This window comes from Nuphar pumila, chromosome 7 (assembly GCF_984573655.1).
Source record: "Nuphar pumila chromosome 7, dmNupPumi1.hap1.1, whole genome shotgun sequence".
Classification (NCBI taxonomy): domain Eukaryota; kingdom Viridiplantae; phylum Streptophyta; class Magnoliopsida; order Nymphaeales; family Nymphaeaceae; genus Nuphar; species Nuphar pumila.
In genome coordinates this window covers 40,837,760-40,907,920 of record NC_143255.1, presented here as the reverse complement: position 1 = coordinate 40,907,920, position 70,161 = coordinate 40,837,760, and the positions used below count along the sequence as shown (strand labels likewise).

Below are 70,161 nucleotides of genomic sequence, written 5' to 3'. Positions count from 1 at the left end.
AGTGCCTAAAATGCAAAAAATATTAACTGCAAAACTATTTCATCTTTTTCTGCTAGATAGCATGCTTCATTTTGTTCCTAACATCAATATGAAACAAAATTTAAATAGTTGCTTTGTAATTACTAGATAACAATTTTTTTCTAAAGTTTATTCACTGAGACACTTTTATTCACATAACATGTTAATTCACAACAAAGTCATCTCAATAGCAATCAACATAACATGAAACAACGATATGATTTTTTTAGACCCAGTATAAACAAGTCATGATTAAAAGAGAATAGGAGCACAATCATTGGATGGCTCATTTGGTACTTCTAGGAAGGAAAAAAGAACTTCAAGAAATAAATCTTTGAATTATTTTTTTTTCCTTCAATTGGTGTACACAAAATCCACAATTGGGTGCAAAACCAATAAACTATATAAACACTATAGATAATGCAGTTGAATGACTCATAATTTATTACATGTACATTGAAATGAGCTTAAGGTCCATAACCCAATTCATTGTAGATCAAAGAATGTCATGCTCATGAATAAACTAATAAAGCCAACATATTGTTCCAAATAATGGGCCAAAACATGATACCAAAGTCTAAAAGAACAAAATGCAAAGTTTATAATTTCATATGCATGTTCTTTTTATTTCAAAATTTACAAAATAACAATAAATGCTCTCTAAATCATACCTGCTCATATTTTCCCAAATTAGCTTTAAATTTCATCATCCATTTATACCCAACATGTCAAGAGTACAAAATGACATATTCAACGCATAGTTTTCAACATCCATAAAATGAAAAACTGTAAAAAAAAGTGAGTAGAAGAATTGCAACTGAATCACTTTATTAAGAATGATAAATAAATGAACAAAACATGTTAATAAGTGCATTACTCTACTTTTAAAACAAGATTTTTTTATTTCATAAAATTCAAGAAAGAAGATTTTTAGTGGTAAGAATCTCTTATACTTGGCATAAAAAAAGAACTTGTTATGTATCACAGACAGAAAAAATACCTTTACATAAAACAATTTTTTCATTTTTTTGCCATTTCTACCTCAACCACTTTTCCTTCTTTACCAATTTAGGGCATCATAAAATTAGTAAAATTCCATCAGTGTCTTCATCAGATAACAATCTACGTGTTTAACAATCACATGAATATCTATGAAGCATGAGAGAGAGAAGTATCACACATTTCAACCAAATACTTGACACCTACAATATTATTAAGTATTGTTGGTTGGCATAGATCATTTGTTGTCACTAATGAGGCTTGAAAAATAAAGGTATGAAATGAGAAGGAAAGCCTAAAATCATGAACACCAAAAGCAATATGAGATATGATTATAGACAATACTAAATAGAATCAAAATATACTAACCCCCAAAATCCTTAATGGTCATGCACATGAACAACAACAACAATGGCACACTCCAATTAAAAAAGATGCCCCAAAAGCAACGAGAGAATGATCATAAAATAGTAAGGAGAAAGATTGAAAAAAAAATGAAACTCTAAAATGCCTTAAACTATATACAACTAACATACATGGCACATCCCTATCATTACAAACCAATTAAATATTCATCCAATAAGCACCATATATAAGTAAAATGCACCCACAATCACAACCCCATTTTCATAAACATCAAAAGGATAAAAACAACACATAATCATGCGGCTAGTTCACCTATATCAGTCAAACAACTCTATGAATGTCCAAAACAAAAGTGAACCAAGAAAAACAAGGGAAAAGGCATGCTTATTTTGCATTGTTTTTCACAAACATGAACAACTAATCATACAATTCCAGAACAATGAAAAATATGTGACAAACATGTATCTTCAATTAAAAAATTCCTGACCTTGAACCCTTCCTCCACGCACAGAAGCAAAACGCCCACCAAGATACATTTCACTACAACTAATGAGTGTACAAAGAGAATAACACACCATTAGTGCCTTGCCTTGACTAAAAAACTTTTGTTAAAGTTTTCCATTGAAACACTTTCTTAAGAAGAGCCAACATTAAGACTACTAAGTTAACTTAATATAGGAACATAAAAAAATGTGGTTAACAATGGAATAAATCACTTTGAAATATTAGAACAAGGCAATCTAAAACACGACATCCAATATATGGGAAAGGATGCTATCACAGACTTGAGAAGCACCAATCTACCTGACATCAAAAGAGTTCAACTACTACAACTCTCCAACCTACTATGAAACTTCTTGAGCAGAGATTCGTAGGAAGATGCCTTCAACTGACCTGTGAGAAGAGGCAGTCCCAAATATCTGATAAGCAAGGAAGCTTGTTGTCATCTGGTATAGTTTTTGACAAACTGGGAGCGACCATAAGATAAATTAAATGGGATAAACATGGACTTATTGGCACTCACCATCAACCCAGATTTAGCTTCAAAATCACAAATGATACCTAGTATATTCACTAAAGATTTTTTTCTATCTCTCACAGAGAAGAAAGCATCATCTGTAAACGGAGAATGGCTTCAAGAAAACACATGGACTGTCATTGCAGAAATAGCTCCATCCCTTTCCGCCTGGATAAGGCCCCTACTAAGCCTCTCCATCACAAGGAGAAACAAAAATTGAGAGATAGGGTCCCCCTGCCTGACACCTCTACTGCTTCAAAATTCTGGACCAGCTACGCCATTGATCACCACTGCAAATTTGGGAGTATTGATACAACGCATTACACACTGGTGTGTCTCAACTTAGAGAGAGAGTGAGCCCTTCTTCCTTGGGAATCAAGATAAAGTTTCACCTCTTATAAACATTGAAGTTACTTTAATATACCAAACAAAAACAAGCATGGGTATCATGACATTTAAATAAGTGAATTTTTCTAAGGCATGTTAAGTTATTACCTAACAATATTCCATCACATTCAACACAAAAATCTCAAGGTTATTTAACATGAGCTCTTTCAATATGAGGAAGACATCATTTCCTTTGGCCTCATCGCTTCTTACAATACTTTTTAGAAAATCACGCATCAACATTTTGCATGCAACTGGAAAAAAATTCTCCAAACTCGCTTGTGATATTGTGTTGGTAAATAGTATTTGTCCACTTTTAGTTCCGTCACATGTTGATTTTTTACATATTCATGGATGCTTGCACCCACATTGTACATTTCGACAAATATCAATAAATTAGGAAAGAAGAAGGTGAAGGAAATGAAGGGAATGAAGCTTGAAAACGAAACCCATTCTTACATCTAGCCTTTAAGAGGTGGTTAATTTTATTTTATAGTATATTATAACTTAATATATTTTATAATATAATGATTACATCTTATAATGGTGATTTGGTTCTTTCTCTCATCTAAACTGCTCCGTGGTTGTCATCTTTCGATCCTTGGTCACCTGAGCAGAGGGGGCACTACCAGAGGAAGGGGCATTTGTGGTGAAGGGGGTGTTGAGGCTCAACGGTTGCAGAAAGCTCGCCATTCACACTATAGAGACCACCATAAGGGAAAAAGTGGGTGGATGGTCTTTGCGACAACCCAAATTTAGAGTTCTTTGGAGAGAGAGAGAGAGAGAGAGAGAGGGGAGGATGCAGGAAAAAAAGCTGGCTAGACCACCAGAGAAAGGGTCGACCAGTGAACCTTTAGAGAGAGAGGATTACCATATGATTTTGGGCAATTCATCACAAAATCAAACTATTTTGGTTGATTCAGGCGATTCGACCCAAAATCGATCAATTTTGGAGGGGTCTAATTGACCCTTGTTTTAAATAAGGGGCCGATTCAATTTGAATTGGTTGACGCAGGTTGCTTTTGACAACAATGCTTTTTCTATAAGTTAGAATAGTAAATGTTTGAAATTGCATGTATGTGCTCTCTCTATATATATGTATATATTGAGATACTGAGAGAATGCCATCCAACCATGTTCGGATGCACGTGTGATGCATGTCCAGCCGCTGTGGTAAAAAAGATCGTTCGTGGTGTGCAAAAGTGCCACTAAAAGTTGGGGGGCTTTAGCGACAATTTTTGCTCACCACTAATAACCTTTAGGCTCTATTTGAAAGCCGTTGATGGGAAGGGATTAAATAATACCACCTATCCCCTTTACTTATTAGCATCCGGATGGTATAAATGGGTCAAGAAGCTAGTCGAGTTAGCATCGGCTGTAGACAACCTCAATGAGGAATTGGGCCAACCTTTTGACCTACACGGGGAACTTCGGCTGGGCTGCCCGTTATCCCGTCCACTTTTTTATGTCATCACAGAGGGTCTCACAACATTGTTTCCATATAAGCTGCAACAATTGGCTTTGTCAATCCAACATATTTTTTTGTTTTGATTTCATGCAATTGCAATTTACCGATGATTTCGTGATTTTTGGCGAAGCATCCATTGAGCAAATGATGAGGATCTTCTGCATCCTAAGGTTATTCGGGGTGTTGTCAGGTCAAGTAAATGAGTAGAAAAATGGAGTCTTCATCTTCAATGCAAACCCTATTGCCATATTTGTTGCATCCCACATTTTTGGTTGTCGTGAGGGAAAGTTTGCTTATCTCCTGCCTTGGGCTCCCTATCGATAGTAGGATGATACATGCTCATCATTGGTCACCGGTCTTAGATACAAACGAGTTCCTATTGCAATCATGGTAAGACAAATATCTCTCCCAAGCATGTAAGCTCATTCTTATTAAATTAATCATTTCAGCTATTTAGTCCCACTTCATGTCAGTTTATAGGATGCTAGCTAAGATTGAGAGGCATGTTCGGGCTTTCCTGTGGGGAGGCGACTATGAGCATTCAAAGATTGCCTTGGTCGCTTGGTCCTGTGTGGCAAGACCGACTGATAGGGGGGTGGGCGGCTTGGGGATCCCCACCTTACATATAAAAAATGATGTGGTGTTGTCCAAATGCTGATAGGCTATTTCCTGTAACGAGGGTGACTTGGCACCATACTTCCATGCAAAATATGCCTTACAAGGGACGCACCACATATGACTGGACTCTGAATAGGGAGACACAATTGGCTACAATGGTGTAGGGTTTGGTTGAAGTTTTTATCGGGATTGGACATTACGAGCAGCTCTCAACAAGAGTGCATTTATATTCATTCCCCTTCAAACATGCTCACTGTGGCATCCTTCTGCCATGCATTTGGATTCATTCTCCTTCATACGTGTTCACTGTGGCGTCCTTCTGCCGTGCATTTGGTGAAACGAGGATGGATCCTTTACCAGCGAAATGTGTGTGGGATGGAGGGCCAACACCAAGAACTAGATTATTCGCCTGGTTGGTGCTTATGGTCGGGGTGCTCATACACAAGAACATGTCTAGGGGGGGGGGGGGGGGGGCTTCTTGATTAGTGTATGTTGTATGTGTGGCGCTTATGTCGAATCTACCCCGAGATTGCTGTGGTTTTGTTCTTACTTCCAGACCACGTTCTCAACCTCTTGGGAACAACTTCAAATCCTGGTTCACTCGTCTTCTTCTGCCAGGGACCTCCTCCTCGCGGTGACACTACCAACAATTGGTACTTCATGTGGCATTGTTGGTTATACTCTGCTTGGTGGGCTATTTGGAGGGAAAGGAATGTTAGGATCTTCGACAAGGGGCTCGCCCTGCATCTTTTCTGTTCATGTATTATCAAATGTTTTTCATATGGCTAGGCAAAAATGTTTGGCGATAGACCTTCACTGGATTCACCCTATTTTTTGCTAGTTGCCTTGATTTCTTTGTAAAGATGGCAGTCGATACCTCATCACCCTAGGCTTTTCTGAACTTATCTTTAAATAAAACTAAGTTTTCTCTTTCCTAAAAAAAAAACACCTACCCCAATGGTGTTTGGGAACCCTACTTTAGTAGATGAAGATGGTGTTGATAGTGGAGATTGACTACTCCCTCATCTCCCATTTTCATCTCAACTCTCATCTCCTCTCCAACACCAGCTCCCAAACATAGCCTTAGTTGTGAACAAAAGGCATCACTAAAGCTCATAGACCTTTAGGTGCAACTAAAGGTCCTTCTTTTATCAACTTGCATACACCATTGGTCACAAATACACTTTCAATTTTGACAAACAAGAAAGACATTCGGTGTTATACCCTCTTCTCACTCTCTCTCTCTCTCTCTCTCTCTCTCTATATATATATATATATATATATATATATATAGAGAGAGAGAGAGAGAGAGAGAGAGAGAGAGAGATTTGGCTGATTTTAGGGTTTTTGTTGTAAAAAACGTAAGTTTTCACTACCAAATTTTTGTTTATGTTATAAAATATTTCAAAATATGCAAATGGGGCCTAGATCCACATTTTGGATCTAGGACCCATAAAGGGGTAATCAGGTATAAATGATATCAACCACGATTTAATAATAATAATAATAAATGAATAAAATTTTGATTATAAAGTTAATCCAAGGATACACAGTTGGATCCATTTGGATCCAACTTGTGGATCCATGTCGTTTGGGATCGTTTTACGGGTCTCGGGTCCAGACCCGAGCCACGCCCTGTGTAACAAGCTTATTAAAAAAAAAAAAGGCAACCCGATAAGGGTTGCCCGATAAGTCTGAAGCAAAAGAAGAAAGGGGTTAGGGTTCTGAGAGAGAACCCTAACCGAAGTCGCATGAAAGAAAGGGAGGGAGAGGGGGGGGGGGGGTTGAAGCGCAGCCGCTGGAGGGAAGGGGGCTCCGATTTTGCCGGGCCTTCCCCTTCAAAAAAGGGTCCCAAGTAGGTTCTATTTCCCCATTTTCTCTCTCTCTCTCTCTCGGGGTGTGCGCACGCAGAAGGAAGGAGCCCCATTATCGACAAATCTTTGGCCATCCGCAGGCGTCAAGGGCCCCTCGAGCATCTCCTTTCACGACAGTTGGGAGGAGCGTCACCAGTCTGCACCCCTCTGCGATGGACGTCTCCGGCCACCAGAAAACCACCGTAAGAGGTATGGGTCCCCCTCTTGTGAAAATGGGTGAGAAATTGAATTCAGGTTCGATTTTGTGTGGTTTTTGGATGGATTTCCCTGGGGTAGGAAAACTACGAACCCAGCCAACTAGGGTCGACTCGGCTTGATGGATACCCCAGCCGACTGGGTCTATTTGAAACCCCAGTCGACTGCGCCTGACTGGAACCCCAGTCGACTGGTCCTGGTGGAACTCCAATCGACTGGGCCTGGTGGAAACCCTAGCCGACTGGGTCGGCTAGGTGAAAAAAAAAGGGGGATAATGTTTTGGGTTTACTGTTGGACCGACCGACTATGGGTCAGTTGGGTCCTTGGAGCATCAGCCCAGTCGACGGGGTTGGATGGACTGAGTGGTAGACCCAGTCTCAAGGCCAAGTTATTAGTAGAGAGAAAATCTATATATATATAGATATATATAAATATATGCGAAACAAACACAGTGGGGGTGTGTCCGTGATTTGATTTGGGCCTAGAAACTAAAAAACTTTTGAATATGCAAGATTGGAGTACTATTTGCATGAATTAGTGTGAGAGGAGGCAGACTGTGCTCAGGCCAGGCTGAATCTAGTTTGTAACCCCTGTGCATGCCATCTTGGTAAGAGGGTTTGTCTGAACAAGATTATTATTGGGCAATCAGTTTGGTATTAATTTGAGGGTATTGGTAAATTTCTTGTATGCTAATGTCCTTAGTGATTTCATCATAGAAATGGTTAATACCTCCTTTGTTTTTGCAACACATACATGATGCTACCGGTTTATGATATAATGATGCTTTATGATTGCCTTCTTCTGTCATTAGTTGATAGATATTCCTTGAGCCACAGGGCACATTGCAAATACTTTTGGGTTAGTTATTTCCATATTATGTGTTATAAAAAAGATAAGGCGAAAGTAGGGTTCCCTGGTTTCCTCTACTAGCCAGTTGTATCCTTCTCTATTACTAGTGAACTTTGACACTAACCAAACATTTTCATTGGATGCTAAATTTTAGTTTATGGATCCTTTAAGTACATACTGAGAATTACTATAGGCGTCATATGTGACAGTATACTCGATTCATGCATAAGTGAGGGTTGAAGCCTTTGTAACTTGTAGTAACGTTGGTAATTTTCCAGATTTGCTATTTAGCTTATGCATGTAAAGCATGATAGGTTTGCTTACTTGTATTTAATATACTACTTTGGATATAAAAAAGAAAAAAAAAAGAAAAAAGAAAATATATTTGTTCAAAGATTATGGGATGATATCAATCTAACTGTCAACATTAATGCATGTGAGTACGTCTTCATATGGATACGTGTGTATGGGTGTAGGAAATGCACATGACAAAAATGTATGGGAGGTGGAAAATTACATGCTTATGATTGACCTTGTTTGTATGGGTACACATGCATTTGGCACAATAGTTTGATGTTATATAACCCATCACTTTGGTTTTGTTGTGTGATGCATCGATGGCCTAATGGATCATCACCGACCTGGAGAGCCGTAGACTTGGTTGTTCTCTTATATGTTTAATTGTATCACTTTAACCACACAAGTTGGTAGGGCACACTACTGCACTGTTCCCGTTGTCCTCACGGGCTGGAGTCCCGTAAGAGTTCCCACAAGGGAGGATGCAACTTTTCACTTTACTTTTGCATATGGTGTTGCAAACTTAAATAATTGACTTTAATAAAAATATAAGAAATAAGAACAGTGTAACATATGTTATGGGATCTTCCATATGGAGAATGAAGATCTTAGAAATCCGGTCTTGAGGAGACTATGAGGATACAAAAACTCCGTGTGCTTAAATTTTGGTCCCTTGAACCCGATATTGAGGTTCCTTCTCCTGGTCATGGTTTTAGGGAGAATCTGCCACTTTACCCGGGAGTAGTGTATTGGTCACAACTGTGAGATTGTTATGGTACCAAGGATGCGACACTTATGTGGGGTGTCCTTTGTGTCCTCGACATTAGATGTGGAGGTCTAATGTTCCGAAGATGATTCAGTCGAGGGCTAAGTTGGAACCTAGTAATAAAATATAAATTGTATGCTAAGCTACCCTGGGAACCTAACTTAACCTCGGGGATTTTACCCGTTGGGTGTATCCGCGGGCGATAGAAATTTTAAAAAAGGAACTTAAATTGTATGCATTTAATAGGGCATGCATATGAAAACATGAACTTAAATGGAAGACAATAAGGTATTCATACCTTGCATATAAATCATGCATAATCTTGCTATTCATTAGGACATACATAATTTGCTTATTTCCTTAAATGATAAATGTTGTTGGATGGGTGATGATTAATTTTTAAATGCATGTAGGATACCTTGCTTACTTAGATTGATATACCTGCTGTCGATTAAGGTTCTTGTATACTTAATAGATGTGGTATGAATGCTTAAATCAGATTAGAAAATTGTCACAATTGCATTTCTCTAGAAAGGTGCATAAAATTGTACCTGTGTTCTTTATGCTCTCTTATTTTCATTAGAGAGATCTGTACGCAGAATTTTTTGAATTTCTGACCCTCTTATTTTATAGTTTTTCACAAGAGAAGGAAATCAGTGAAGATACTAGTGTTTGAGAAAGTCACGAGTGTCACGCACTTGCTGAATAGATCACATATGGACATCATGACTCTACTTTTATTTCCTTTTTTGTTCATTTAATTGTTATTGTACTCTGAATAATTCATTTATGCAAGTGTCTCTAGACATATTTATCAGTATTTCAATAAATAAATAATAATTTGTTTTGGTATGGATGATAAGTGTAAGCTCTATTATGGTGTGTGGTTATCCAACTCTAAGTGGAACTATAAAGGCCCCGGATCTCTGAGAATACTTCTACAACTCGTTTAAAAAAAAATCCGCATTTTCAAGGAGCATGAGTTGGGGTCGTTACATTTGTAACCCACCAAAGAAACGAGTGAGGATTTAAGTGGTTCTACATACTTCTTGATTTATGCTCCCACAAAGAAAAAGAATGATGCCCTATCATTCAATTAACCTTTTGCACCACTTCTTTTAATCAAATATTGAAGGATTATGTTAAATATAAAAATCTCACAATGTAGTTTCAAGCTTTATTTTATAAGCATTAAGATTTGTTATATATGGGATAGCAAATGAGGAAAGAAGAAGATGAAGGGAATGAAGCTTGAGAAAAAAAACTTTCTTGCTTCTAGCCTTTAGGAGTTAAATTTATTTTATAGTATATTATAATTTAACATATTTTATAATAATAATTTTACATAATGACTACATCTTATAATGGTAATTTGGTTCTTTCTCTCCTCTAAATTACTGGCATAAGAAACTAATAACTTAGACTCTAAGAAAGTTAGTCTAAAAGATTATTATGCCATCCTAAAATTCTTTTCTTCCCCATGAAAAATTTGGTACATGCATCTAAATAGATTATCACCAGTTATTGAAAAACTTGGTAAATGTTTTATATAAAGATACCTAATAATTGTTTTTTGAGGAAAAAAGATACTAACTAAACTCACTATTTTGCAATTAATTTTATCATGCACAATTGTCAAAAGAATAATCCACGTCTCAATAAATCAGTAAATTTATAAGTGAAATAGTTTGTAGTTTCATATTGGAAAAAAATAAAACGAAGAGTTCTTATATATAAATTTATATGAGTAATTAAAATGCAAAAATATTGATATCTTTGATATTTATGTCTTAGGTTTCATTTTTATATGCGAGGCCACACAAAAAGCAGAAACGTATAAGGGCTGAGAACCCCAAAATAAAAGAAAACAGACAAATAACCGGCTTGTGAATTTCGTTGGTCTTGATGGAAACAGAGAACCATCAAGTCTCTTTCGACACCAACCAACACCAGGCAGAGGCAGAGGCAGAGGCAGGGGCGGAGCAGCAGCAGAAGCAGATGGCCGCCCCTCATGCGATGGAGACTGCAGCAGTCAGCGCCCTCCGGGCCGTCGTCCACCGAGTCCAGCAGGCTGCTGAGAGATCCGGCAGGGCCTCCCAGCAAGTACCCATCAATCCTTTCTCCGTTTTTCCTGTGTGTTTCTTCTTCTACATCTTCTTTGTATACGTCCCCATTCGAAATATTTATGATGGTGGTGATCGTGGTGATGGCAGATACGAGTGGTTGCGGTGAGCAAGACGAAGCCGGTGTCGCTGATTCGCCAGGTCTACGATGCAGGGCATCGCTGTTTCGGCGAGAATTACGTTCAGGAGTTGATAGAGAAGGCACCTCAGGTCCACCTTTCTCTCATCCATCTTCTCGTTTTCTTTATTGGGTATTGCATTTTTTTATGCTTATAGTTTCAGGAAAATGATGGATTTTTTTTTGCCACCCAAGGATTTGGATGAGGGTGTTTGATGTTTGTTTGTATCGGTTTGAGGGATTCCTTGAAGATAACCCCTTTTTCGGTTTTAGAGTTGTAAACATTCAAGAGAACAAGTTGATAAAGAAGCGGTCTTTCAAAAATTAGGAAGTGAAGATTCTTAGTTTTTCTGGGTCACCAAGTTTTCCTTGTGAGTTTTGATGTCGGTTTCTATTGGTCTGAGGAATTCAGGGAGATTACCCCTTTTTCGGTTTTAAAGTTGTGACCATTTGGGTGTGATGTTTAATGGGAGAAGTTGATTAGAGTGAAGGTTACTAGTTTCTGGTCACCAAGATTCCCTTGTGAGTTTCGATGTTTGTTTTTATGATGATTGATGCATTTAGGAAGGAAACCCTTGAAATATTTGGATTTGTTAAAATCTTTTGTGGTTGGGAACTGCAAAGTACACTAGGAATGGATAAAGGCCCACATTTTTGGGTGGTTGCTGTAATTAGAAATGCATGATGGTGCTTGGTGGTTTTCAGTATGGTGCAGAAACAAAAACAATGTGGTTGCCTATTCTGGATTTGGTATTAACCTTAGCACCGGTCTTTCATGGTGGTGGTTCTGAATTGTGCTTGGATGTGGGGGCTTTGAACACTATTTAAAAATTAGCGGCACCTATTGAAGAGATTTATTTGGTTTGGTGTCAGATGTAGGTGCATCCAGCATTAAATGGGTATCCATAATCTGAACCTTATCTAAAGGAGAAAGCAGTTGTTGCATACAAGAATTATCACTTGTTTTTGTTGCCACATATCCTTTAAAAAAACTGGTTTTGGTATGTGCAAAATTTACCTGTTTCTGAAAATGCATTTACTATTGGTTTCAGTACAAAAAAATACTATTTGCAAAAAAATTCTTGTAATAGAATCCACTTCTTCTTGCTTGGCATGACATTTGCATTGAATGCGAATGTACTTTTACCTATGCCAATTGGAAACTAGCATAGTTACATGAGCACAATAATTATCGCAGCCTTTAGTCAAGTTTAAACAATCTCACAAGACATTGTTTCATACATAAAATGTCACATCAACAACAACAACAACTACGCCTTCATCCCAAAACAATTGGGGTCGGTGATATGAACCAAAAAAGAAAATCATTCTGGGTCTTCCACATGAATCCTTCTCCTCCAATCATTTCTATCCAATGCCATGTCCTCGGTGAGGTTCAAAGCATTCATATCCTTTCCTATCACCTCCATCCATATCTTCCTAGGCCTACCCCGACCTCTTTTAACTAATATATTTTCCCATTTCTCCATCCTTCTAGCTGGAGCATCATTAGGCCTTCACCGAATATGTCCAAACCACCGTAAACGATTCTCTCTCATCTTATTTTCAATGGGTGCAACGCCTACCTTCTTACGTATCTCCTCGTTCCGAATCTTATCATACATAAAATGTCGAAGAAGGAAAAAGAATGAAGAAAACAATAATAATTTTGCAGCTTACATGAGCACAATAATTATCGCAGCCTTTAGTCAAGTTTAAACAGTGTCACAAGACACTGTATCATACATAAAATGTGGAAGAAAGAAAAAGAATGAAGAAAACAATAATAATTTTGCAGCAAATGATAAGATATGTATCTCAGATTGTCACAATAATTGTAACATGCAATAAGTACTCATGAAATATTAGGGTTTATGTTCATGCCAATTGGAAGGTTTGAGATCTTTGTATTAGAATCTGAGAGTAGAAAATAGTTTATTGAACTTAAGTGGCATGAGAACTACTTTAGAGGCTTCAATCACAACTGAAAAGCTATGTAACACAGACTCTTCTAACAGGGAAACACACTCGCACTCATGCGGGTGTGACGCTTGGACACGGTTTCCTTTGTGTCAGGTGAAGTCAACTACACCGAGGTCCATTTCTGTCCAAAAGTAGATTCAGTTAACCCTAACCAAGTCCAGTTTTATCTAATATTATATATAAATACATAAATGTACACACACATACATGTGTTTGTGTGTCTAATATATATAGATAACTGAACCCAAATCTGGGTTCGGTTCGGCTGAACCCAGGCTTGCTGGGTTCGGTTAAAAATTATATATATATACCCTCCCCAAACCCCTGCATCCCCGCACCCAAGTTTTTTAAAGTGCCGCAGCGCCGCATCTGCATCCGCACCCGCACCCGCACCTATGTGACATAGTTGAAAAGTATGTTCCTCTTTCTGTATGGCAAAACTTTTAGCTTTTGTTGGTTGTTGTACATGGAACACTTGGGTAACATAAAAAATGACACTAGATAACAGGATCAGGGTGGAAGTTGTTCTGAAAAGGGACAAGATAATTGCTTGAATCAATGACACTTGCAGGTGTGAATCGGCAAACAAAACAGTAAAAGAATAGGAGACGAGAGAGAGAGAGGCGTCCTATTTTTTCTGATTAGGTCTAATCTCTTTTAGGTTTAAGTAGAGATTAGCCAAAGGAATAAATTTACATTTAGGTCCCTTATTATTCATAAAATATCAAAACAACCTTGAGAATAAATAAATTCTAAAGTGGTCGACTTATCTTAACACCCCCCCTCAAGCTGGAGCATAGATATCAATCATGCTCAGCTTGCCGCAACATTTTGAGAAACTGAACCTGGCAAGAGGCTTTGTAAAAATATCTGCAACTTGATCCTCAGAGATTACATGCTTGGTAGAGATATGTCTAGCGTGAACCATATCTCGTATGTAGTGACAATCAACTTCAATATGTTTTGTCCTCTCATGAAATACTGGATTATTGACTATATATGTGGCTGCCTTGTTATCACACATCATCACCATAGGAGATGAAACCTTCACTTGAAGATTAGTCAGTACAGTCCGCACCCACATTAATTCAGCTGCCGTTTGGGCCATAGCCCTATATTTTGATTCAACACTTGACCTAGCAACCACGGTTTGCTTCTTGCTTCTCCAGGAAATTAAGTTACCTCCCACAAATACGCAGAATCCTGTGGTAGATTTCCTATCCTCTACAGACGCAGCATAATCAGCGTCGAAGTAAGCAACTACATCCAAAGTGTCTCCTTTCTTGAATAATAACCCTTTTCCAGGAGAAGATTTTAAGTACCTGAGTATCATCATTGTAGCATTCCAGTATACCTCAGTCGGTTTGTCCATGAATTGGCTAACCTTGCTTATAGCCAGAGCAATATCAGGTCTAGTCACTGTCACATATAATAACTTCCCTACCAGTGAGTGATAGCTCTTGCTATCAACAGGTTTTGACCCCTTATCCAATAAATGAACTTTGTGATCCATGGGAATAATTGCTAGTTTGGCTCCCAACATTCCTGTCTCTTTTAGTAAATCAAGAACATACTTCCGTTGAGACAAAACCACACCCTCACTGCTCCTGGCCATTTTATGCCCAGAAAGTATCTAAGGGAACCAAGGTCTTTTGTAACAAAATGTTTTTGAAGATGAGCCTTCGTAGCTGCGATATCGTTCATGTTATCTCCTGTAAGGATGATGTCATCCACATATACCACCATAACGATTATGTCTGAGTTAGTTTTCTTAATAAATAATGTGTGGTCTGGCGCTAACCTATTAAAACCAAACTTTGACATCACCTCAAACAACTTTTGAAACCATGCACGAGGACTTTGCTTTAGACCATATATCGCCTTTCTTAATTTGCACACCTTCTGACACTCTCCCTTAACCTCGAACGCAGGAGGTTGTTACATGTAGACTATCTTAGTCAGATCCCCATATAAGAATGCATTTTTCACATCTAGCTGACATAAACTCCATCCATGGTGAACGACTACAGAGAGAACAAGACGAATGGTGCTCATCCGTGCTACTAAAGAAAATGTCTCAAAGAAATCAACACCATATGTCTGAGTATAACCTTTTGCTACTAACCTGGCCTTGTACCGTTCAATTGAACCATCTGAGTTATACTTAATGGTATATACCCATTTGCATCCAACAATATTCACATCCAATGGGGGATTAACGAGGTCCCATGTCTGTTGAGACCGTAAAGCATCCATTTCATCTTGCATAGCCTACTTTCACCGGCTATCAAATACTGCCTTTTGATAACTTAGAGGAATAGTTTCAGCAGATAAGGCTGAAATAAAGGCTTTCATCTGATTACCAAGTTTGACATCTGACACAAACTGAGACATATGATATAAGGTATATTGTCGTGTCCCCTTTCGCAGAGCGATTGACCTGTTATCATCAATAGAAATGTCATTGCTATCAGGAGTACTTACCTTAGGAGAAGAAGAAGATGGAGGCACTGAAGGGGTTGAAGCTCTACGCAGATACACCAATGGAGGATTGTGAAACTGTGAGGAAGGTGGAGTTGGATTCGGTAATGGGGGCATCAATTCCAAGGGAAAAGGAGGAACAAGAAGTGGAATGAGTCATCTTGGTCAGCTTTGTTAGAAAACAAAGAGTTCGATAATGAACCCATAAATGCACACTAAAGGTGCAAATACACAAACCCACTAAGGGGCAACCAAAAGCACATAAAGTGCTAAACTCACAAAGGGGTTAAGCCAAAAGGCTAAAAGAATATATCTTTATTATGAAAAATAGGGTAAAAACCCTTTTACAATAGAGCTAAAGCTCCCTCAAATAATTATGAAATACAAGGGGAAGACCCCTATTTATAACCCTTTAGAGGAACCACACAGGGGGCTCCCAAAGGAGTTGTTGGGAGCCCCCAACGACTCTTTTGGGAAGCCTCCCTAGGTGGCGCAAACCATAAAAAGAAGAAAATAAAAATAAAAAGTAAAAAATAAATTACAATCATATTCCAAATGGAATATGCGTAAAAGTACATGAAATGACTAAACTACCCCTACGACTAATAATAGAGAAATATATTATATATATATAATTAGGTAGATACATATACATATATACCATATATGTATATGTATCAACCTTTATATATATAAAATATATATGATTACACTGATTAATGAATATATTTTAACACCCCCCCTCAAACTTTGCGTGGGAAACAAAAAGATTGAAGAATACAAGAGGAAGAATCTCAAGGCTTCAAGAGTCTTTAGTAAGGATGTCATGAAAATAACAAATGTCTTCCTCCAAAAGTCTTTATTGGTGAGCACCTTCCATGATCTATCCAAGGTACTCCTTTCTATCTCATCTTCACGATCCTGTGGAACAAACCAAGAACAGGTCCAAGTAAAGGATATCTTTGCACTTTAATCAAGTGAAATATTCCAAACAAGATGAATCAATCAAAACCATATCAGATGATTCATCCAAGAAACAATGGTGCTGCACAATTATTTTATTTAAAGCACAAGATTCGTCGGGACAAGATAATTACTTATGCATGCAAAATGATTTTAGAAGACCATCTTTCAAAATCATATACTTAAAAAATAATGAGAAAATTTTAAAGTGTATGCGGAAATGTATAATAAGAATGCACACGATTCAATAATGAATAAACAAAAGACCACAATGAGGAACATTGAGATAGTTCATGAAGTGACAACATAAAGAGCCTTCAAAGAGCCAACACATCAGAAAATTTATGAATCTTAATCAAGTGAGAGCTTAAAAGGCCATTATGAGCATATGCATATTGAATCAACACTTAAAAGAGTCATTAATGAACACGCTTCAATCATACTTTAATTAAGTAATATTACTTGAGCTTACAAGATAGGAAAACAAGTGTTTATTGATTTGAGCAATTTTCTTGAAGGTGATTTCACAAAGGAAATGCTCAAGAGCATAAGATAAAAGAGAGTGTATAAAACACAAGAGTTAAAAAAGTTTTAAGTCCATTTATGAGACAAAACTATCAAAATATATTCTTTGATTTGAACAATATGTGCACATAGCAATTGTGCTATAAAGTGAACATGAGTTAGAAAATCTCATATTAATACCAAATTTCAAATTCCCATAAATATGAAATTTTATAAATCTCAACAATAGTTTATCCATTACAAACAATCACCTTATTAGACCTCAAAAAAAACCCACAAATCAAGTGTATAAGCTACTAGAACAAGAACATAAACATAATGCCACTAAAGGCCAAAGACACACACGAAGGTGCGTATAAACACATCTTGTCTACATATAATAATACTTGAAATAAGTGTATTAGCGACTAGAACAAGAGAATAAATGCCAACATGGACTAAAAAACATCTTTTGTCTACATAAAATAACACTCAAAACAAGCATGTTTAGCTATTAGAGCAAGAGTACCATGCCAACCATGGGCTAAAAACACACACGAAGGTGTGACAATACATCTTTTGTCTACATAAAATGACACTTGAATTGAGTGAAAGAAGCCAACCATGGGCATACATCTCAGCGACTAGAACAAAGACACAAATGCCAACATGGACTAAAAATCACACACAATGGTGTGAATCAATGTGCCTTGTCTACATATAATGACACTCAAGACAAGTGTGTTCAGCTACTAGACCAAGAGAACAAAGCCAACAAAGGGCTACCAACACACACAAAGGTGTGAACAATATGTCTTGTCTACATATGATGACACTTAGATAAGAGACATAAAAGGAGAAGACACTTGAGGCAATAAAGCTTGTATTGAAAATACAATTAAAGAACATCAATTTCTCAATATACCTTGAAACACTAAGGTTTCAAACTTTAGACATCCATCATAATTATACATAATTAAAAACATCTATAAAATCAATGGCCAAAAAATAAATGAGTGACACACTCATAATTAGAGATCTCAAAACAAGTCATTTTAGAGTCAAATTACAAGTTGACAATCTAAAATGACATAACACGAGGTGCCCATAACTCACCTCGACAAACATCTCTAATATATCAATAACAAGGCCAAAAAGGATTGATGCATCATATAACAACTTGTGATGGACAAAATAAGGGCTATAAAAGGCAAAAATACTCTTTCAAAAACACAATGCCATATAAAGAAATCATCTTGGGATAATCAAGAAAAGAAAACCAAGCTTTAAACAAAGAAATCACAAGAACCATAATGGTTCACAAAGAGAGCTTTAACACAATACCCAAAGAAAGAATATTCAAAATTACTTAAAAATTTATAAAATTGGGATTAAATCCCATACAACAAGTTTTAATATTATTTGATTGTGATGAGATATGCAGAAACATACAAAGTGGTATAAGCACTTACAATGTCTTATAATGATTAAACAAAAGAGTCAATATCCAAGTCCATTACACTTTCACAAAAAAAAATGTGCACAAAAGCTTCACAATGTAAAAATGTCTACGAAGAGACAATACACATACAAACACAAAAACTTTACAAAAGATGTGCACGAAAGCACTCACACAACACTTGAACAAATACGCACAAAGGCGTAAAAATAGCAAACATATACTAAGGCATGCATTTCATAGAAAAGAAGGAATGCTTAAGACCCTCAAGCCTTAATTATGCAATTATATGCTTAACAAATGCAATTTAAGACAAAGAAGACCATATTACAGCCAACGTAGACATCCTTTTAAAAGAAGAGATATAATCAAGAGGTTTTGAAACCTTATGTGAAAAATACAAACAAACAAGTTTATAAAGTTGCATCATTAGAAGAAAATCAAAACTAATGAAATCTTTTATACCAAAAGATGCAATAGACACACTATGCATATTAAGATTTTATATAGTGTCAGAAGTTCCTTTAAAAGATCTTTCTTAATGAACACAATGGTTCATACAACATATTTAACACAAAAAAAATTCAAAATTCTTTAAATAAACCAAAAACATTGAAAGACCTTTAGGAGTTCTCACAAATAGTTATTATTAACAAGAACTACTTAGGATTCATAAAAAAATGAACAACAAAGATTTAGATATGAGAAATTCTCATACAAGAATCATATCAATTTTTCACAAAAAATGCACTAAAAACTACAAACAAGAAAGGACCTCAAAACAAATTAGGCTTCATATGAGAGTCAAGAGCTTTTAAGCAAAGATCATTAATTTAGCAAGAAAACATATATAATTTTAGAAGTTAACTTATAGGTCAATCATGAAACAATTATGTAAAAAATCATAAATCTCACATAATTGAAGACAATTTTGAAAAACATAAATTACTATTATATGTGATGGCTAATCGATGAATGCGTAGAGAAGTATGTGAATTATCACAATCCTTCATATACAAAAAAAATTTCAATCTTATCCAAACTTTCTTTAAGAACTTTTTACATATACAAAAGATTTTTATCACAACCATGTATGCTCATTTATAAAAAATATTCGTGTATAAACACAATGCTAAGAAGTGTTTACAAGGGTACAAGGAGAACTCTCACAAATTCACGGATAATATGAACTTCAAGCTTTTCATACTTGAAGTCAACATAATAGAAAACACCTAAAGCCATACGAGTTCAAGTAGGATTGACATCAAATTTTAAAAATATAATATACGACCCATTTTTGAGCAATCATATATTTGAAAAACAAACAAGTCTACCAAATTTTAAAAGGAGATATCTTAAAACATGCGAACACGTGAAATGTGAAATGTGAAAAGTGAAAAGAAAGGATTCAACTATCATAAATACTAAATATACAAAATATATACAAGAAAAATAGTTTCATAATGCATAATACTTTAAGAAAGGGGATACATACCGAATAACTTCAAAAAAGAGAAGAACAATGAATACTTCACCATTTCTTGAGCGACATGCTTTCCGATGCACCAAAAGACAACCCGATCGTGACCTCACTCTCATACCATGTTAGAAAACAAAGGGTTCGATAATGAACCCATAACTGCACACTAAAGGTGCAAATACACAAACTCACTAAGGGGCAACCAAAAACACATAAAGTGCTAAACCCACAAAGGGGTTAAGCCAAAAGGCTAAAAGAATATCTCTTTATTATGAAAAATAGGGTAAAAACCTTTTTACAATGGAGCTAAAGCTCCCTCAAATAATTATGAAATACAAGGGGAAGACCCCTATTTATAACCCTTTAGTTGAGCCACATAGGGGGCTCCCAAAGGAGTCGTTGGGAGCCTCCAACGGTCACATTTGTGACCGTTGGGGGCTCCCCAACGACTCTTTTGGGGAGCCTCCCTAGGTGGCGCAAACCACAAAAAGAAGAAAATAAAAATAAAAAAATAAAAAATAAATTACAATCATATTCCAAATGGAATATGCGTAAAAGTACATGAAATGACTAAACTACCCCTACGACTAATAATAGAGAAATATATATTATATATATATATAATTAGGTAGATACATATACATATATACCATATATGTATATGTATCAACCTTTATATATATAAAATATATATGATTACACTGATTAAGGAATATATTTTAACAAGCTTGCAGCCTAGCATCAGTACTGGAATAATATGGAAGAGACTCCAAAAAAGATACATCCGCACTGACATACTTTCGACGAGAAATCATATCATAACATCGATACTCCTTTTGATTTTTTGGATATCATATAAACATACACTTAGTGGCTTGAGTTGCTAATTTATCACGGTCAGGTTCGAGTTTGTGTACAAAACAAACGCACCCAAATACCTTGGGCGAAAGAGAGAAGAGAGATACATTAGGATACAGGATTTGCAAAGGAATTTGGCCTTCCACGGATGATGAAGGCATGCAGTTGATCAAATAGCAAACTGTGGTAACCACATCACCCCAATATGAAGCAGGAACATTGGATTGAATCATAAGGGTGCGGGCTACATCAAGGAGATGCCCGTGTTTTCGCTCAACCACCCCCATTTTGTTGGGAAGTATAGGTGCATGTGGTTTGTGGTTGAATGCCATGGTCTCGATAAAATTGCAACAGTGCTTTGGTTTAAACTCAAGGGCATTATCAGTGCGGATAATCTTAACAACAGACTCAAACTGAGTTTTTATTTCAATAAGCAATGATTTTAGGATACTAGAAACTTCAGATCTTTCTTTTATTAAGAACACCCAAGACAACCTAGAAAAATCATCAACAATAACAAGATAATAACGACATTGGGTAGGAATCTTACTAGGACCCCATACATCAGCATGAAGAAGTTCAAAGACTTTATGACTTGACTGACTCTGACTAGAAAGAAACAAACTCCTATGATGCTTGCCCAACTGACAAGCTTCACACTGGAATGATGTAGTAGACGGAATTTGAGGAATGACACAACGAAGCTTCGACAATGAAGGGTGTCTGAGACGATGATGCCACTGAACAGGACTTGAGAAATAATCGACTGCAGCATAAATATTTCCTATTGGGTGATGTAGATAATAGACTCCATTTTCTTCATAGACTCCACCAATCTTCTTCACCGTCAGCAAATCCTGAAAATGACAACATACAGGATCAAATATCACTCTACAATTTAGCTTTTTTATAAGGCAGCTAATTAAGAGTAAACTTTGAGGAAATAAAGGGGCATGAATGACATTGTTCAAATGCATGGAAGATGATATAAAAACATTTCTCTGACCAATAACAGGAGAGGAGCTCCCATCAGCTAATGAGACACTCCGATGTGTAGTAATAGCCTTTAACTCTGAAATTTTTGAGAGTTTCCACATAGATGTCTAGACGCACCAGAATCAATAATCCACTTACTATCACGGGGAGAGAGATGGTCTCCTTTTGAGTAGGCCACACTAGCTACAGGAGAAGAGGAACTTGAAGGATAATGAGTAACCAACTCATCATATTCTGCACTACTAAGAGTGATAGAATCACTAGGAGAATTGGTGCCATTCTCTACCTCTAGTTTTGTAACATTAGCTTTTGGAACATTTGACTTCAATGGAGAAAAAACAGGCCGTCCATGTTTATCCTAGCAACGATCTTCTAAGTATCCTGATTTTCCGCAATAGGTACATTGAAGTTTACCTCTACCTCCCATACCTCTTCCATGATCTCTGCCTTTAACATTCAGAGTATTTTCTCGTCCATAACTAGATGGAACAACTAAAGCTGATGACTGAGATGCAGGTTGAGATTGTGGAAGAGAGATATCAAGCTGCTTAATCGATTGTATGCATCAGCAAGAGTAGGGACATCAAACCCGGTCAACATTTGGACTTTAGCAATTGAGAATTCTGACCATAGGCCTGTGAGGAACCGAGCAACCATAGTCTGTTCTTGATGATCCTTTTGTTTTGAGCAACACAGAGGCCTATGAGTATTAAGTCTATCAAAGGCAGCCTTAACGGAGGCATAGTACTGGGCCAAGGTCTGATCACCTTGCTGTAAATTATATATCGCCTGTTCAACTTGGAGAATACGACTCACATTAGTCTCTTGAGAGTACGTATCTCGAAGATTGTCCCACATCTGTTTAGCCGTATTATAATAAATTAGGCCATCTGCAATATGAGGTTCAATGTTATTCATGATCCATGACATAGCAATGTCATTATCTTCTTCCCAAGTATTGTATTTTCCTGTTTTATCATTTGGTTCAGATTCCAACAGAATATGTTTTCTACGATGTCCACACACTGACATCATAAACGTTCTGGACCACCTTGCATAGTTTGTTTCATTTAATTTCACGGAAGAACCATATGAGAAAGGATTGACGAAGGCTTTGTATTCCCCAATAGCTTCATTCTTGTAATCAGATTTGTGAACTTCACTCATAATGAATAACACTAACTCAGAATTCACAACAAATGTCGCTGCTGCAATAGACGTCCACGAGCACACACAAAAAAGAATGTCAGAGCTTGTAAATCTGGTCGACAATCAGAAAAAAAAGGTCCACTCTCCAATCCACTACGAAATCATATCTAAGTTCTTCAAGAACTTATGATCTGCTCCACGCTATGCAGATCCACTACGGTGATTACTCTTCACCACGACACCTAGATCTGTGATCAGATCTTAACCAATCAAAGCATATGATCAGTTAAAAAAAAACAGGAGACAGATCCACGACCATATGATATTTTTAATCTTCACAACACCCAGATTTGTTATCAGATCTGAATCAACCACAACTTGCGATCAAATATGGGAAAAAAAATTCAAGATACAGGTTCACGACTATATAATATATTTAATCTTCACCACACCTAGATCTGTGATCAAATCTGAACCAACCAAAACATACGATAAAAAAAAAACTCCACAATATGCAGATCCATGATTATAAACTGTATTTAATCATCGCCATACACAAACACAAATAACGATTGTCAAATCTGACCATCACCCACTTCACGACGGCAGCACAACACCCATACCTGTATCTACCAGATCTGGTCGACAAAAAAAAAAAAACTTCCCTACGACTTTTAGATCTGATTACAGATCTGAGTCATGACTCTTGTCAGACTACATATCTGTTATCAGATCTATACCACTCGGTTCCTCCAAAAAAAAAAATCATCGGACACACCTTAGATCTCCTTCACGCGAACTGATATCCTTCATGCGAGCTTTGGTGCAGAATCCGAAATCATGCTCCCAAGGTCGATTGCTTTGATACCATGTGAACTGACAAACAAAATAGTTAAAGAGAGAGAGAGAGAGAGAGAGAGAGAGAGAGAGAGAGAGAGAGAGAGAGAGAGAGAGAGGCATCTTATTTTTTCTGATTAGGTCTAATCTCTTTTAGGTTTAAGTAGAGATTAGCCAAAGGAATAAATTTACATTTAGGTCCCTCATTATTCATAAAATATCAAAACAGCCTTAAGAATAGATAAATTCTAAAGTGGTCGACTTATCTTAACAGTAGGTACAAGAGTAATAAAAACAGTTATGTGGCTAAATAAATGTATGATTAATGAACAATAATGTACATCCAACGTATGTTTAGCAATTTGCATCCTTGAACTAAAACCTACACTTGCAAATGAGAGCATGTTTACATCCCTATGTGTGTGTCAGTGTCTGTAGGCACATACTTGTCTTCATGCACACATGGACAATCACAAATCCTATCCCAGCCACCATGTGTGCACACACGTTCTTGCATGTGTGTCTTGAGCTCATGGTTCCTATCCATTTTACTTATGTCTCCATTCACATTATTGACCACAACTTTTCCCTTAATAAAGAATGAGACCCCCTGATTAATTTGAGTTCCTTGGTGCTTAATCTGAGCCCCCCTAGTGCCTTCTCCTTGGACCATCTCTCTGATCTGAATGGATAGGCACGGTTATTTTGAACTAGACCAACCTGCAAGGCCTGTACTTGATTAGTGGTGAACTCAGGTATTTTGGAATTGGAGTATTGTGGTTCAGAATCCTATAATTAAATAATGAACACATACAAAATGCATGTTCTAGGGTGTAAGAGTGGTACATATAGAATGAAGAGTGTGCTTATATAAAGGACATATGATGGTGGATGTTAACTTCTAAAGAATATCTGAAATGATGACAAACAGGTATACACCATCAATGAATGCAGCAAGTCCACACTCATGCAATTCCTCATGGAATAATTAATGAATGATTATCTTTAAGGCTTTTTGTAATCTTAAATGCTTACATTTTCCTTCACTGATCCTAGCATGATCGGCCTTAGAAATTGCTTTCCTTCAAGATGACATTGTTTCGCTTGAAGTTTTTCATTTTTCATTTTCACTTGAAGTTTCAACTTGCCTAATATTTATTTTATTTTTGTTTTATTTATGGTGAATTTTGCAGCTTCCTGACGACATTGGGTGGCATTTTATTGGCCACATGCAGAGCAACAAAGTGAAAGCCCTTCTTGGTATATAGCTCTTGTGAACATCTTGAGATAGACATTGGTTGAATTTTGTGAATCATGTTTTCGTTATGCAATATAGCTCATGGACCATAATAGTGTATGAACATGCATGGTGGAATTTAAGTTAGGGTGCTCAGGCAGAGATGCATATGAGATAGTGCACGCTGCTTCATGTATGGCTTCTATCAGATTCATGATTCTGTACTAGGATCACAATGTTATAAAAAAGTGTCAGGGTTGAAATTTTTTGGATGGAGAAGGGAAGGTGTGAGCCATGACCTGAACATAAGCATACATTTCTTTATTAAAAATTAAAGGGAATATTGTGAGGTATGGAAAGCTGCACAAAATTGAATTGAATTGCAATATAATTGAGAGAAGATAAGTAGAAACTTGTAGACTTGTCTTGTTATAGCAACTTGTATAAGACTATAAGTAGGGACTTGCAACAAGTGATGAAATCAATGCTAATATTGGGGCTAAAATGAAGGAAAATTGGTCATAGAAAACTTTAGTAGTAATAAACATAATCATCAATAATTCATGATCTATAAATCATAACCTTGAAAAAGGCCACATACTTTGTTCCTAATACCTGATTACCTGTATAAAATCAATATTTGTTAGACAATACAATTGTCTAATCTTATAAGCATATACTGATTTTCCCTTGAGGCTTACCCAAAATATTTCCATCCATGAGAACCTCTTATGCTCTTAGATTAGTGAGAACTTTCAAAGGATTGAATAGCATGGGAATCCTTCCATGAATCCCAGTTTCTTTTTTCAGTTTTTTGTTTTTCAAATTCTTGAATTCCTTTTTTATTTCTTAAATACTCAATGTTGGATCACTTGTGTAGAAGGAACTTCCATAGTTTCACGAACTTCCTAGTAGTAACTTTTCGAGCCATGTCTAGATGCATTTAAGAAGATCCCCTCATTTAGGAACATGCCTTATATATCCTTGCAACATGTGTCACATGGATGTGACACATGGCAGATGTTTGGGACAAACCATGGGTGTGGCTGGCAAGCCATGGATATAATAAGCAGTAAACAATTGTTTAGTGAAATATCAGATTTTATTTTTTTCTGTTAATGTGACAGCAACAACGTCTTACTGCACTCAGTCACTTTGTTGCTCAACTGATTTTGCATGTACACATTTGAAAGAATAATCAACACCTCAGAATATGCCTGATTTGCCGCCCCTTTTGTTGATAGTGATCATGATTTATGAATAACCCACTTTTTGTTTCCTTTATCTGCTTGGATTGTAGGAGGTCCAGCTTGAGGCTACAAAATTTGGTGTGAGTTTTATGAAACCCTTTTCAAATAATATTTTTAATTAAAATTCAGTGAAAGCCAGACACCAAAAAAATAAAAACCGGCTCGCACTAGTGGTGGAGTCCGGGTCGAACTCAGGGAACGAGAAATACTTCGTATTCGAACACACAATCTAAACTACTCTTTATTGCCAAAATGAAAAGAATTGATTAAATAATTAACTAACTACGAGAGTACGGCCCTACGCAGAGGGCTTAAACAAATAATTAAAGTGCCTTATTACAAACCCAATGAATTAAATAAAAGAATTAAAATTCCAATCTAAGAAGAAAAACAAGTCTTTAGTGCTTGAGTCTTTAGTAGTCCCCTTCTTTTGCTTTTCTTATTTGCATATCACTTTGTGGCCCCTCTGAGGGCACTTTTGAGGGCATGAGGAAACACGAAGAGGGCTCTACCGCACGTCCAAATACTTTCCTGCAAAAAGAAAATAACCAAAACACAGCAGAAACGAATCGAACTAAACAAAATCTAAACTTAAAATTCAGTGAAACTAAGATTTAAGCTAACTAAAAAAACAAACCACTAAAAGTTGAATTGACATAACTAACTAACAATTTATGGCAGAAAGTTAATTATGACTGAATAACAACTACTAACAAGAAACAAAACAAATCAATGACTTAGAAAATAAACAACTAATGCAATTTATAACTCATGCAACAAAGAACTTAAGCGATTAAACTAATGTAATGGACGTCTACTGCAACCGACTAACACTAACCTGCTGAGAACATTAATACTAACAAAACTAAAAAGAAAACAAACGTTAATACTGACTTGCTGAATATGTTAATAAAACTAAAACTAAAACTAAAACATTTAACACTATAGCTAATAAACTCAAACACAGCTAATGTAGTGAAATACTAAACCATATAGTCTAATGAAATAAATAAATCAGACGATCAGCAACTATTGGAATAACTAAACATCTAATGCTAATGAGAAGGAAAAAAATGCACATATCTAACCTATTTGAAATAGCTTAACCGACTACAAAAGCATGAATTCTGGAGTTATTTGATAACCTACAGCAATGGGAAAAAATGTCACGATCTGATAACCGGACTGCACAAGGTAAAGCACTCTAATTCACAACAAGTGAATACTATTAAATACTTAAAACACAACAACCTAATTCACAAAAAACGAAAAGGGATGAATCAAAAACACTATTAACTAATGCTAATATTTAAACTACCCAAGCTATAACTACAAACCTTAATGAACTACGCAAAGCATAGAATATACCTACTGAAATAAAAGAGTTAAAACTATATATTGCTGAATAAAATATTACAAATATTAAAACTATAACTACCTAATAGCCATCTAAGTCAATTAAATGGGAAAACATCTACTTAAGTATCAAACAAAAAAGGGGAATCAGCGTCTTAGCAACAGGATGTTGAATCACGCAAGGGGTGAACTGGCGTTAGGGTCAATGATGAAAACTTGTGATTGACGTTAAAAAACATATTCACAACCCTGTGGGATACTGCAGAATGATCCAAGCTTGATTCGGCTCGATCGAACCAACGTGCTGCCCCGGAACCGACTCACAGTTGGATCATTTTCTATGGAACAACAATAAAAATTAACATTTTTTTTTCTTTTCTTTTCTAATGCCTAACACTATCCAGCAGAATTTTAAAACAAAAGAATATGAGGAACACGACACTGGGATGAACCTAAACTACTTTAATACGATGAATAACAATAAAAATATGAGTATGCATGCAATGTTGTATTCCTAAACTACGGAGATGGGAGAGAAGACGCTCACCTTGCGGATCACTTTCGACGGACTGGTTGAGAGGAGAGTGGTCTCTCCATGGTGAAATCGACCTGCTGCCTTGTTGTGCTGGAAGAAGGAGAAGAATCCACCGGTGAGAAGGAAGGGAGAAGGAGAAGAAGAAGAATAGATGGAGGAAGGAGAACCGGCTGAAGGGAGAGAGAGATGAGAGAGAGAGAGAGAGAGAGAGAGAGAGAGAGAGAGAGAGAGAGAGGGAGCTTCAAAGTGGGCTGCGTCAATTCCAACGTGAGAGAGAGAGCCTTTTTTCTGCTGTAGAAGACTACTTATAATATTAAATTAGGGTAAAAGAAAAAAATTTCAAAACAAGTCCACAATTTTCAATATTTTTCAAAAGACCCATTTTAGTAAAACATGTTTTATTGTCTAAAAACAAACAAACAAACTTCCTACTGATTAAAAATTAGCTAATAAAAACCTAAGCAATTAAACTATGATTAAAACATTCTAACTATAATAGAAACACTAAAAAAAATATATATGCAGGGAAAGCTTTGAAAAATACGATTTTCTGATAAAATTCAATTCAATGCAATTTCTCAGAACTAACAATAAATTTGGGTTTTTAGAGCGATTTTAACACGGATCATGCATAAATAATGATTAATAAAATGCAAATATTATGCATGATCAATAAACAAAAGTCAGAATGTTGCATCAAGAAGTTATCGCCGGTTATGAAGAAAACTAGTAGTTAATATCTAGGGTATAGTCACCAATATTGCTCTTGGCAAGATCTTTTGGGAGTTTTTTTTTCAAAAAGTTGTTTTTCTCAGAAAATTCTTGGGAAAATATCTGAAGTTTTAAAATTTGGAAAATATAATAAATAATAAAAATATGAGAAATCATAGGTTTTATAGTATTTTTCTTGCAAAAATATACACAAACAATTAGAACAGTTTTTGAAAGACAAAAGAAACAAAAAATACTTGAAATATATAAAAAAGATGTTTTTTAGAATCTCGGGAATATCTTGGGAAAATATCACAATATTTTCGGTTCTGCCGATATTTTTAAAATTTCAATATTGGCTGACCTTGAAATATCGATAATATCACAATATTTTCAGATATCAGTGACTATGGCCTGGGGATATCTTTCATTGCATCTGTTAACACATTTGCACAATCATGTCCGACTCATAAATGCATTTTTCAGTCCTTATTGCCAGGTTTTTGCATAATGCCTCTTCATTTTTTTTTCTGTTTGTTAAAATTACATCATTTGATATATCATGCTTTTTCTTGTTGGTATTTGAACCCTTTAATCAATGTTTGATTATCACATTAACCATTAGGCTTGAAGAAGCCGATCTGATGCATATCTTTCATGCTTGAATGATGTTTGAATTTAGCTCATCATATATAATCCTTTATGCAGCTTCTGTCCCTAATCTTGAAATGGTTGAAAGTGTGGATGATGAGAAGGTACTTATTTACTCTCTTTGCTGGCTCTGGGTTTGACATGTAATGTAGATTTTATTTGTTTATTTTCTCTTCTAGTGCCTTTTGTCACTAATATGCCTTTTTGATGTTCTTGTTTGGAAGTCCCTCATCATATCTTAACATGTACCAGCCAAAGCTTTTGAATGTGTTTGTTTATGTTTTTCTGTTTGGTTTATGTCAACATAAGCTACATGTTAGGGTCATCAAATGTGCTTTTATTCAATACACATCTTCTCAAAAAGGGTATTGGAGTTTTGATCCCATCTTTAGAAAAGGCATGTCTGAGCTGATGTTATATTCTGAAAATAAAGTTTATGTCCTTTGTTCCATGTTTTCATATGCTTGCTTTGGAAGTTAACGGAAATGGAAGCAACCATGTAGAAGAATCTACAACCCCAAGAAATGATAGTGTAGTGATATAGTTTCTGGCAACATAGAAAAAGTTGATTGTTATTACATAATACATACATATGTTATCATGTCTATTCAGGTTGGCAAAAGTGGCTCCAAGAGCAAGCCCCATTGAGACCTTAAACCCCCCATGTGGTTCCTATCACGAAGTTCAATGTTTCTGATTTATAAGCATTAACCAGCATTATTTTATCTAACATTTTCTAGACCTTAGATTTGACTACTGGATCTGTTTCTTGAGATTGTTGATCCTCCCACTAGTATCCATAATATGGAGGTATATATGTTACAACTTACCGTGAAAATACCTCCAAGAATATCAAGTTCAAAGATGACTTGAATAATCCACAAGAATCACAAAGAGAATAAGTGCACAAAGGCACAATGAAACACTCACAAAGGAGCACAAATGCACAAAGGCATAAAAAAATTATCTTTTATTGAGAGATTAAGCACTCAAAAGCATGAACATACAATGGAGAAACACCCCTTATTTATAGAGTACAAGGGATCCAAGGAGGGGCTCCCATATAGACATTTGAGGGGTCCAATGTCAGTAATGTGGACCCCTCAATCAATATTAAAAAAACAAAAAAAAAAGGAAAAGAGAAAAGAAAAATAAAAATAAAAAAAGGAAAAAACATATTCAAGTGAATATGCATGTTACATGTGAAAAGACAGATTTACCCTTAGAGGGTATTACAAAGAAAAAATATATTTATTTATATATATAAATAGATAGATATATAGACATATATATGAAATATATATGTATATGTATCTTTATATGAGATACAATTTAACACCCCCCTCAAACTTATGGTATAATGACTGAAAATTTGCCAAGGAGAAAATTGAATCTAGGAGAACAGAGCACCTTAGTAAAAAAGTCAGACAGTTGATATTCTGGTGTTACATAAGGAAGATCTATAACTTTCTTCAGATATTCTTCTCTAACATAGTGACAATCTATATCGATATGATTCGTGCGCTCATGAAATGTTTGATTTTTAGAAATATAGATTGCACTATTGTTATCACAACATAGCTTCGTGGGCCCTTAAACATGAACCCCCATGTCCTCCAATAGTTGGCGAATCCAAACAATTTCCATGATTGTAATTGCCATGGCTTGGTATTCGGCTCCAGTAGATAACAGAGATACCTTTTGTTGCTTCTTACATCTTCAATAAATTAATGATTCACCTAAGAACACATAAAAACCTGTGGTGGAGTGACGGTTATTTGGATCACCTTCCCAATCAGAGTCAGTATAAGCAATTAAATTTAACTCAAAAGACGAAGATAAAAATACTCCCTTATTCAAAGATCCCTTTATATATTTGATAATTCAGAGAATTGCACTCATATGAACTGATGCAGGTGCATGCTGGAATTGACTTGCGACATGAATGACATGTGAAATATCAGGTCTAGTGATGCTAAGATACATTAAATACCCAACAAGTTGCCTGTAAGGAGTGAGATCTTTTAGAACTCCATCATCGATTTTTAACTTTTTTCCTACCATTTCAGTAATTTCACAAACTTTATCATCTATATTTTCTGACCTGTCAATAATCTCAAATGCAAGTTTAGTTTGAGATAAGAAGTAACCCCTATAAGAGTAGGCAACTTCAATGCCTAAAAAGTATGTGAGAAATTTCAAGTCTGACATTTCAAATTTATCTTTTAGTATAGACTTTATACTCTTAATCTCTTTAGTATTATCACCTGTAATTAGCATATCATCAACATATACTAATAGAATCATGATTCCTGCATTGGATTTCTTGACAAACAAGGCAATGTCAGTAAAACATGAAGTAAATCCATTTTCTATCATTAAGTTATTAAACCAATCATACCAAGCTTTGGGAGCTTGTTTTAAACCATAAAGAGCTTTCTGTAAACGAAGAACTTTACCTTTAGGAACATCCATTCTTGGAGGTGCATCCATATAGACTTCTTCATTTAGGTCGCCATTTAAAAATGCATTTTTGACATCTATTTGATATATGTTCTATTTTTTAATTGAAGCAATAGTGATAAGGCACCTAACAGTAACCGTACGTGCAATGAGGGCAAAAATTTCATTATAGTCTATTACATATTCTTAATTATATTCTTTGGCAACTAGACGGGCTTTATACCTTTCAAGAGATCCATCACTCTTGGTCTTGACCTTAAAAACTCATCTACATCCTATTGTTTTCTTTTCACTAGGTAGATCTTGAAATTCCCAAGTTTTAGCTTTTTTAAGGGCTCTAAGTTTATTATCCATGACTTCCCTCCATACAACAATTTTCTTGGCATCTTCAAAGTTTTTAGGTTCCTTATATGAATGGATGACACTAAGGCAAACTTTATATTTAGGTGAGAAGGATTTATAGGATATAAATCTAGAAGGAATTCTTCTAACTCTTTTGATTCTTCGAAGATTTAGATTATTTGTTGAGTTAGGCTCATTACATTCACTATATTTCTCAATTACACTTCTAAAAGTATTTCTATCTCTATGTGTATAGGTGATAGGGTCACTAGATGTTCTTTCTTCGATAGGATGATCAATAGATTCATAAGAAGAGTTGTTATTCTCTTCTATATTTTCATCATCACTAAGATCATTATATATGAGTTCATCATCACTAGAAACATCATCATTTCTAGATAACAACTCAAACAAAAAAGAACAATCCACATTCTTTTTATGAGGTTCACTTTCTTCAAAACCACTAACATTTTCTAAAAAGAATACATTCTTATAAACATATAATTTATCATTTTTAATATCATAACACCTAAAACCTTTTTGAGTTTCAGAATATCTAAAAAATGCATGAGGAATAACCTTTGGTGAGAGTTTATCATTTTTATCGGTAAGAACAAAACATTTGTATTCAAAGACTCTTAACCTATTGTACTCTTAACCTATTGTAGTCGTTTTTTTTTATATAGAATTTCAAAAGATTAGATTTTATTTAAATTTTTTGAAGAAAAACGATTTATAAGGTAAACAAATGCAAGTGCCGCTTCGGCCCAAAATCTTTTATAAATGTTTTGAGAAATAAGCAAAGTTCTAGTAATTTCAATAATATGCCCATGTTTTCTTTTGGCTAGACCATTTTGTTGAGGTGCTTTGGGACAAGATTTTTAATGAACAATTCTATAGTTTTCAAGATAATTTTTAAATTCATTTGAGAGATATTCACCTTTGAAATCGGTCCTAAGAATTTTTAGGTTACCTTTAAATTGATTTTTAATCATCATGTGATGTTTTAAATGATGCAAAAACCTCATGTTTATGCTTAAGGAAATATATTCAACAGTATCTAGAATAATCATCAACAAAAATAACATAATATGCAAATCCTCTTTTAGATATAACGGGTATCAGCCCCATACATCCGAATGCACAAGTTCAATGGTTTGGTTGTGAATATAGTTCTTTGTTCAAAAGACAACCTTCTCATTTTTCCAAGAATAGAATCATTACTAGTGAAGTTACTTTTACAAAGATCTTTAACAAAATGTAAATAAGAAAGCTTGATGACATTAGGATGCCCAAGTCTTTTGTGCCAAACATTTATATCTTTATGTTGGGCAAGATTACAAAATGATTGTTTTGGAATTTGTAGAAACTCTACGTAGTAGAGATCTCCTTTTCTAGAGCCTTCCTAAATCAACTTACCGGACCGACGATCCTGTACCCAACATTTATTTGATGAGAACTTAACATCACATCCATAGTCCGAGAGTTGAGAGACCGAAAGCAAATTTAAATTTAGTTTTGGTATAAATATAACTTTGGAAATAAAAAACTCTTGTTTTTCAAAGTTTCCAACTTCTTTGATTTCAAGAAAAGCGCCATTTGCGGTTGAAACAAAAGAAGGTAAAACATTTTTTGTATATTTTGAAAGAGCAAAAATATTGAGTCATGTGAAAGGAGGCACCCGAATCTAAAAGCCAAGGAATTTTACCGGGAGGAGAAGAAGATGATATGACGACATCAAAAATGAATCCTTTGAAGAGAGGTTGAAGAGCCTCCATGACTCGACTTAATGATAATGCTCCATTGTTGGAAGTAGATGAATTCTCCTCCTTGTGTAGTTGAAACGTGGTAGGCATAGCCACCTTTTCTTTCACTTTGGACAAACCGACTTAATATGTCTCTGTTCTTTACAAAAATGATAAATAATTTTTTCGTACTTCCTTGATTCCATCTTCCATTTTGGCCTCCTTCTTCCCTTACTTCTTTATTTTGATTTTGAAATTTGTTGAAATGAGGAGGCTTATAGGTTTTCAAATTATTTCCCGACCTAGAGATGGTATAAGCTCCTTCGTTCTCATCTTTGGTTGAAGGCATAGCTAGAACACTTTGATTTGTTTTACTCATTCTAATTCGAGTTTCTTCCCCACTTTACTTAGTAAGAACATCTTCAAGAGGTGGAGAAGTGAAAGAAGATCTCATTTGCTCGAATTCAGGTCTAAGCTCATTCAAGAAATTAAAAAATTGATCTTATTCTAATTGTTTGTGGTGTAGCTCAATGGTTTCTTCACTCCATTTTGGTTCAAGAATAGCAAGCTCATCTCAAATAGATCATAATTCGACGAAATATTCTCTAATAGTCATTTCGCCTTGTTGAAGGGTCAAACCCCTTTTTTAGATGTAATATTTGTGAGATAAATCTCTCGAGGTATACATCCTCTCAAGATATTCTCAAACTTGAGATGCCTTTTTAAACTTCAAAATATTGGCATTGATTCTTGTTTCAACCGAAGAAAAAATCAATGAAAGAATTTTGTAGTTTTTCATCTCTTATTCTTCATGTTTTTTGTTATACTTTTCAAAAGCTTTTACTCTTTCCTCTCTATCAAAAACTTTTATTTCTCCTTTTTCAACTATAGTAATTTTTTGCTCGGGTTTCGAAATTGTACCTTTGATGTAGCCCCAAAGCCTTTTTCCCTTGATATGAGCTTCCATATTACCGGCCCAAACATGATAGTTTGACCTGTTGAGTTTGAATTCGAGAAAAAAATGAGTCCTTTTCTGCCATTGAGGAGCTTTTATGAGAAACAAAAGAGTATTTACAATTAGAACATTTACCACAGCGGGTCTTCTTTTTGCTATTTCTTGAAGTACATCAAACGGAAAGAATCGTGCGAGGCACCGATCATGATGACTATATCATACACTTCCACTTCTCATAAACCAGCTCTGATACCATGTGAAAATATCTATAAGAATATCAAGTTCAAAGATGACTTGAATAACTAACAAGAATCACAAAGAGAATAAGTGCACAAAGGCACAATGAAACACTCACAAAGGAGTACAAATGCACAAAGGCATAAAAAAGTTATCTTTTATTGAGAGAGTAAGCACTCAAAAGCATGAACATACAATGGGGAAACACCCCTTATTTATAGACTACAAGGGATCCAAGGAGGGGCTCCTATATAGACGTTGGAGGGGTCCAACGTTTATAATGTGGACCCCTCAATCAATATTAAAAAAAAAAAAAAAGGAAAAGAGAAAAGAAAAAGAAAAATAAGAAAAGAAAAAAATATATTCAAGTGAATATGCGTGTTACATGTGAAAAGACAGATTTACCCCTAGAGGGTATTACAAAGAATATATATATATATATACATCTCTCTCTCTCTATAAATATATATGAGATACAATTTAACATTTACAACACTTTTTCCATGGCTATTTGCAAGAGTAGGTCTACATGGACCATCTAGGTAATTGAAGCTGAAGGATTAAATCATTGACAAATTTCTTTATGGTTGAAAATAACCCTTCATCGCATTGTACAAAAGATTTGCTAGAGTTGATTATCATCCTTTTCTTCCCCCTTCAGAGATGATGCACCCACAGATTTTTGTCTTTACTATTGCTAGACATTGGTGGTTTACCTTTACATGTGTGTGTAGTTTTCTTATGACTGGTCAGTATATATCTAGACCATCTAAACAGTTGAGGTCAAGGATCAGAAATCACAATGGAGCTGCACAACAAGCACATACACACACATGCCTCCTCCCTCTCTCTATATGCAGATGCACAAACACACACTTGAGGGAATGGTAGCAGTTATATAACCCTTATTTGACAGGGCCATCTATTGTTTCCCAACCAATATCATGAGCAGAAGACTCCTATTTTATTACTGGGAAGCAATTGGATTGAAATAGAAAACATGGGTTTTTGAACATCATGCATATTTTTGGGCCTAGGCCCTAGAGGGTGGGTGGAATGATATGAATACTGATGTCCTTTCCTGGTGACACCATCTGCAATCTTTTGGCCACCTGATTCCTGAGAAGGGGTGGAAATATAAAAATTAAAAGAAACCATATGTTTGGCTGTTCTTTTTCTGTCCATGGTGGTTGCAAAGAGATGACATTGGTGGTGCAGCATAGCAAGGGATGTTGCCACCACCATGGGGACCTAGCAGTGGCATCAGATGCCATTGGTGGTATTGCCAAAAAGATCTCTCGACACTGCCATGATTCCTTCCAAGGCCTGGAATTGGTCGGATGGTGCTGGTCAAGTGCGGTGATTGGGACCCTTGATCTGGATAGTCAGATGGTTTAGAAGTGAAAAGACTGTATAGGATCTTGGGTGGTCAGACCAACAACTGTGGTAAGGCAATGTATATTAATTGAGTTATATCTATGTCACATGGGTGCGGGTGCGGGTGCAGCACTTTCAAAAAACTTGGGTGCAGCAATATATATATATATATATATATATATATATATATATATAAAGTCCAAAAGTTGGACATAAATGACCCTGGGTGCGTTGACTTCACCCAGGGTCAAGTTGACCGCATCGGGTGCGACGCGGGTGCGGCACCTAGTTGAAGAGTCCCTGTGACATAGGTTGTATGAGATGTGAATGATATGTTTGTTTATATGATTTTGATAAGATCCCTCTCCATCCTCTCATTTATTAAGGCTATTGCTCTTACCAAGATATGTGCTGTCTTCATCGTTCCCCAAAGACCAAAATTTAAAAGATGCATTATGTTCTAGTTCTTGTAGTGTTCATGGTCACAAGCATGTTGAGACTTGATAGACATTAATGGTGTCTTTCAAGGAGTTTCTTGCTTCTGTTTGTGGAAAAATGTCATACAGCTCTCCTTTTTTCATTTATCTTGTAATTTTTGTGTCTAGTTATCTGACTGGGGGATGCCAATCACATCCTTATGTTTTCTTTATATTGAAAGTCTGTAATTTGGAGCTGGCCTACCCATCTATAAATACCTTTCATTGCTTTATTATGTTTCTTTCCTACTTATACAGTATTTTTTCCCTTTTGTTTGGGTTCCCAGATTGCAAATCATCTAGATCGTGCAGTTGGAAACTTGGGAAGGAATCCTTTAAAGGTTTTGGTCCAAGTCAACACGAGTGGTGAAGAATGTGAGAAACGATCTTATTTCTTTAATGCAACTTTGCTACTTCAATTTCTTTTGTAGATATCAGCTCTTCAATTTCATGTTTCCAAGAATACATGAGAACATCACTAGACTAAGCTTGTCCATAAAATTCAACCATTGGTTGAGGTATTACATCATTACTACATCAATATGCAACATGTTTGGAAACTGTGTTATTATATCATGTATCCACGTTTGGTATTTTCTTTTTCCTTTGAGCCCCATTTGTTTTTCCTTCTCTCATGACTGATCTATCAGCTTCTATTTCATGTCATCAAGGTTGATTTTTCAAAATAAAACAAGAATGGGAAAATCTCATCTCTGTGTTCATATCAGAGTTACCAGAAGCTTCTTGGGTAGTTGGGAAGCGCGCTTCCCAGAAACTCGTTTCGGAAGCATGATACTTCTCACTTTCGAAACTTCATGAGAATCTTGATTCCCTCAAGCTTCTTTTATGTTTCTGACACTCATTGTCCATGCTTGCTATATGCTTTTCTCATGTTTCTTTTCCTGTTTTCCATGTGCTTCCTCTCACACTTCCATTCACTTCCCATTTGCTTTCTCTAAATTGATAACCATTGTTAGATTTTAACGAAAATTTAATTCTTTTACTGAAAAATCATGAAATATAAGAATAATCAATTTTATTTTAGTTTTTATTTGCTTCTGGTTCAATCCCTATTCAGTTCTCATATTGCTTCCTTTTTTATTCTTGTTTCACTTTGAAATTGATACTTTGCTTCTCGCTTCCTATAATTTTAAAACGACTCACTTCTGGCTTCCGCTTCCCGTATCGTTTCCCACTTCCACTTCCTATTATGGCAACTTTGGTTCATATGTGGCTGGATATCTGCAGTTGGCTGTCCTAATCACGCCACTATTAAAGAATCAAAGCTAATTTAGGATGTGATTTGTTGGTGCATGATTGATTTTTTATATTAAAAATGTCATCTGGTTAGCTGTTTACACAGTGCGTTTTCTAGAATGATAGTAAGATTTGTGGGAGAGTCTAATTTCTACTTATATTTGGTTGAAAGTTTGTAATTGGTATTTTACCTGTGCAGCAAAATCTGGTGTTGATCCTTCAGGCTGTGTTGAACTAGCGAAGCATGTTAAGCTTGGCTGTCCAAACCTTGAATTCTCTGGTCTAATGACAATTGGGATGCTTGACTACTCATCGACCCCAGAAAATTTTAGGGTGATGATTTATGATATTCATTACAAAATTCTGGTTATTGATTTCTTTGCTGGCAACTGTTTCTTATCATGCTCTATTTTCTATGCATTGTGGGGTGCAGGCTTTGGCTAACTGCAGGAGTGAGGTCTGCAAGGCACTTGGAATTGCAGAGGAGCATTGTGAATTGTCAATGGGCATGTCCGGAGACTTTGAGCAAGCGGTAATGAAAATTTAATTGTCCGAAGATTCATGCTGGACCAATCAGAGTTTAAATGCACAAACTTATTCATATGCTAATCACACATCAGCTGATGATGTTTGCATTGCTCTGTGCAGATTGAAATGGGCAGTACAAATGTCAGAATCGGATCTACCATATTTGGTGCAAGGGAGTACCCCAAGAAACCAGTAAGCAAGTGATATTTATGAGTGTGTTTAGAAAAGGTCTCGTCTGTACACATGTAACACAACTCAAGTATGATCTCGGGCACTCAAAGAGAGATACTGTCTGATCAATTGAACTACCAGGGTCTCTCATATAGTGTGGAATCTAGTTAAATGAATGTATGAGTATCTGTGTTTGTATTTGATTCATTTACTCAATAAGAGGAGAAAACATTGAACAATTTTTAAGAACTGACATGAATTGCTGCCAGTCTCTTTTTGGTTCTTTTGTGGATATGATTACAGATTAAGTTTGATTCTTCATGCAACGACCCCAACTCATACCTTTTGAAAAATGCAGATTTTTTTAAACCATTACGAAAATCTTCTAAGAAACCTGAAGCCTTTACAGTTTCACTCTCAATTGGATATTACCACAATAGAGCTTACAATTATCATCAATACCAAACCAAACCTTTATTGAAATAATAAGTGATAAGTCTCGAGACAATTGTATAAATGAAATTTAGAGTGCAATAACAACTAAATGAAACAAAAAGAAAATAAAAGAAGATTGAGCCACACTGTCCATCTGTAATCTATCTAGCAAGTGTGTGACCTCCGTGACTCCTCCAGAAGCCAGTCGCTTCACTCATCATCTTTGGCTGCGAAAAATTATAGAAGTAGAGTGTCAGAACCAAAATCCTAAGCATATGTACTTCTAATAAAACAAGTGCGCTAAATAACATGATAACGATTTTATCCAATAGTTCTGAAGAATGTAATTATGATATTTACATAATTCAATTAAACATTCATGCAACAAGAAATAATTATTAAGTATGAAATAACATTAATCAATAACATGGATCACAATTTAAGTAAACCTGACATTTAACATGCATTAGAAATTAAATATCAAGCATCCACCAACATGTAACAATTAAGAAAAACATGTAAGATATGCATGTTCTAATGCTTTGCAGGATTATGCATGAATCATGTGCGATGCATGAACACTTTATTATCTTTCATTAAATTTTTTCTTTTCCATATGCATGCCTTATTAAATGCATACAATTTAAGTTTTTCTTTTTAATTACCGTTGCCCACGAATACACCAAACTGGTAAAATCCTTGAGGTCAAGTTAGAGTCTCAGGGTAGCTTAACACACAATTTGTATTTTATTATAGAGTTTTAAACTTAATCCTCGACCGAATCACCTTCGGAACATTATACCTCCACATCTAATGTCGGAGACACTAAGGACACTCCACGTCCACAAGTGTCACTTTCTTGGTATACCAAAACAACAACTGTGTCGAACACATCACCCCCATGTAAAGTGACGAACTCTCCCTAAAACCGTGGTCAGGAGAAAGAACCTCAATATCGGGTTCAGGCGTAAACATTAGTGCACATAGAGTCTTTTTTTATATCCTCGTGGTTCCCCAAAACTGAATCTCTAAGATTCTCATTCTTTCGATGGGAGATCCTAAAACATATATTACACTATTCTTATTCATTATCTTTTTATTAAAAGCCAATTATTGAGTTTTGCAATTCAGCATGCAAAAACAAAGGCAAAAGTTTGTATCTACCCCTGCGAGAACCATCACGGGACTCCCGCCCGTAGAAGCACATAAAACAATGCAATATAGTGAAATCAAAATGAATGTGATTTTTGCGATGCAATTAAAAGTAAACAAAGAGCAAACCAAAGCTCAAGGCTCTCCAGGCCTACAATGATTCATTTCGATTATCGATGCACCATATACAAAAATCATAACAATAAGCAATTTATGCAACGATACTAACATGATTTCAAATGCACATTCATTTATACCAATTTAACAATGTGCATGAGCTACCACAGTCATATGTATGTGTTCACCTTCCATGTGAAATTACTTTCATGAAATCACTTAACACACATGCATTCATTCATGATTCATAAGTACATGAGAACATTTATGCAGGATTGTACATGCCAAACACACATCGATTTCATGTATGCACATGCACTTAAAACCAATTCATAAATGCACGATAATTAAATATGTTCCATAAATGTAGGCACATGAAACTGTTCATTCACAACATATGTTAACATATACACACATGAACATAACCCGGATATTGAAATTGAATTTCAGAGCAACACACATTCATATCATGTATGCACCTATATCAAAATAAACTTTGCCATAACATGTTAATAGGCATGCATTCATATCCATGCACATCCATATATGCAAACCTTTATCATGCGTATGAAACAAAAATATTAATTAGCATGTATTTACTTAATTCATATGCAACTATATCAAGTGCATGTTTTCATTTAATGCATTCACTCATATCGAATGCATGTTTTTAATTCACATACTCACATCACATACAAGTCTTCATTCATAAGTCTTTTTACACATGTGACTACTTGTATAACTATATATATGTAGCATGACCCAACAATTCAGATTGATACATATTCATAAAATACCCATGTAGTAACATTGCCTTAGAATATCGATCACACAAAACATGTTAATCATAAGTAGGTAAAAATCTGGAATCTACAACGAGCAACACACAATACAAATGATATGTGTATTTTTTTTCTAAAGAAATTTGCACCCCATGTCACTACATGTGAAGAATTGTGAGGAACTTAAGAAGAATAGCTCTAAAGAAGTGTGCATGGACCCTAATCCAGCATATGAAACAATGCGTAGTTCGTGATCAAGGTCTTGGTTGGCTGGATATTTTTACATGATTCAAAAACATCTTTTCACGAGTAGTTGACCTTTCCCCAACAAAAAATTTATGGAATGTGCTTAACTATGGTGGGACAACCCGTGAATGAGCATAATAAAGTGTACTATGCCCTTCATGAATTGCGCGAAGACAACAAGAATTTTGTTGTAAACTTATCAATAGGGTTGAATCTTCTAGCTTTTCGAAACTAAGACCTCTCCTAGCCAACTATGATGCCAGGTTTTGCCAAGAAAACCGCACTGCATGGAAGCCTCTCGAAGTTTTGTTCACCAACAATAACTATGGGGAAAATCAGGGCCGCAGAAGATGAGAGAATAATAACTATAATGAAAGGGGTTATGGTTTCCCTAATACCACTGGAATCAGAAATTTTACATATATTCACCAACAATAGCATTACCAAGAATTATAATATTGGGTATGGGAACTTCAACTACAACAACTACAACTATGGCTAGAAAAGTGGTGGATATGGCAACACCCAGAACTATGCCAATGTCACCTGCCAAATTTGCATGATAGTGTGAAGTAATGTTCAAATCACCTCAAGTGTGATCCATTGAATCAATACCAACAACACACTGTTTTAGGCAAGCAGAAAGTAGCATGACTATGCAGGAAAAGACCAATTTAAAAGTAACCATGTTTTCCTTTGATGCCCTAGTTATCACAAATCCTCAAGAATTTGCATGGGCCAACATGAAACAACCATGGTGAAAAGAATTGAAAAGCTGTAAATCTGTAGTCAGATTCATAGATGTCCACTTTGCTCTTAAACCCATGCTAATCTAATTTAAGCTAAACCCTTACCACTGGATTAAGAGGGATACCCATACACGGAAAATTTTTATATGAAAAGAACAAAAAACATTCATATAAAAGAGGATCTATAGATCCTCATTCATGTAATCTAGAGTGAACACATAGATTCACTCTCTAACTATGGATTTGCACTAAATATTATATGAAAATTGAATCGGTATTCAATTTCTCACATGATTCAAAAGAAAGAACTCGTACCTCAAAACTATTGCGGGGGCAAGTGTGCTCTATTTCGCCAGCTGCAAAAAAGGTAATCAATTAACCATTTGAAAGGAAACTGGAGGGGCAGGTGGACTCATTTGCGAGCCTGAGCCAACCTGACTTTCATTAAGAGAGGCAGAGGCAGGGGCTTTGCCGCTGCCGACCTGTAGAAACTACAGAGGGTGGAGAAGAACGACAGAGCTCGCCCCCCTACCGTCTTGCAGAAGGCGGGAAGGACTCGATTCCTGTCGAGCTACCACAAGTAAGAAGGTGGCAACAGTGACAGGGGCATCACCCCTACCGACCGGTCAAGGGGGAACAGGGGGCAACAGACCTTGATCCTGCCGACCCATCGAGACAAGCACAGACGACAGAGGCTTGACCCCTGTCAACCTTGCCAGGAGATGAGTGGCAGGGCAAAAGCCCCTTCCTGACCAAGGTGAGGCAGGGCTTCACCCTGCCCATCGTGAATCTCAAGCAGCAAGGGGGGAAACCCTTGCTAGAAAGAGACTCAAGAGGCAGGGGCGAAGCCGCTGTTGGAAAATCAATAGAGGCAGGTCCCCTATCAGATGGGGAAGGGGTAGAGCCTGACTCTGCCTACCAGAGTGCGCGAATGGCACGACCAAGGCCTCTGCCTGAATGAGGAGGCAGGGCCTCACCCTGCCTACATAAAGGAACCCCAGTGGGAGGGGTTGAGGCCCCTGCCATACAGGAGTTCCAGGGGAAGGGAGAGCATGGCAGAGAGGGGGAGAGCGTGGCAGGGGCCCGCCACCCCCCTACCGGCCTTTCGACGAACCAAAATGAGAGAGAGAGAGAGAGAGAGAGAGAGAGAGAGAGAGAGAGAGAGAGAGAGAGAGAGAGAGAGAGAGAGGTAGGGGGTCGTCGGCCTCCCCGAAAACGCAAAAGAAAGGGGAAGGCACGACAGGGATCACCAGCCTCCTGTCAGCCCTCCGACAGCAAGAAGAAGAAGAAGAAGAAGAAGAAGAAGAAGAAGAAGAAGAAGAAGAAGAAGAAGAAGAAGAGGAAAAAGGAGGGCATACCTGGAAGGGGCCAACGTCGTCGGCTGGCATCACCGATGTTGCCACACACAGGGAGAAAAAGACGAGAGAAGGAGGAGGAGGAAGAGCGCACGGATGAGGGCTCCTCCCTCACCCTTGCGTGCTATTAAAGGCACAAGGGGTGTAAATCGGGAAACCCTTCGTGGGTTTCCCTGTTCGACGAGAGGGGAAAGTGGCACAACTGTGGCGCGGGGGAGAGGGTTTAAAAGAAACCCTCGCCCTGTGGTTTTTAACCCTAACGGGTTGGTGGGTCTGGGTTCGGGTCCAACCTGGGTCTAATTTTTTTTAAAATTTCATGGGTTTTACATCTTACCCATCTTAAAAGAATTTTGTTTGCAAAATTTTGCTGAATGGTGCTCTGAAGAGATCGCAGTCTGAGTTAATCAGTATTGACAAAGATGCGCAACATGTGTATGATCCCAAACACGTATGCTTTTAGAGTAATCAAGACAACTCATAATGAGTTCTTAAGAAAGGTTTCAGTTGAACAAAATATATGCATAATTTTCTTCACACACTTTTGTTTCTTGAATGGGATCTCTGTATTTTATCATAATCAGGTTATTGTTTGTTGTCCTTACTATTTCTAACAGACTCTTTGTCTGAAATAACCTTAACTTATTCCCATATCTCGAGGCCTTGTGCGGCTAGCTGTCATGACTTTGCTTAAGGTGTCATTCTTAGAATAACCCCATCTTTCCTCAAAAGACCCAAGCATAACCACACATCAAGATCTAAGATCAACAAAGATCTGATTCTCTAATCGTTCTACAACAGAAAGCGAAATCTATAGATTCATAACTAGCTATCTCAATCAACCTTATTAAACTCTAAATTAAGGCTTTATATTGAATTTAAAGCTGAAAAACATTGGACTTGAATTTGGATTCGGATCTAAAATCCAAACCCATAACCAAAATAAAAATGGATCAAGATCTGGATCAAATCCAGATTTAAGTAGGACTTAAATAAGACCCAAATCCATATTAGTTTGGATCGTAGGCCTTGGATCCAATCCGATTCAACTCTGAATCCATTTCGACAAACTGCTCAATTTTAAGAAAACATGGTTTCTGAGCAAATCAGGACTCAAATTCAAAAAAGTGAAATATTGTTGCACTCAGAATTCTGAGGCGCATCCAACGATATATTACACAAATACCAAATTCTGAATTTTGCATGAAGATAACCTGAATTTTGCTTGAATTTAAAGGTAAAAAATAAAACTCTTTATCTCGCTTCGATTGACTCGTTACGACCTTGTTGATGGAACCTGGGCCAAGCCCAGACTCAAAGACATCGGTCTAAAAATTGAGCCTCAAATGATTTTTCTCTCAAACTTAGCCATTTTTTTGAAAATCTCATGAAATGACTAAGTACAAAAATACATGATATTACATCCCTACCCCCTTAGGATTGATCCCAGACAAATTATTTTCATGCAATCACACTAAGACTTTTAAATTTACACCAAATGAAAATTTAAACTATGAATGCAATCAATCATGAAGAGTTCGTATGCTTTAAATAAAAATATTAAATAGCCTTAGGCACGACTTACTGTCACTTCAGGACAAAACTCACTTACCAAAATTTAAAAACTTAATGCTAAAAAGATGATAAAAGTGTAAGATATTGTAGTGACTCTGATACTAAACCTGTAACGACCCCAACTTATACCCTTTGAAAAATGCAGTTTCTTTTTTAACCATTGTAAAAATCTTTCTATAAACCTGGGGCCTTTACGGTTTGACTTCCAATTGGATATACAACCAACCACAATAAAGCTTACAATTATCATCCATACCAAACTAAACCTTTATTGAAATAATAAGTGATAAGTCTCGAGATAATTGCATAAATGAAATTCAGAGTGCAATAACAACTAAATGAAACGAAAAGGAAATAAAAGAAGATTGAGCCACACTGTCCATCTGTGATCTGTCTAACAAGTGTGTGACTCACGTGACTCCTTCAGAATCCAGTCGCTTCACTGATACCTGCGGTTGCGAAAAACCATAGAAGTAGGGTGTCAGAACCAAAATCCTGAGCACATGTACTTCTAATGAAACAAGTGAGCTAAAGAACACAAATACGATTTTATGCAATAGTTCAGAGGAATGTAATTATGATATTTACATAATTTAATTAAACATTCATGCAACATGAAACAATTATTAAGCATGAACGAACATTAATCAATAACAGAAATCACAATTTAAGTAAACAGGATATTTAACATGCATTATAAATTAAAGATCAAACATCCACCCGCATGTAATAATTAAGGAAAACGGGTAAGATATGCATGTTCTAATGTTTTGCAGGATTATGCATGAATCATGTGCGATGCATAAACACTTTATTATCTTTCATTAAAGTTTTTCTTTTCCATATGCAAGCCCAATTAAATGCATACAATTTAAGTTTCTCTTTTTAATTACCGTTGCCCGCAGATACACCTAACGAGTAAAATCTCCGAGGTCAAATTAGGTTTTCAGGGTAGCTTAACACACAATTTGTATTTTACTATTGGGTTCCAAACTTAACCCTCAACTGAATCACCTTCGGAATATTAGAGCTTAACATTTAATGTAGAGGATACTAGGGACACTCAACGCCCACAAGTACCACTTCCTTGGTATACCAAAACAACAACTGTGTCGAACACACCACCTCCAGGTAGAGTGTCAGACTCTCCCTAAAACCATGGCTAGGAGAAAGAACCTCAATATCGGGTTCAGAGGTAAACATTAGTGCACACAAAGCTTTTTTTCTATCCTCATGGTCCCTCAAAACTGAATCTCTAAGATTCTCATTCTTTCGATGAGAGATCGCAGAACGTATATTACACTGTGCTTATTCATTATCTTTTTATTAAAAGTCAATTATTGAGTTTTGCAATTCAGCATGAAAGAGTAAAGGCAAAAGTTCACATTTACCCTTACGAGAACCATCACGGGACTCCCGCCCGTGGAAACACATAGAACAATGCAATATAGTGAAATAAAAATGAATGTGATTTTTGCGATGCAACTAAAAATAAATAAAGAGCAAACAAAAGCTCAAGGCTCTCCAGGCCTACGATGATTCATTTCGATCATCGATGCACCATATGCAAAAATCATAACAATAAGCAATTTATGCAACAATACCAACATGATTTCAAATGCACATTCATTCATACCAATTTAACAATGTGCATGAGCTACCACAGTCATATGCATGTATTCACCTTCCATGTGAAATTACTTTCATGAAATCACTTAACACACATGCATTCATTCATAATTCATAAGTACATGAGAACATTTATGCAAGATTGTACATGTCAAACACACATCGATTTCATGTATGCACATGCACTTGAAACCAATTCATAAATGCACAATAATTAAACATGTTCCATAAATGTAGGCACATGAAACTGTTCGTTCATAACATATGTTAACATCCACACACATGAACATAACCCGGATCTAGAAATTGAATTTCAGAGCAGCACACATTCATATCATTTATGCACCTCTACCAAAACAAACTTTGTCATAACATGTTAACAGGCATGCATTCATATCCAACATGTCATATAGGAAATAAACCACATGCTTTCTAAATGCACATCCATATATGTAAACCTTTATCATGTGTATGCAATAAAAATATTCATTAACATGTATTTACTTAATTCATATGCAACTATATCAAGTGCATGTTTTCATTTAATGCATTCACTCATATCGAATGCATGTTTTTAATTCACATACTCACATCACATGTAAGCCTTCATTCATAAGTCTTTTTACACATGTGACTACTTGTTTAACTATATATATGCAGCATGACCCAACAATTCAGATTGGTACATATTCACAAAATACCCATGTAGTAACATTGCCTTTGAATATCAATCACTCAAAACATGTTAATCATAAGCAGGTAAACATCTGGAATCTACAACGGGCAGCACACAATACAAATTATATATATATTTTTTTTCTAAAGAAATTTGCACCCAATATCATTACATGCAAAGAATTGTGAGGAACTTAAGGAGAATAGCTCTAAAGAAGTGTGCATGGACCCTAATCCAGCATATGAAAGAATGCGTAGTCCGTGATCAAGGGCTTGGTTGGCTGGATATTTTTACACCATTCGAAAACATCTTTTCACGAGTAGTTGACCTTTCCCCAATACAAAATTTATGGAATGTGCTTCATGAGTCGTATGTACAAGTCTCTCTTGCTAATGTGATGCACCTAAGGCAATCTTTAATGAAATGTAGGTCAAGTCTATTTTTTATTATTTGGGGTATCTCAAGCAAATTTATGATCAACTAACTATGGTGGGACAACCCGTGAATGAGCACAATAAAGTGTACTATGACCTTCATGAATTGCGAGAAGACAACAAGAATTTTATTGTAAACTTATCAATAGGGTTGAATCTTCTAGCTTTTCGAAACTAAGACCTCTCCTAGCCAACTATGATGCCAGGTTTTGCCAAGAAAACCGCATTGCATGGAAGCCTCTCGAAGTTTTGTTCACCAACAATAACTATGGGGAAATCAGGGCCGCAGAAGATGAGAGAATAATAACTATAATGAAAGGGGTTATGGTTTCCCTAATACCACTGGAATCAGAAATTTTACATATATTCACCAACAACAGCAATACCAAGAATTATAATATTGGGTATGGGAACTTCAACTACAACAACTACAATTATGGCTAGAAAAGTGGTGGATATGGGAACACCCAGAACTATGCCAATGTCACTTGCCAAATTTGCATCATAGTGTGAAGTAATGTTCAAATCACTTCAAGTGTGATCCATTGAATCAATACCAACAACACACTGTTAGGCAAGCAGAAAGTAGCATGACTATGCAGGAAAAGACCAATTTCAAAGTAACCATGTTTTCCTTTGATGCCCTAGCTATCACAAATCCTCAAGAATTTGCATGGGCCAAGAAACAATCATGGTGAAAAGAATCGGAAGACTGTAAATCTGTACTTAGATTCATAGATGTCCACTTTGTTCTTAAACCCTTGCTAATATGATTTAATCTAAACCCTTACCACTGGATTATGAGGGATACCCATACACAAAAAATTTTTATATGAAAAGAACCGAAAACATCCATATAAAAGAGAGTCTATAGGTCCTCATCCATGTAATCTAGAGTGAACACATAGATTCACTCTCTAACCATGTATTTACACTAAATATTACATGGAAATTGAATCAGTATTTGATTTCTCACATGATTCAAAAGAAATAACCTGTACCTCAAAATCGACGCGGGGCGAGTGTGCTCTGTTGCGCCAACTGTGAAAAAGGTTATCAATTAACCATTTGAAAGGAAACTGGAGAGGCAGGCTGACTCATCTGTGAGCCTGACCCAACCTGGCTTTCATTAAGGGAGGCAAAGGCCCCGACCTGCAGAAGCTACAGAGGATGGTGAAGAACTACAGGGCTCGACCCCTACCGTCTTGCAGAAGGCGGTAAGGACTGGACTTCTGCCGACCTACAGCAACAAGGCATCACCTTTGCCTGTCGATCGGTCAAGGGGGAGCAATGGACGACAGGCCTTGATCCTGCTGACCCATCGAGACAAGCACAGGAGATAGGGGCTTGGCCCCTGCCGACCTTGCCAGGAGACGAGTGATAGGGCAAAAGCCCCTACCCGACCAAGGTGAGGCATGGCTTCACCTCGCCCACTGTGAATCTCAAGCGACAAGGGGGAAAACCCCTGCTAGAAAAGGACTCAAGAGGCAGGGGCAAAGCCCTTGCCAAAAAATTAATAGAGGCAGGTCCCCTGTCAGAGTGCACGAACGGCAGAGCCAAGGCCTCTGCCTGAACAAGGAGGCAAAGCTCACCTTGCCTACAGAAAAAAACCCCAGTGGCAGGGGTTGAGCCCCCTGCCATACAGGAGTTCCTGGGGAAGGGAGAGCATGGCAGAGCGGGAGAGCGTGGAAAGCATGGCAGGGGCCCGTTGACCCCCTATCGACCTCCCGATGTACCAAAACGAGAGAGAGAGGGTACGACAGGGGGCCGCTGACCTCCTATCGGCCTCCCGGCAAACACAAAAGAAAGGGGAAGAAGGGGAAGGCACGACAGGGGCCACCAACCTCCTGCCAGCCCTCTGACAGCAAGAAGAAGAAAAAGGAGGGCGTATCTAGAAGGTGCCAACGTCGTCGGCTGGCATCGCCGATGTTGCCTCACATGGGGAGCGAGAGAGGAGAGAAAGAGGGAGGAGGAAGAGTGCACGGGTGAGGGCTCCTCCCTCACCCTTGCGTGCTCTTAAAGGCACGGGGGGTGTAAATCGGGAAACCCTTCATGGGTTTCCCTGTTCGACGAGAGGGGAAAGGGGCACAGCTGCGGCACGGGGGAGAGTGTTTAAAAGAAACCCTCGCCCCTGCGGTTTTTAACCCTAACGGGTTGGTGGGTCCGGGTCCGGATCCGACCTGGGTGCATTTTTTTTTAAATTTTGTGGGTTTTACACTTTGAGGCACTATATCTAAAAAATATAACAAAATGCTTTATTTGAAATGCCTGGAACATATATGCTATGAGAAGGTATATGACTTGAATATACTGTTTTGTTAGATTATTAAGTCACTGGGTCAACTCGGTTTAGGGTATTTTTAGTTTGGAGAAAAGCATTTCTTGTAGTTTGAAAATGCAAAAACATATGATCAAGAAATTTGTTTTTTGAGCAAAGGCCGTTTTTCCAAGTATCTTTCAGATTGATGGAGAATTTTCTTTTCTTTTCTTTTCACAGGCAAATGTGAAGTTATTGTAGAGGTAGGTCGTATGACACACATAAGCTAATGATTTTACCTCAATCCAATGGCATGCTTAATTTTGTTATTTGATGGAAATCTTTCTAGAATTTTAAGCCAATGGTTTGTTCTTTAAGCTTTTATTCATTCAAGGATTTAGAGTTGAAGAATTTATACTTAAGATTTTCAGGCTTTGTTGCTTTAGATAAATTTTCTCTCTCTCTCTCTCTCTCTCTCTATATATATATATATATATATATATATATATATATATATATATATATATATATATATATATATAGGGTAACTAGAATATGTTTACCAGCAAAACATGTTTGCTGGTAGGAAGTACCAAGATTTTCATAGTTTTTTTTTTTCAATTTCACCATACCAATGTGATCTAGATGTTTGGTTTTATAGAAACAGACTGTTGAATCGTCAGATTACTATGTATAAAGATCTTTTAAGGCTTGAAAACCAACGACTCAGAATTTTCGTAAATATTCAAGCATAAAAAATTGCATTTCTTGATCCAATTTCGATGATCCAAAAGTTGTTTCTTAGCAAATGGCCTACGGCGAATGCATCTGCAGGGTTAGATTTGTGAAAAAGCGTCAGAAGTGCCTAGTTCATGCCAGCATGTTTTGCTTGTAAACAGATTCCAGTTTCTCTCTCTCTCTCTCTATATATATATATATATATATATATATATATATATATATATATATATATATATATATATATATATATATATAATGTCCTCATGTCCTAGTTTTGTGTTGTGTCACCATGTCCTAATTTTACAAAGCTTGCATATTGTAAGAGGCATGTTCATATTGTGTTCCGTACGCATATTCATGTCTATGCGAAGTAAGCCAGTGGTTTATATAACACATTCTTATTGTTTATTGTAAATATCCTCTTACCATGATACGTGTGACAAACTTTTGGGAAAATAAAAAGGCAAAGCAATCCCCGGTTTTGAACCATAAACCGAGCCAGCCCCAACTTGCTTTGAATGTGGGGAGGCAGTAGGCCCATTTTAGAGAGAGGGTTGTGTATGTTCGCCCCCGATGATTCACTGAATCCCACGTCCGTGTTCGGGGGATCGAATGAGCGCCACATATTCATGCACATGGGGCTCGTATTCCCGTGTATGTTGACATAACTTTGCATCGGACTCTGGTGTTGTTGTAAAGACTTAAGTACCCTTTATTGCTATTATTCTCATAAAGTGATGGTTTGAAAAAATGACAAAAATGCCCTTCATTCAAAAAAGAAAAAACAAATAGTTCAAAAAAAGGACAAACATGTCCTCCATCCAGAAAGTCAAGGATGATGTTGACTCTTCAAAGTCTTCTTCTTTTTCTGTTCAAAAAAAGGACAAACATGTCTTCTTCTTCTTTCTTTGTAAAACACTGTAAAACCCTTTCTCTCTCTAGAGAAGAAATCAAGGGAAACAAAGAGTTCTTCCTGGAGAAGGCCATGAACATCAACCCTCTCACTCTCTCTCCCTTCTCTCTCTACTTCTGTGCACATCCAACAGACGATCCTACATTGCTCCATCGTCATCTTCTTCTTCTTCCTTCTTCGTAAAACACTGTAAAACCCTCTCTCTCTGTAGAGAAGAAATCAAGGGAGGTAAAGGGTTCCTCCTGGAGAAGGCCATGAACACCAACCCTCTCACTCTCTCTCCCTTCTCTCTCTACTTATGTGCCTGATTTAGAGTTTTTTCCCTTACAGGAGGGGGGTCCGGGGGCTCCCCCCCAGCGCGGATCCCGCTGCGCGGTCAGCGGGCGGGGGTCCAGGGGGGGCCGCCCCTGGCGGGGGGCTCGGGGGGCAGCGCCCTCCGGACCAAATTTTTTTTGGGCCTTCCAACAATGATTTATAGTATTATCGGGCTTTCCTACAACAATTTGTAGTATTTGTAGTGTCTTCCGTAAATCGCGAAACGCTATAGCGATTTGTAGTGTCTTCCGTAAATCGCTATAGCGATTTGTAGTGTCTTCCGCAAATCGCTATAGCGATTCGCAAATCGCTATAACGATTTGTAGTGTCTTCCGCAAATCGCTATAGCGATTCACAAATCGCTATAGCGATTTGTAGTGTCTTCAAATCGCTATAGCGATTTGTAGTGTCTTCCGCAAATCGCTATAGCGATTCACAAATCGCTATAGCGATTTGTAGTGTCTTCCGCAAATCGCTATAGCGATTTGTAGTGTCTTCCGCAAATTAGGACCAACTTGTCAGAGCCATATCTCCCTAACCGGAGGTCATATTCCAAATCCGTAAAAAGTGGTGTCTTCGTTATTGAGTCTAGTTTATTTCTGTAAATTTTTAGCAATTTTTTTTGTCATTTCATTCTCCATTTTAACTTCAATGATACATTACAACCACAATCATCAAAAGAAAGATTGCCCATGCTAAGAGTCACCGTTCTCGCCCTCCTCCTCGACAGCAACCCAGTCGGTGCAGTCGCGCTGAGGATGGCCAGCAGAAGCTCCACCATGTCGTCTTCCTCTCCCTAGCGAGGAGGTCTCAGCAGAGCCGTCGTTCCGGTGATGGGTGTTCATCTCGTTCCGGTGACGGGTGTTCTACGAAATGTAAATCCCCCCTTCTGTAAGGGCAAAAGGCCCCCCTTTCTGTAAGGGTAAAAACTTTGAATCAGGCTCCACAACAGTAAATGTGCAGGTCAGTCGGTGCTTGATGGAGCAATGTATGATCTTCTAATGGATGTGCACAGAAGCAGAAATAGAAGGGAGAGAGAGAGAGAGAGAGTGAGAGTTGAATGATGCTACCCACGCTGAGATGAGCCCCCAAACTCTCCTCCTGTAAGGGTAAAAACTTTGAATCAGGCTCCACAACAGTCAATGTGCAGGTCAGTCGGTGCTTGATGGAGCAATGTATGATCTTCTAATGGATGTGCACAGAAGCAGAAATAGAAGGGAGAGAGAGAGAGTAAGAGGGTTGATGTTCATGGCCTCCTCCAGGGGAGATTTCTTTCTCGGATAATCCTGCAGTGCAGAGACTGGGTCTTAAATAATCATCTTCGGGGCACTTAAGTCTTTACAATCACTCCTTTTCAAGAACCGTCATTTTTTTTTGCACCAATGGAGGAGAGGGTACTTAAGTCTTTGCAATCGCATCAAATTCCAACGCTAATTAATGGTGACAAACATGGGGATACGAGACGCATATGCTTACATACGTGGTGCTCTTTGGGACCCCCGATCATGAGATGTAGCTAACTGCCCTGTTCGGGGGGGGGGCATATAACCTGCTTGGCATTTTAGACGATGTTTGCAAAGAGATGTTTCATTATGCTAATTATGCTAAGAGTGGACTCTTTCACGGTGACGAGAGTTGACTCAAAATATAGAGGGTCGATTCAAAATACTAAGAGATGTTTTATTATGCTGAGAGTCGACTTAAAATATGGAGGGTTGATTCAAAACACAAAGAGATGTTGGCCACTTGAGAGTCGACTCTCTAAACGAGTGACAGACGTAGAACTGACAGGGGTCGACTCCTTGTGTTCAGAACCATCAATCGGGTGCTCCTACAGCTCAGGGGTTGACCCTCCAGCCCTTGGACATGGAAGAACTCAGTTTATAATATGCATGGATCCACAAAAATTATAAGAATAAAACGATGTTTAAGCACAGAAATTATATGCAATCATTCACCATCTTGACATTCATGTATATATTCCGACGTCCCTTGATTCTAGCCTGCATATGCTTGCCTTTCATGCCGTTGCCTGAGACTGAGTCTGGTTTGTCTTGTTGCCAACAGGTTGTATTTAAGCTTGTTTTGTGTGTGCAAAATTGGCAAAGAACATGCATTGACACCTCCATTTATGCTAGTCTTTTGTATGCTTAGGTGATACCTTAATGCCTGAACTTTATTAGATATCATCTTATGTTTATCATACATGAAGAGTTGATGATGATGAGAAAAGTGTTGCATATGATCATTTTTTGTTTATCAATATATGTTCCTTATGCTTTAGATTGTATTACAGAAGATATAATTCAGGATAGCCGCACATGCAGCAGAACCACCATCAGAAACTAAGACAATTGGCTAGATGAGATGCTCTTGATTTTCGAGCTTGCCAACCATTGTGAGTATCATCTGGACTGTTCTCTTGGTTTCTTTTGCACAGTAAAAAGCTTCTGATCCCACATGCCCCAATCTCTTTGGATTCATCTAGAGCTGATACATAAATCCACAAAATAGTTGTTAGATTCAAACAAGGCAAATATCATTTCATATCATATGGAAATGGTTCTATCATTGTTAAATAAAAACCAGAACCCAATACAAGTCTAAGACATTAAAAAAACTTGACCAAGGATCCTTATTATGATCCTGAGTCCATCAAGGCACAAATGGTTGCACTAATTATTATTTTTCTTTTCAATTAACGTGGAGAAACCATGGTTTGGACGTCGTCTTATGGGGACGAGAGGTGTCACGTTGACCCTGTAACTGTGGCCGTCTGCTGCGTAAAGCTCTATAATTACTCTCCTCTTGGACCACCGGGGATAGTTTTCTGTTGGCCTAGTCTTGCGGCAAAGGATGCAGCTCCAAAGTATTGAACTCTTGACCTCCTTCAACTTGAAAGCCTCAAGCTGACCCATCTAGATAGGGATGGCAGTAGACTGGGGTAAAACGGGGCCCCGCCCCGTCTTGCCCCATTTGGAACGGAGATGGAGGACATGAAATGGGGATGAAGGTTAAAATCAAAACCTGTGCAAGGATGGAGGCAGGGATGGACTTACGCTTTCCCCCGCCCCGCCCTGTCCCCGTCTCGATCCTCGCCTTGCCCCGCCCCGCACTGTCTCAAATCCTTCTTTAAGGATGGCAATGGACCGAGGGGAAACAGAACCCTGACCCACCTCACCCCGTTTGGACCGGGGATAGAGGACATGAAATGAGAATGAAGGCGGGGATGGAGGTTAAAATCTAAACCCGTGCAAGGATGGAGGTCCGGATTTTGAGATGAGGTGGGGGTGGAGACTTTGTCCCCCGCCCTGGTCCACTGCCATCCCTGCACCTAGCTGGGTGTGTGGTGCCCTTGTGGGCTGAATAGGCCAACACAGAACCCTAGGATCAGTTTTTTGAGCTACATGGTCAAATGAGAGGATCAGATCCAAGGCTCGTTCGATGGTTATGATCAAAGACCCTTTGATGCCGTTCGTCTCAGGTGTCAGTACACCCAAAAACCTCCTCAATCGATGTACTTCATGTACATGAGTCCTACATGACTTTCTAGATCGATGGCATCTATGGTTGTAAATTGAACGGCCATTATGCACTCGATGGATGAATGTCTTGTGTGGCCATCAGGTGTCGTCCATGGACCTGATCTGCTCTCATGGTCCAATGCTTCATGCCAATCTTGTTTAGGTATTCATTAGTTTGATTAATGTGTAAAACTTCCATGACTCGATCAAAGAGTTGATGGCTATTCTGACAGCTAAGAGTCGGTTTAGACATAAAACACTAAGGGGCCAGTTTGCGTGTCACGGAGAAGGTAGGTTTTCAGTGGAAATGTATAAGCGCATGCAGAAATGCATAGGTGTTCAAACCCAATGTTGGTGCACTTCACATTGTGTTGGGACGTTGCAGGTTCAAAACCCAATGGTATAGTTGTATAACTGGTAGGAGTCTGCCTAACCCCTAGCTTGTCTTAAAAAAAAAACAAAAACAGGTTTGTTAAATTGAGGGTCCTAACCCTGGCGTTTTATGCTGTCCGTATGGTGACGATAGTCTCCAGTCCCGGATGGGGTTTCCCCAAGCAAAATATGAAAAAAAAGTGATATTATTTGCACAAAATTAGTGGACTTGACCATAATACCCTATGATATGTCAAAGGGACATGCCGTTTTGGCTGACAAAACATGACACTAACATGCTGACATGAACACTGGCATGTATGGATGATATTTTAATATTATTTAATAATTATTAATACTTTTTACTAATACGAAAATATTTTTAATATTAAAATATCAAATAAAATATTTTTTATTGATTAAAAATAAAAAAATACCCGTGTCCTCGTGTCTTATCTTTCAAAAGGTTTTAAAACTCATGTGTTGAACTCGTGTCATGAGTTGGGTCGTACCCGTATCTTTGTGACATAGATCCTAACGCCTGTTGAATCAAATAGAATTGTCAGGGAGCAATTGAGCTTACCTCCAGATCCGCTGTGGGCACAGTGGAGTTCATATTGGGAAGCCTTAGAACCAAGAGCAGGGAGGCGCCCTTCACGAGCGTAGAGCTTAAGAGTAGCACCCACCACATCACCCACCTTGTCATCTTCTTTCACCACCGTCTTCAAGGGACCAGAACTACCCATCACATGAATCACCACCAAAATCCTGTTTCCTTCATCTCCAACCTTCATTCACCCAAAATCAACATCAATACTGTTTTCTTTTCCAGTCATCTTTGGTTCAATTTGAGTCTGTGGATTTGGAACGCAAGATGCTGCAGAATTTGGAAGTTGTATACAACAAAATTGGTTTTGAGTTTGCATCCTTTTTGCTCATTACATGAAACATGTTAGGTGAAAATATCAGTATATATATATATATAAAACTATTGTAAAGATATAAATAATACAAAAAAATTCTTAAAAAAACGTTAGTAATGTGTAAACATCGCATTTAAATCACAGAGGATGACTGAGATCTGAACATAGGAAACTTCATGAAGTGAAAAAAAAGGAACAAACAAATAGTGAATACCCTGTTTCTCTTGGTGAGGAATGACAAGGGTGATTTCAAGAGTTCATGAGCAGTGGGTGGAGAATGAAACAGGGACTTTGGCGCGTGTGGTGCCATGGCTGGTGACTTTGGCGCAAAGTTGGGGTTGTGGTGTGTGTTGGTTGTTATCATCTTCTGCTCCATGATTCCAATCCGCAGCAGATGCTGAGGTATATATTGAGGGTTGAATGTTCTGCTTTGCATGGCACAAAACCATGAATATAAAGGGCTGTGGTTGACTTAGCCGCAAAACTTTTCTTGGGAAGGCTCACATATGATTTCATGGCATACCCAATTCACTACTATCAGCTTTTAATATATCTTATATATGAATGTATGTCATACTCAGCTGACTACTATCAGTTTTTAACCTATGTCACAAATATTATCATAGAGAAAATCTCAAAACAAGGAAAAATCTTGTGAGTATATATATATATATATATATATATATATATATATATATATATATATATATATATATATATATAGAGAGAGAGAGAGAGAGAGAGAGAGAGAGAGAGAGAGAGAGAGAGAGAGAGAGAGAGTAATGGGTCCATGCTAAACTCACCTATGTGTGTTTACTAAGAATCTACATCTGGATCATGTGTTTTCTCTGAAAAAAAATGATGTTTGGGGCCTCCAAAATTTACAAAGATTTTGGACCGTTGATATTTTGAACTTTATAAAAACCCACCTATGTGTTGGAATCAAAAGCTTCAAGAGATGATCCCTATAAAATCAAGAATAAGAATGTAGATCACATATGTAGGGTCAGAATTTTAAAATAAAATAAAAAAGCCCCAAAAACTTATTTAGCATGCCGTTTAGCACCGACCCATTACCCTCTCTCTCTCTCTCTATATATATATATACATTAGAAAGTTTGTTTACTTGAAGCAATATCGAGATAACAATACAATATTACAAACATGAGCAATATTTTGAAAATATTGCTTATTTTACATAATATATCAGCCTTTGAAAATATCATGATAAATTCCACTATTTTCAAAATATCTCTGGCAGTGTTTTTAGCCATAAGCATTTGCTATCTTGAGCCAAGATCCGTCTAAGGCAATCCTTGTTTATGTTTCCTTCTCACCTTTCAATTATGATCATCATATGATCGAAGACCCATATTGCTTCTCACCTTTCAATTATGATCATCATATGATCGAAGACCCATATTGAATACAAAACTTTAGTTGCGGATTTTGTTTATTTATTTATTTATTTATTAAATCGGTAGTTAATTAATGTACAAGCATGGAGAACAAAGACCAAGTCCAAATCAACAAAAACTCATAATTTTACATCAATAATGAGTATGTGATGCATAGACTTCCATAGTGCCAACTGAAGAAGAAATCTTCTCATAAAAAATTAGATAATTTAAAACCCATTTATAACTTCGGGAACAATCTAGGTGCTTTCTCCAATTAGTGCCTCATTTATTATATAGTGATGGTGGTATCTAGGGAAAGTGGCAGAATATTGTGGTTGTTATTTTCTATTTTCTAATGATATAAGCAGGGGATTCAAACCAAATAATTAATTATGGGAGACTAGGGGAAATGTTAACTGGGGTAGGGTACACGATATTTACTGGATCCAGTCAATTCTGGGCCCAGCCTTCACTAGGCTTTGACCTGGACTTCGACTGGACCACACCGGACCATGCGTCACCCTGTCGATGTTTGGATCGTTAAAAAACTGTAGTCACAAATATATGTGACATTTGATGCCGCAACTTTGTCATGATAAATCATGTACAGAACATAAATTAGATTATCATCTGCTTTGACAATGTCACTACTTTACCACAATTATGCATACTTCTGAATTATTTTCCGATATATTCCTTATAACTTTAATTTTTAGATTTGATTGAGATTTTTCTAAATAATTTTTAGATAGCCAATTCTTTCAAAATTTTGTTTGCCAAGGTACGTGAACCAAGGCCACAAGAAACTATGCCGTGGGCAGGGACATTATTCTTGTAGTTTAAAATTGCTGACACCAAAATAAAGCCACAGTTAACGTGGCATCTTTTGGCCCGTAATGGGATGTCCCAAACCATATCAATGGTCTCTCTCTCTCTCTCTCTATATATATATATATATATATGAGAAATGGGTATGTGCAAAATTGATACGTTCTAAATGGGTTTTTCTGCCCTTCAGGTGTTTTTTTTTCACAGTTCCAACCCCATGAATGTGTTAGGCATGGTCGATTTATGAGAAATTCACACCTGGATCATGTGTTTTAGATGAAAAAAATGATATTTGGAGCTTAAAAAATTTACAAAGATTTTGGACCGTTGATTTTTCAAACCTTATAAAAACCCACACCCTGAAATCCAACACTTCAAGATATGATCCCTATAAAATCAAGTACATAGATCACATCTCTGGTCATAATTTAAAAATAAAATTAAAAAACTCTTCAAAACTCATTTAGCTCGTATCGTTTCACACCTACCCATTACTCTCTCTCTCTCTCTCTCTCTCTCTCTCTCTCTCTCTCTATATATATATATATATATATATATATATATAGAGAGAGAGAGAGAGAGAGAGTTGCAAAATGATACTTGTTAAATGGGTTTTTCTGCCTTTTCAATGTTTTTTTTTCCAGTTCCAATCCCATAAATGTGTCGAGCATGGTCAATTTACCAAGAATCCACACCTGTATCATGAGTTTTCGATGAAAAAAATTATTTAAGCCTAAAAAATTTACAAAGATTTTGGATCGTTGATTTTTATAACCTTATAAAAACCCACCCATGTGTCAGAATCGAATGCTTCAAGAGCTAATCCCTATAAAATCAAATTCATAAATCACATATGTACTATCATAATTTAAAAATAAAATAAAAAAGACTGAAAACCCATTTTGCACGTGTGAGTAGCTACCAATATCTCTCTCTCTCTCTCTCTCTCTCTCTCTCTCTCTCTATATATATATATATATATATATATATATATATATATATATATATATATATATATATATATATATATAGGGTAACTAAAATCTGTAAACAACAAAAATGTAAATAGGTATGTATTGAGATTTTCATATATTATTATTATTTTAAATTTCATTGTACCGATGCAATCTTGATGCTTGGTTTTATAGAAACAATTTTAGATCATCCAACTATGATGCATAAGAAGGATCTTTTAAAGCTTAAAAAAAATCAATGACTCAAAACTTTTTTAGATATTCAAGCATACAAAATCACATTTCTTGATCTAATTGCGATGATCCAATAATCGATTCTAAGCAAATGGACTATGTCGAATGCATCTATTTCAGTTGGAATTATAACCTAGACTCTTCGTATTTCTCTCTCATTTTGGGAACTCGTTTTACATTAAGGTTTGTTGGAATTATAAGCTAGACTCTTCATATTTCTCTCTCATTTTGGGAACTCGTTTTACATTAAGGGTTGTTGTAATCATAAGCTAGACTGTTCGTATTCCTCCCTCATTTTGGGAACTCATTTTACATTAAGGCTATCTGCAGTTTTTCTATGCAAACTCTTTGGGTTTCTCTCCCATTTATTTCTAATCCTTGAAAATGTAATAACTTTTTAGTTTTTCTATGGTAGGAATTTACTATGTAATTAAATTTTGGTTGAGCTTGAATGATATATATATAGCAGCCATATATCATCATTTTGATAAGTCGTTGGAATGTTTTGAAGCCTTCTCCTTCTCTAGCACCATTTCTGCGTGTTTTTCATTCTAGACAACAATTTTCTTCTCTAATTTGCTGTTTTATTTCTAACATAGTGGTATCAGACCTAGGATGACTTCCAACAATATGGTGCAACCACAAGTTCCTTGCTTTGATGGAAAAAATTATAACAAGTGAAGTATTCAAATGAAAGTGTTCTTTGGCTCTCAAGATCTATGAGACATTGTTGAAAGTGGCTTCGATGCGATGGACAATGTGGAAGACATCACTCCACGACAATAAACTCAATTGAAGGAAAATCAGAAGAAGAACAATAAGGCATTGTTCTATATTTATCAAGTTGTTGATGGAGGTATTTTTGAAATGATATCTTCGGCGGAATCGGTAAAGGAAGCATGAGATACTCTCTATACAATATATAAAGGAGAAGACAAGGTAAAAATGGTGAGACTCCAAACTCTTAGAAGTGAATTTGATTTTTTAAAAATGAAAGAATCTGAAACTATTGAAGCATTTTTCAATCGAGTATTCTCCATTGTTAATCAAATGCGAGAAAATGGTGAAAAACTTGAAGATCAAAGAGTTGTTGAAAAAATATTGAGAAGCTTAATTCGCAAGTTTGAACATATTATTGTTGCTATAGAAGAATTCAAAGACTTATCCACCTTGTTTATTGATAGTTTAATGGGATCACTTCAATCCCATAAACTTCGTGTAAGCAATTTGATTCTCCTCCAATCGAGCAAGCTTTTCAGACGTATCTCTCTATTCATGGTGGTGCTCGAGGACGAAGAGGAAGAGGAATAGGAAGAGGATATGGAGGTGGTAGAAATCAAGAGACGAAAAAAGATGATTGTGATTCATCTTATTCCATGCGAGGAAGAGGTCGAGGTCGTGGTCGCTCCCTCTCACAAGTTTAATGCTTTCATTGTCAGAAGTATGGTCACACCATAAAGTTCTGTAGAAAGAGATTGGCAGAAGAAACCAAAAGGAGGTAACTTTCATGCATGAGAAAAATAAATTTCTTGATGATGATATTTTCTTTCTTGCTTGTGATACCAAAGAAGAAACACATGATGAAGTATGGTATATTGATAGTGGGTGTAGTAACCACATGACTGGAAACAAAAAATTATTTGTAGACTTAAATGAAATGGTCCAAACTGAAGTTAGAATAGGTGATGATAATAGGCTTGCGGTTAAGAGACGTGATATTCTTGTTAAAACTAACCTTGGCGACAAGCATGTCACCGATGTTTTCTATATTTCATGCCTCAAACACAATTTTTTGAGTGTTGGGTAACTTATTCTAAAAGGATATGATCTTCATTTCAAAGGAGAAATATGTGAAATCAAGGATAAGAAGAATACTCTCATAGCCGAGGTGAAAATGACTCAAAATAAAATGTTTTCATTTATATTTCAAAGTGTTGTTCTTCCTTGCTTCAATACTATTATTAAAGATCCATCATGATTATGGCATCTTCGATATGGGCATTTGAATTTCAGTTCTTTATCTCTCATATGCAAAAAACATATGGTCAGAGGCATGCCTAACATTCACCAGCAAGACAAAATTTGTGAAGGTTATGTTCTTGAAAAATATCATAAACTCTTTTCCTGGTGGCAAATTTTGGCAAGCATCAAAACCACTTGAGTTGGTTCATTCTGATCTATGCGGCCCTATGCGCACTACATCTATTGGAGGTAATCGTTACTTTTTAACATTCATTGATGACTCCAGTCGAAAGACATGGGTTTATTTTCTAAAAGAAAAATCAGAGGTGTTCAAATATTTTAAGCAATTTATGACATTTGTTGAAAAGCAAAGTGGTCTTTCTATTAAAACCTTGCGTATTGATCATGGGGTTGAATATATATCCAATGAGTTTGAAGAATTCTTGAAAGAGAAGGGCATCCGTCATCAGTTGACTACTCGGTATACACCTCAACAAAACGGTGTTGCGGAAAGGAAGAATCGCACGATCATGGAGATGGCAAGAAGTATATTAAAATCTAAAGGTATGCCTAACATATTCTGGGCTGAATCAGTGGCATGTGCTATCTATCTTCTTAATCGTGCCCCCACTAAAAGTGTCTAAGACCTAACTCTTCAAGAAGCTTGGAGTGGGCAAAAACCATGTGTTGCTCATTTGAAAGTATTTGGCAACATATGGTATTCTCATATTCTCGATGAACGAAGGAGTAAGCTTGAAGATAAATCTGAAAAATGTATCTGTGTTGTGTACAGTGAATGCTCAAAGGCTTATAAGCTTTACAATCCAATCACCAAGAAAATTATCATAAGCAGAGATGTAAAATTCAATGAAGAAGAATCTTGAAATTGGGATGGCGAGAATGAAAATAAAAATTCATATTTCATCAATAAGGAGGAGAGTCATGAACCTAATAATGATGGTGGCGAAGGAGATACTTCACTCTCCTCTCCAACTGCGTATTTATCACCGTCTTCCTCATCTTCAAGAAGTTATGAATCTCCTCCTATGAAGACAAGAAGTCTTCAAGAAATTTATGAAACAACAAGAAGAAATCTTGAGGAAGATTTAGTGAATTTTGCCTTATTTGCGGACACTGATCCAATTACTTATGAAGAAGCATATCAAGAAGAGAAGTTGAGAATTGCTATGAATCAAGAAATGAACTCCATTGAAAGAAATCATGGGAGTTGACTCAGCTGCCAAGTGGACATAAATCTATTGGCATCAAGTGAGTATATAAAACAAAGTTCAACTCAAATGGAGAAGTTGAAAAATGCAAAGCTCGGCTGGTGGTAAAAGGTTGCAAGCAAAGGTATGACATCGATTTTAATGAAGTTTTTGCTTTTGTGGCTCACCTTGAAACAATTCGCATGGTGTTAGCTTTGGCTGCTCAAAGAAAATGGAAGGTCTATCAAATGGACGTTAAATCGGCTTTCTTGAATGGTCTCTATGAAGAAGAAGTGTATATTGATCAACCTCTAAGTTATGTGAAGAAGAATGAAGAAAACAAAGTGTGTAGATTGAAGAAGGCTTTATATGGGCTGAAACAAGCACCAAGGGCTTGGTATAGTCGCATTGATGGATATTTCTTGAAGAATGGTTTCAAACGGTGTCATTTCGAGCATACTCTCTTTATCAAAGAAGACATTCAAGGGGAGTTCTTAGTTATATGTTGATGATTTAATCATTACCGGCACTAGTGTAAGCATGTGTGAAAATTTTAAGAAGGATATGATGCACAAATTCGAAATGACTGACATGGGGCTTCTCCATTTTTTTCTGGGCATTGAGATAAAGCAAGCTGAAGATGGAATATTCATATCTCAAAAAAGGTATGTTGAAAATATATTGAAGAAGTTTAGAATGGAGGGTGCTACACCTCTTAATACTCCCATGGAAGTTGGATTGAAATTTAGCAAAAATGATGGTCAGAGAAAGATCGATGCAACTCTCGATAGAAGCCTTGTTGGTAGTCTTATGTACGTGACTGCTACAAGACGTGATCTTATGTTTGTTGTCAGCATGATTAGTAGATTCATGGAATCTCTTTCTAATACTCATTGGGATATAGGCAAAAGAATTTTGAGATATGTGTGTGGCACTATCGATTATGGAATTCATTATAAATGTGTTGAAGATTCAAAATTGGTGGGATTTTGTGATAGTGATTGTGGTGGAAATAGAGATGATAGTAAAAGCACTTTAGGTTTTGTTTTTTACATTGGCTCAAGTGTAATCTCGTGGGCATCGAAGAATCAAGTTGTTGTTGCTCTCTCCACAACCGAAGCTGAGTATATTTCATTGGCTCTTTCTAGTTGTCAATCTCTCTGGCTAAGGTGGATTCTTCATGAGCTGAAGCATCCTCAATGTGAAAACACTCCTTTGTTTTGTGACAATAGTTCAGCCATATCACTCACCAAAAATCCAGTTTTTTATGGCAAAAGCAAGCATATTCGAATCAAGTATCATTTCATTAGAGACTTGATCAAAGATAGAGATGTCAATGTCAAGTTTTGCAAGACCCAAGACCAAGTGGCTGATATCTTTACAAAAACATTGACGAATGAAACTTTCAATAAATTGAGAGAGAAATTAGGTGTCGTTATAGTCTAGCTTAAGAGTGGCTGTTGAAATTATAAGCTAGACTCTTCGTATTCCTCTCTCATTTTGGGAACTCATTTTACATTAAGGCTTGTTGGAATTATAAGCTAGACTCTTCGTATTCCTCTCTCATTTTGGGAACTCGTTTTACATTAAGGCTTGTTGGAATTATAAGTTAGATTTTTCGTATTCTTCCCTCATTTTGGGAACTCATTTTACATTAAGGCTATCTGCAATTTTTCTATGCAAACTCTTTGGGTTCCTCTCTCATTTATTTCTTCTCCTTGAAAATGTAATAACTTTTTAGTTTTTCTATGGTAGGAATTTACTATGTAATTAAATTCTAGTTGGGTTTGAATGCTATATATATAGCAGCCATGTATCCTCATTTTGATAAGTCATTGGAATGTTTTGAAGCCTTTTGTAGCCTTCTCCTTCTCTAGCACCATTTCTGCATGTTTTGCATTCTAGAGAACGATCTTCTTCTCTAGTTTGCTGTTTTATTTCCAACAAGGGTGAGGACTTTTCAAAAAAATAAAAAAAATCATTTCGGTCTCTCTTTTTTCTCTCAACACTCCCACCGACGACCATCTCCAACCACCACCGCGGCCGGCTCTCTCCAGCCAACACAATCTCTAGCCCTCATAGTCGTCAGCCATCTTCAACCACCGCCATCGCTGACCATCTCCGACCTCCACCGAGCAGTCGACCGTCGGAGTTCCTTGCTTCTATGATGTTGTAACCTGAGATATAGTTGTTTTCTCGCTTTTGTGACATTTTGTATAATTGATTACATTGAAGAACTGGTTTACCATGATTGACTATATCAAGGAGCTGGTTTATCATGATTATTTTATCTTATATGCCCATCACACTGCACTTTCCTTGATCAGATATCTGTGTGAACAATTTTTATCTTGCAAAATTTTAGGTCATCCATGTTGATAATTTTATGGAAATTGATGTTAATTCTAGGTCAACAAGTTGATAATTTTCCTCTAAGAGTTCAATTTCATTTGCCATGACTTTTGTTTTGAGTTTTTTTGATTGGTTTAGCATCATTAGGTTAGGATTATTTGTTCCTTTATGTATATTCATGGATTTCAAAAATATATATAATGAAAATGCGAGGATACTTAGACAACTTCATTAACTCATTTTCAGTAGGAGCCATGATAGGGTTTTCATAAATATATTATATTTAACATATTATATTTAACCTAGATCTCCTAGACTGTGCTACATGTTATATTTTTTTTTCTTAAACTCTAAATAATAGCATGGGCTTTTCCATTATTCAGGCTAACTTTGTATTTGTTAATTCATAAGGAAGAGTCTAAAGGATCAGTTTCATTTGCTTTTCCACTTCTTTATGCTACTTTGCAGCAAGTTGTTGTGCTGATATGGCAGTTTCATTTGCAGGCAAACTAGAAGCATGTTCAAGAGCATTAAAAAGAAGATAAAAATGGGGTTACATTCCCAACGTACATATCAGTTGGATGGTTTGGAAGAAAGGCAAACTAGAAACATTGTGTGCCATTTCTCTCCTCTTGCAAGCGACGAGGACACTTTGGCAGAAAATGATATCATAAAAATGTATGGTAGTTGGATGGTTTGAGGCATTTTGTGTTGGTACTGTTTATGACTATGGAAACTAAAAAATGTAGGTTTATGACTTATGCAACTATTTTTTGTGTCCTAGCTATGGATGATTTATGATTGCTCCATCGTTTGAAAAAATTTTTAAGATAGAATTTGGTAAGTAATTATTTAGCTTCATTAGAATGAACAATTGTGATGTTATACCTTCTTGGTTGGAGAAACAAATGACCATGCAAGACCCCATCTAAACGGCTGATATCAGCAACTGTCAGTTCTACCTAGACATGCTGTCTGAGTGCCACAGGAACACAAGCATGATGAGTGCTTCGTTTGTGGGAAGTCCTGGACATGGGTGAATGAAGTAAAAATACTCTATGAGTTTAGACAATTCCTCCTTTTGCATTGTGTAGCGCCTATTTTGTAGCAGTCCTACTTCTCAGGATTTGATTATGCAACTATAAATGGTGATTATCAATAAACTATAGACCTTTTCTTTATCTGTTGTGGCCTTTGTTGTTGATGATTATTTTGTGCAATTTGCTCCATTCTTGGTACGGGTCTCATGCCAGTACACAATATAAAATCTTGGCATTTAAACATGCAAAAGTTATTCATAGACACATTTTTGTTAATGGTTGTCTAGTAGATATACCAAGTTATCGCTGCAAACCCTGAGCTATTATCACTGCAAAGGATAAACAAGATCTAGAGCTTAGATTCAAGGTTGTATGGATCCCTAGGGTAGAGTCCAAGCCAAATGTTCTGTTATCTGCTACCTCTGATGGAGATATATGAAGAATGATGAAACATGACTCCTAAAGCTGATCCCATATAGTTGGGATAGGAATTCATGTTTTCTCGATAAAATCTAAAATGTATGACAAGTAAAATCAATTTAAGGGTTTATTGGCATTGGGAAGCTTTTTATGGGTGTTCTTTGAATAAAGGAACTTAGAGGTTCTCTATTCTATGCTCATTTGCTAACTTTGGTACTCAAAGAGGTAGTTGTTGGAAAAATTTGTGTGGGCCTACATATGACGAATCACACATTATAAGTTGTTTTAGGTTCATGCCCACTTTATGTGATCTAGTTCGGTTGGGCCATATGATATCTCATATGGTATGGTCTTATTATGTAAAGAGACCTCTTATCTGTCTATCTTCAACTCTATGATGGGCTGAATTGGAGAGACGCTCAGTTGGATACCAATTAGGTTATGGTCTCCAAACCGTATATAGTGGCATTCTCTTCAGGCTCCCCATCATCAACAAAAGAAATTAGTTCCTCATAAGGTTTAGAGAAAGGAAAAATGCCACATATACAAGTTTTCGAAAATCATACCTGTCAACGATCTATCAGAGTGCTAATGGATTCAGGTACGCTTTTGCATTGTTATTCAGTTTTGTTTTCAACGATTTACCATGAACATGGCCATCACTCCTTTTCATTTTTTGGTGGATTCTAAATTCAACAATTGGTATCAGAGCGGCATGTTCCTGATGAATCATTGAAAAAATTCAATTTTATTGAATATATTGTGTTTTTCTCCATTGAAGGCACTGATCTGGTATGATTGGTGGTTGGGTGTTTGGTGGCACCTAAATGGGTTGTGGGGCCATTCAGCCCTTCCCTTTTGAATCATCGGATTGCATAGGCGAGAGGGTCGATCAGACCACTCCTTTTGTTTTGACTGAACAGTGAACGATATCGCGAGAGGGTGGTTTCACTTCCTTCCGTTCGGCTGGATGGGTCATCGTCCACCCCTATCGCCGAACGGAAAAGGGGTTCACCCTTTCTCTGTTCATCGACAGAAGCAAGGGGGCGGTGTCACCCATTCAAAATCTCGGACGTCGTTAAAGACATGTTCATTGCTTTTCTAGATGGTAGGATGTGAGGGTTGATCGACTCTCACTTATTTTTCCTCACTGATTATCATTCGACGGGAGGTTTCACCTCTCTTCTTTTTCTGGTTGGCTGGATGACAGAGGATTCTCCCTCTTCGGATTGCAAGCCAAACAAGGGTGCATTGCCATTTGTATTTTTGGATGAAGCATCATATGCTCGAATCATCGGACGACAAGAGAGCGAATGCTCTTAGTTGTTTCTTTTGCAAATGGAAGGGTCACGTGAAGAAGGATTGTACCAAGTAACATGCTTGGCGTGAGAATAAAGATACACTCCTTACTTTGGTTTGTTCTAAGGTTAATTTAACTTCTATGCCCTAACATACTTAGTGGATGGATTTTGGTGCTACCACTCACATAAGTGTGTCTATGCAAGGTTACCTAAGTTGTCGACTACCAAATATGATTATTTTTATTTACTTAAAAACAATAAATTTAAATTATTTCTTGATTTAAATCTTATTGAGACCGGTTTTTTATCTTCGGTTGATCACCTTTATTTGCTTAATATTGTCGCCTCATATAATAAAACTTTGCATTTAAGTTCTCATGGTATAAAATAAAAACTAACAAATGAGAATTCTGTTTTATTATGACACAAGTGCTTTGGTCATATTTCTAAACAAAGAATTAAAAGGCTTGTGATGAGTAAAATTTTTAATTCCCTTGATTTCACTGACTTTCGGGTTTGTGTTGAGTGTATTAAAGGGAAACAACCAAACATAAGAAAATTGGGTGTCGAAAGGAGAATAGACATCTTAGAACTAATTCATATAGATATTTGTGGGTCCTTCACTACGACTTCTTGGAATGATCAATAATATTTTATTATATTTATAGATGATTATTCTCGTTATGGGTACCTATATTTAATTCATAAAAAATCTCGAACCCTGAATATGTTCAAATCTTTTAAGGTTGAAGTTGAAAACCAACTTGGCAAAAGAATTAAGGTCGTCAGATCTAACCGTGGTGGTGAGTACTATGGTAGATATGATAAAACATGTAAACAATGTCCAAGACCCTTTACTAAATTCTTAGAGAAATATATAATCGTTCCTTAGTATACCATGTCAGGCACTCCTAGCATGAATGGTGTTACTGAGAGACAAAACATGACTCTTAAGGATATGGTAAAGAGTATGATTTCTTATTCTACTTTACCAGAGTCCCTCTGGGAGAAAACATTAAAGACTGCAACTTATTTATTGAGCAGGTTACCCTCTAAAATAGTAATCAAGATCCCATATGAATTATGGACATGCAGAAAGCCTAATATGAAATACTTTCATATTTAAGGATGTCCAGCTGAAACTAGGCCCTAC

At 36.8% G+C, this 70,161-nt stretch overlaps 2 protein-coding genes across 2 annotated transcripts; one reads left to right on the top strand and one right to left on the bottom strand.

Moving 5' to 3' along the window:
- The first annotated feature begins 10,752 nt into the window (after window positions 1–10,752).
- On the top strand, window positions 10,753–39,346 carry LOC149832030 (uncharacterized). The gene is made up of 8 exons (XM_090012334.1): window positions 10,753–10,958; window positions 11,069–11,188; window positions 25,000–25,066; window positions 29,604–29,650; window positions 37,429–37,516; window positions 38,598–38,731; window positions 38,832–38,930; window positions 39,047–39,346. Exons 1-8 carry the CDS (start codon window positions 10,761–10,763, stop codon window positions 39,128–39,130), a joined length of 837 nt encoding a protein of 278 aa, XP_089868460.1. The 5' UTR covers window positions 10,753–10,760; the 3' UTR covers window positions 39,131–39,346.
- Window positions 39,347–54,802: 15,456 nt separating this feature from the next.
- Window positions 54,803–57,630, bottom strand: LOC149832029 (uncharacterized protein At4g22758-like). The gene is made up of 3 exons (XM_090014270.1): window positions 57,504–57,630; window positions 56,950–57,154; window positions 54,803–54,960 (listed from the first exon to the last, which is right to left on the bottom strand). Exons 1-3 carry the CDS (start codon window positions 57,597–57,599, stop codon window positions 54,809–54,811), a joined length of 453 nt encoding a protein of 150 aa, XP_089870396.1. The 5' UTR covers window positions 57,600–57,630; the 3' UTR covers window positions 54,803–54,808.
- Between the last annotated feature and the right edge of the window lie 12,531 nt (window positions 57,631–70,161).

Excerpts from the sequence above, each read along its gene's own strand:
- LOC149832030 (XM_090012334.1), top strand. The coding sequence starts at position 10,761 with ATGGAAACAGAGAACCATCAAGTCTCTTTCGACACCAACCAACACCAG. Across the intron at positions 10,959-11,068 it reads CCGGCAGGGCCTCCCAGCAA|ATACGAGTGGTTGCGGTGAG; the intron begins GTACCCATCAAT and ends TGGTGATGGCAG. Across the intron at positions 11,189-24,999 it reads TGATAGAGAAGGCACCTCAG|CTTCCTGACGACATTGGGTG; the intron begins GTCCACCTTTCT and ends TGAATTTTGCAG.
- LOC149832029 (XM_090014270.1), bottom strand. The coding sequence starts at position 57,599 with ATGGCACCACACGCGCCAAAGTCCCTGTTTCATTCTCCACCCACTGCT. Across the intron at positions 57,155-57,503 it reads TCCTCACCAAGAGAAACAGG|GTTGGAGATGAAGGAAACAG; the intron begins GTATTCACTATT and ends GGGTGAATGAAG. Across the intron at positions 54,961-56,949 it reads TGCCCACAGCGGATCTGGAG|CTCTAGATGAATCCAAAGAG; the intron begins GTAAGCTCAATT and ends TTTATGTATCAG.